Source organism: Hevea brasiliensis, chromosome 12, assembly GCF_030052815.1.
Source record: "Hevea brasiliensis isolate MT/VB/25A 57/8 chromosome 12, ASM3005281v1, whole genome shotgun sequence".
Classification (NCBI taxonomy): Eukaryota; Viridiplantae; Streptophyta; class Magnoliopsida; order Malpighiales; family Euphorbiaceae; genus Hevea; species Hevea brasiliensis.
This window is the reverse complement of record NC_079504.1, coordinates 9,815,017-9,880,059: the sequence shown is the minus strand read 5'-3', so window position 1 is coordinate 9,880,059 and position 65,043 is coordinate 9,815,017. Positions and strand designations below refer to the sequence as shown.

At 34.2% G+C, this 65,043-nt stretch overlaps 3 protein-coding genes across 4 annotated transcripts; all 3 read left to right on the top strand.

Moving 5' to 3' along the window:
* The first annotated feature begins 5,411 nt into the window (after positions 1 to 5,411).
* LOC131171314 (mitogen-activated protein kinase kinase kinase 1-like) lies at positions 5,412 to 59,338 on the top strand. 2 transcript variants are annotated; one of them, XM_058131033.1, is made up of 9 exons: positions 5,412 to 6,578; positions 6,880 to 6,964; positions 7,097 to 7,159; positions 7,645 to 7,802; positions 9,930 to 10,002; positions 10,112 to 10,171; positions 10,387 to 10,497; positions 10,758 to 11,000; positions 58,858 to 59,338. In XM_058131033.1, the coding sequence occupies exons 1-8, from the start codon at positions 5,626 to 5,628 to the stop codon at positions 10,998 to 11,000; spliced, it is 1,746 nt and encodes a 581-aa protein (XP_057987016.1). In that variant the 5' UTR covers positions 5,412 to 5,625; the 3' UTR covers positions 58,858 to 59,338. The 2 variants fall into 2 exon arrangements, with proteins under 2 accessions (XP_057987016.1, XP_057987015.1); XM_058131032.1 differs by lacking the exon at positions 58,858 to 59,338 and adding an exon at positions 11,750 to 12,214 and having other exon boundaries at positions 5,414 to 6,578.
* Positions 20,233 to 21,280, top strand: LOC131171098 (uncharacterized). The gene is made up of 2 exons (XM_058130549.1): positions 20,233 to 20,928; positions 20,976 to 21,280. Exons 1-2 carry the CDS (start codon positions 20,463 to 20,465, stop codon positions 21,278 to 21,280), a joined length of 771 nt encoding a protein of 256 aa, XP_057986532.1. The 5' UTR covers positions 20,233 to 20,462.
* Positions 53,217 to 59,338, top strand: LOC110647099 (mitogen-activated protein kinase kinase kinase 1). Its single transcript, XM_021800780.2, is given in 9 exon segments — positions 53,217 to 53,712; positions 53,999 to 54,083; positions 54,216 to 54,278; positions 54,764 to 54,921; positions 57,058 to 57,130; positions 57,240 to 57,299; positions 57,515 to 57,625; positions 57,886 to 58,128; positions 58,858 to 59,338. Coding segments are annotated over 8 exon segments (1,059 nt in total). The 5' UTR covers positions 53,217 to 53,446; the 3' UTR covers positions 58,858 to 59,338.
* Positions 59,339 to 65,043: the final 5,705 nt, after the last annotated feature.

Genomic DNA, 65,043 nt, shown 5'->3' with positions numbered 1-65,043 from the left:
TAATTTTAATTGTAATTTCACTATTATTATATGTTCAAGCATGCCCATGCATCACTTATATGCATATATCTATGTAGATAAATTTAGGCACGATTTATGTCGCATTCATAACTGTGAAAGTGCCATGTATGTTGTTGTGGTAATTTGGAGCAGTGTGCGTGCGTTCGCGTGTGTGTGATGTGGTGTGGACTATGGATAGGACGGGTAGACACAGCTTGAGATCTTCGCTGGGACCCGGTCCTTCGGGGTAGACACGGCTTGAGTTCTTCGCTGGGACCCCGATTTGGTTATTAAGTGGAAGTCCGAGCTGAGTTCTTCGCTGGCACAGTTGGAATTAAGAGAGCTGTATAGGGGATCAGCTCCCATATATATATTATGATTGATATTACTGGGTGTGTGAGTGCTCCAAATTACCTTTTTGATGTTATGATGTGAAATTATTGCTGGTGTTGCATTTCACTCTACATGGTGCATTAGTTTTAGATAGTTATAGAGATTATGGTTAAAATTGATATTTTACTCTCTGAGTCGAACGCTCACTCTTGTTCAATATTTTTTTCAGGCTACAGGAGGATTTTATTGTGGTTAACCTGCTTTTCTCCTTCGCAGGTTGTTTATCAATATTTGTGTAATTTTATTTACTCCTATAATTTTCGCATGTGTTAGAAATATTTAAATGATTTGGGTCTGTAATATAAATTATTATGTGGACCTGTAAAATTATTATATGCATGTTTGATGGACTGGATGAGGGAGCTGAGCTCCCATTTATCTTTATGTTGATTTGAGTATGTGGAGGGTGAGCTGAGCTCCCCAATTGATGATATATTTTGTTTACAGGTCGGGTGAGTCAAAAACTTCCCGTTGAAAGGTCCACTTTATGGCCGGACTCTGTCCGGTTGATTTCTTGATATTGGGCCCAAATGAGCCTTAGAGTTGGGTTAATGAATAGTTAGGCTTAATATGGGCCTCGGGGGCTTTAGGCTGGCCCAGATTCTAGTGCCGGTCCGGCCCATAGGTTGGGTTGTGACAAAAATTAACTTCAGAATCTTATGAATCTTTTCCATTTGGTTTTGCATTCATATTTATTGTGATTAATGAGTTATGAATTTTACAAAAAAGTAGTACGATTCTATCACTTAGAAAAGTTACGATTTATGTAGACCATTCGGCTAGGGTTTTGTTTAATTTATAAATTTTATGATCTTGTATGATATGTAGGTTGTCTTCTGTAATTTTTTTATGATTTTTAGGCATGTATAACTATTTTTAAAAAATCGAATTTCTTACTACCGTTAAACTGTCAGAATTTGAAAATTGTATATTTATGCATGTTCTTATATTTTTTTGGGTTTTAATTGATATTTGATCTATTTTTTTGTATTCTTTTAATTCAAGAAGTGTTATGAAGTATTTGTATCATGTTAGAAGACTTAGACCATTAGGTAGTTATAACTAATTAGGAATCTTAACCTTTTAGGAGATTAGAGTTATAATCCAATGTAAATTGTTATTAATATTTTTTTTTATTTCTTTTATTTTCTTTAGTTTCTTTATTTTTTATTATAAACAAAATTGGTAAGTAACCCTAATGTAAGTACCAAATAGGGCATTTGCGTGGAGCTTATATAGAGCTAAACGGGAGTAAGCCAGGGATATCATTGTCATACTAGAAGATAATACCCTTTTTTAAGGGTAGCTTGCCCTAATGGCAACTGCATTTACCAACAGGTAAGTAGCTCTAAACTTCTCGAATAACCATTTGTAGTAATAATAGAACTTTTATTTGGCAAATTAAAATTAACTTTGTTTTTAATTTAACTCACTTTTACATGTAATTAATTTAAATAAATACTTTGTAAATTAAAATTAATCTTGTTTGCAAATTAAACTAACATTGGCATGTAAATAAATTTAATTTAATAATTGGTAATTGTAAAATAAATTTACATGTTAAAAATCTTTATTAGGTTGTGATTGTTTGGGCCTTATGTGATATTAGAATAAATTACACATGTACATAATTAACTTAGTTCAATTATCCTTAGGGTAAGTTGGTGAAAATTAATTAATTAGGTTAAATAGAAACGTATGGTTATTTGAAATTGAATTTTTTTTGTAAATTAAATTCTCAATAATAAATTAATTTTAGTCATCTGGTAAATATCATTTAAATAATTAGCAACCCCATAGATAGGGATTACTTGTGCATGAAAATTGTGTGTAAATAACAACCCTTTTGTGAATTAATTGCGTGTGTAGGATTAGAATTGCATTTTTTAGGATGAAGTTTAATAAAGGAATAATAAACAAGACTTTTAGAAACATTAGTAGAGGACTGGCACTCGAATTAACGAGGTTAGACCAGGCGTAAGGGGTGCCTAACACCTTCCCCTTACGTACCCACTATCCCGAACCTAGACATTGGGCTATGGTAATGACGGTTGTGGAAACGCTGCAAGGAGTAAGTTGCCATCCATGATCCTCGGAAAAAATACTGAATATGTCGCGGTTATTACCCGGGTGGCGACTCCTGTCTATCTATGCCTTTGTGGCATAAATCCTTAGTACCGTGGTAGTATTATGGGAAGACGGTACTTACCAGTGGTTTGATTCTATTAGGATTGTATGAAGTGCATGTCTAGGAAATGCTGTCTAAGGAGGTGGTACTTAAGTGAGACCATTGTGACTCCACCATTTTCCTGGGCATTACCTGGTGCATTTTATATAATTCTAATGGATGATATTTCACCTCACACCCCCCTCCTACACATATATGGTTCCTTTGTTGCGAGGGAAGTCCTCACCGTCGAGTACCCTTGCAACCATGCACGTGGAGGTGCAGAAGTCATCATCAACCACAACTGCTGTTGTCCATGGGAAGGAGCAGCATGGAAAGGGAGGAGGTACTCCCAAAAGGGGACCAAAGGAGTGTAAGGAGGGAAACACTCCTAAGTTGCTAAAGGGGCATCCACCAAGGAGGAAGGTGGACTCTGCACGAGGGAAGTCAGTAGCCAAAAGTCCAAGGGATGTGGCATCGCCAAGGCAGGAGAGTCCGAGGCAAAATCGCTCATGGAGGAGCAGAAGGAGGTGCAAAGCCAAGGGGAGAGCTGGTGCACCAAGCCACAAGGACAAGGGAGGCACTACTGACGCACAGTTAGAGCAAGCCCAAGGCAACCAAGTCGTGTATGGACGGAGACATGGGAGGAGGTCCAAACGACGAGGGCGTCGTTGGGATTGAGTGGGGGAGAATGTCACTCCACAAAAGTTAACTCCTGTAGAGGTCTAATTTTTTTCGCAAGGTGGCCTACAGAGAGAGGTTCAGTAGGCGTAAGTCCTTGCGAGGCAAAGAGGATGGTACGCATTGTGTGGTAGGCAATGCGGGCGGAAAATGAGGTTTACCGGCTAAACAGGCCCATCGGGTGAGCTGGAGAGCAATTCTGCAAGCGCAGGTGGAAATGAGGTTCAAGCTGCCAAGCTGGGCCCAAAATGAGGTTCATTACGAGCTGGAGGCCTACCGATACCTGCGGAGCATGCTGGGGAGCTACGCGGGCCAAAACGAGGTTCATAGGCGGGGCAACGCGCATAAAGGCCAGCAGGGCGCACAAGCTGCGAGGGACAGCGTCGAAACGAGGTTTGGGCACGCGCATGGGAGCGCGGAGCGCAGCAGCGCCCGAGAGTTTGGCCGAAATGAGGTTCTTCTGGTGAGGGGCGTAGCAGCGTGTGGGCGACGGAGAGCACGGACGAGGTTCAGGACGTGCGGTGCGCACGCGGGCCGTAGAACGAAACGAGGTTCATCCGCGCGAAGCTTCTGGAAGCTCCTGGAGAGCGCGCGAAGTGTCTGGGGAGCGCGGAAAGCGATTGGGCGGGTTGTAGGGGCCCGTAGGCCGCCTGGAGCCCCCAGGGAGGCAGGCAAAACGAGGTTCACTGCTGAAAATTTCCAGAATCGCCCAGAAACGCCAGAATGGGGCAGAAATCCAGATTTTGGCCCAGAATGGTCCAGAAACTGCCCAGAACGTGCCCAGCTTCTTCAGCAAGCTTTTTGGGGTGTTTTTATGGGAAATGTGCTAGAAGCTTCCTCCACTAGCACCAAAATTTTCCCAAGGCAAAATCCCAACCCTCCATCCAAAATTGGTGATCCCAAGGCACATCTTAGCCATCCAATTGGAGGAGCAATTTCAGCCACAAGTTGGGGCAGCCACCACACTATAAATAGGGGATCTTGGCACACATTTGGGACATCCAAGAAGACATCAACCAAGCATCCAAGCTTCCCACAAACACTTGTGCTCTTAAGCTTTGTGTAGTTGTTCTCTTGTAAAGCTTAGGCTTGTGTAGCCATTTTTCTTGAGTTAATAAAATTACCTTCCCTTTGTCCAAACTCTTCCCACTACTATCTTTTGTTTCCTTTTGTACCTTCTCACTTAGGCATACTTTTGTCACCCTTATTAGTCTATCATATAGACTAAGTGTGTTGGAAGGCTGACTTAGTCCAATGAGGTGACTAAGGCCGCACGAGTTGCTAGAGTTTGGTGTTGATAAACTCCCAGTCCATGACATTTTGCTTCCCTCAATTTTCAAGTTGTTTCAAGAGTGATAAGTCCCTATGGACCTATGGTGCTGCGTCTAGTAGCTAAGACTCTAACGATAATGGTATGATGGTTCGAACTTGCTCCCTCATATTAGAGCTTTGCATGGCTTAGGGCTAATGATTCAAGATTGAGCCTAATTTTTAGGCTACGAGTGTTATAGTTGATTGTTAGGATCTTTTTCTATAATGCAGTAAAATTTTAAAAATTAAATAAAAATAATATAATTAAATAATTAATAAAATAATTTATAAATTTTAAAATAAATATTTAAATTTTTAACTTTTTTAATTTATAAATTTTAAAATTATTATAAATAAATATATTAATTTATTTTTAAAATTTATAAATTAATTTATAATTTAATTTATAAATTAAGTGAAATACCCAATAACTATGCCAACAACTAATAAAAATTTATGAATGCTAAGTAATTGTCTTGATGAATTCGATCTCTACCCTTGCTTTTGTGGAAAATGATAAAAAAATTATTAAAAAAATCATATAAGTGCATGTGCTTTTTTTCATTAGCCCAAATAAAATATTAGAATAAATTGGCTGCTGGCATATTTGCTTACCTCAGTCATAACTCACTGAGTATTCATCAATGACGTCAAGGACATTTTATAATCATTTGTAAAAAAAAAAAAATCGACAACACACGAAAAGAAGAGTTTCCCTTTTTAAACCAGCGTGTACGACAGGCGTACACATTGGAATGTGCCACTACCCTTACCCAAACATAACACATCCTACCTCAATCCACTCAACCCCCTTTTTTTTTTGCCACGTGTCACCGCGTTTTCTTCGCTGCTTCGACGGCGTTTACCTCTGTCTACTTTGTCCAAGCTCCAATGTTTCTCACTCTATGCTTTCAATCGTTATGACTCTTGCCCTTTTCTTCCAAATTCATAACACCTGCTTCTCCTGATTTTCCCGGTAAAGTTACTGAAAAAAGAGCAGTCACGTTTCTTCAAGTTTTTGTTTGACTCTTGTGAATTTAATCTTTTGGAGATTTAGATGGATTTAGGTCTCCATGCATCACTTGCCTCGATTTTTAACTCATAGCCAGAGGGGCGGCCCTATGGACCCTAAGAACCGTCGGAGGCCGAGGCTGGATCGCCGAAATGCGGCGAAGCACATTGATTATGATGCGACGTCGTATTGCTCCTCTTCAGACGACTTGTCATCGTCGTCTCTGGTCACTAGGTCTCCTGACTTGCCAGATCGGACTAGTTTTCGGATTGAAGGAACCGATGGTGAGTTTGACCGCATTTGTCGGACCCTGGGCTTGTCGGGTCCCGAGGATTTTGCTATTCCGGCGGCGGCGTGGGAGGCGATGAAGGTCCGGTCGGCTTCAGATCTTCTGCCGCGGTCCAGATTGCACGAGGCAAATAGTCCGGGGATAGGGGACAAGAAACATCATCATCAGCTGCAGGATCAGGAGGAGAGTGAATTGTGTACTAGGGTTGTAGATAGTGTTAGCATTACAGACGCTGCTGAGTTGTCTCGGGACGAGCCAGTTGAGTCAGCTAAGTTAAATGCTTGTCGCGGTGTTGTTTGCGGTGCAGCAGGGGGAATCAAAGGGGTTAGGCCGCCGCTGTTGAAGCCGCCGCCTTCAATGACGTTACCGGTGATCGATAACGCTTGTTCAACTTGGGATTTATTGAGGGATTTTGCGCCTGAGAATGATAGAGGTTCCTTGTTGGTGGCTAGTGGAGACTTCTGCCGTGATGATGAGGAAGAAGGACTTGGTGAACACGGACTTGATTTGGCTGCTATTAAGAGAGAAGAAGATGGTAATTCGTTGAGGGTATGGGAGTCATGTTCGTTTACCACATCCAGTGATGATGATTCATCAAGTACTACCACGGAACTCATGTCCAACATTTCGCCAAATGGGAGATTTAGAAGGATTATTGATTACTGGGAAAAAGGTGAGCTTCTGGGAAGGGGGTCGTTCGGATCGGTATATGAAGGAATCTCTAAGTAAGTGCTCAACCTCTGTTCTTCATTTTATTCCTTGAAATATCTCTTTAATTATCATTTGCGAGCAGACTATTTTCATTTTTCATATGGCTGCAGCGTCTTCCAATCTGTTTTTAGGTTCTTGCACTTTGTGCAAAACTTGTCTTCAGTTTTGCACTCTCAATTTTATAGATTTTGTGGTTAGGCAGCAATTGGTAGTACTAGTAACAAAAGCGGAGGGTTTTCTATATATGTGTTTGTGTGTGTGTGTGTGACACTTTTTCTCCACTAATCATTCTTTGTTTATTATTTATTCCTGCAGTGATGGATTCTTTTTTGCTGTAAAAGAGGTTTCTTTGCTTGATCAAGGAAATGAAGGCAAGCAAAGTGTTTACCAACTTGAGCAGGTGAGATAGTCATACTTGAATGAAATAAATTCAAATCTGCAATTGTGATGACTGGGATTTCTTTTGAAACCTGAAGGGGCTTATTATCAGAACTCTTTTTTTCTCATCACATTAGATGCTCGTGTTTTTCAGGAGATTGCTCTTTTAAGTCAGTTCGAACATGAAAACATAGTTCAGTATTACGGCACTGATAAGGTAACCTCTTGTTTTTCACATCGGTTATTTGCTTCTCTGTGCATCATTTTGAACATAACTGATAGAAGTGAAGACACTATCTCCTTTTATTAATTCTTTATTTTATAATTTATTTTATTTGTATACTTTAAAATTTATCAAAATTTGGATAACAATTCCCTGTATAAAATGTCTCTCTGTTCCAAATTTTTTGTGAATGCATTTATCAAATTGATTCTAGCTTTCAGGTTTACCAATGTCACACAGCTACCTGTAACTAACTTCAAATAGTTGAAACTAAGCTGGACAAGAATAATTAATTGAATATAATCTCTATTAATGTAGTGACCTTGGAACTTGTGAAATGTGATGAATTTATCTGCTTATAAGCACCCTGCATATTTCATCTCTGTATTTCATATTGCTTAGTGGGAATAACTGTACTGGAAATTCTTTTTGTGTATGTATTTGTTCGTTAATTTTGTTTCCTATGCTGAATTTTGCAGGATGACTCGAAACTATATATCTTTCTTGAGCTTGTAACTAAGGGCTCCCTTATGAATCTCTATCAGAGATACAATCTTCGAGATTCACAAGTTTCTGCATACACAAGGCAGATTTTGCATGGTTTGAAGTATCTTCATGCTCAAAATGTTGTTCATAGGTGAGATAAGTGATTGATTATTCTTTTTATCATGTATTTTATCCATGGTTTTGATAGTTGTGATTACCACACTAGATTTTGTATTTGGCCAAATACATTCCCAGACACCTAAACTATTTTATTTTTGTCTAATAGACATTAAAACTTTTTTCTTTGGGGCCTATCTCACACCTCAACTCAAAAAAACTTAACACTTAGATACAAATTTTCAATGTTACTGGAGTTTGAGAGACATGGGGCCAACATGTAAAAGATTTTCCGAATGGCCAAAGATGCATGAAAAGAAGCCCACTTCAAAACTCTTGCAGGCGTAGCCGCCACATCCACCACCATAATACTTTTTCCATTAACACAAGCCACTCAAACTCTTCTTCTCCCAGCAGCTATCTGCTCTGCCCTTTTAAGCTCAGGCAATTTAATCACCTTCTTCCAACAATCCCTTTCATTATCATACTCACTCAAAGCTCCCTTCACTTCATCCACTACGTATGTCATCTCTTCATCCATCGTCGCCGCTGGTCCACTCCATCCCACAAGCATTCCCTTAGGCATATTCTCCCACAGGTTTGCTTCAACATTATAAAACCAACAATCATTTACTGCATTGCCTTTAATGTTAACCATGTAAAGCTTCCTTTTACACCCTACTGCCTCTATCGCTTCTCTACTGAATCTACCATCTTTTAGTGCTGCCATTTTTTCCCATCTCCAATTTTATTTCTTTTGTTTTGTGTCCCATTTTTCCATTGACCTAGCCATATCTCCGCTATAGTGCGACCCAACCCCACTTGCGAAGTAAACTGTGCTACGTCTCACCTGTATTGAAGCTCATGTTGCCCAATAGTTGTTTTTAGTAGAATTACCACCATTACGAAGGGCAGAATTGGAGAAGAAGGTTCAGGATTTTCGAAGGCACAGTCACGTTTCTTGCCATTAGTGGGGAACACTGGATAAGCTTGGGCACCTTTGTTGCTGTTGAAGCGATGGGGTCTATCAGTGTCCATTTTTCCTTTTTTCTTTTTTTTTTTTAGTTGTTTTGAGTATTGGGACATGGGAGAATAGTGCAAGATAAGAGATTTTAGTGTAAGGAAGAGAGAGAAAGGGGATGGAAAATTATGGATGTGAGTGTAGGGTAGAGAAATGCAGGTGTAGTGATGAACAGAGAGAATGGAAGATTTTCTTTAATTTAATAATAAAATAATAATTAGCATAAATTACACATCGGCAATTTTTTTGTAAGGCTCACTCTCCTCTCCACGCGTGTATTTACGGAATATGCTGACTGTATAAATTTATATTTAAGTGTTACGGTTTTTTTTTTTTTTTTTTTTTTTTGAGCTGAGGTGTGAGATAGGGAAAAAAATGTTTAGGTGTTTATTAGGCAAAAATATAATAGTTCAGGTGTATGGGTATTTATTTGGCTTTTTATATTTTGATGGTTTTCCAAATGTATGTTGTATTTACCTCTTCATCGTTGATACCAATCATCTCAACTCAATCAGGCATTAATCCCTACTTAATTGGGGTCAGCTGTAAGGATCTGCCCTTTTAATTCATTTTGTCTAGGGCAATATGTTTAGAAATGTTTTGTGCTCTTTAAGTTTTTGTTCTCTATTTTACCCCATTTCATCCTAAGTTTGCACCTCTTCTTCATCCCTTTTGTGAAGTCAAGGTACTTGACCTTCTGTAGTTGTGCACTGATATCAATCATTTGTCCTGTAATTGTCACACTTCAAGAATTATTGGGTTTCTTTGATCAAAGTTAGTTTTTCCCCCTTTTCACTTTGTTATTTGAACAGAGTAAGGATTCACTGTGAAGTTTTTTCTTTTTGGGAGGGGAGGGAGGTTGTTAAATTCTTCATATCTTTTTTGTCCTTTAATTTTTATCATACAGGGTTGGCTTGCTACACCACATTACAATTCAGTACTGGGCCCCTTTTGGTTATTTGTTTCTGCATTTTGTTTTATTGGTTTTATGTGTGTTTAATGTAGTAATTTTGTGCACATTTTACAATACAGAAGTTTTGGCAGTTGACTCAAGCACTCTTGCATGCACACACCATGGGTTCACATATAACTAGCATATATGATACTGAAATCTCATTGCATTTTCTTATGGTACTTTAGGGATATCAAATGTGCAAATATATTGGTAGATGCTAATGGATCAGTGAAACTTGCAGATTTTGGATTGGCTAAGGTTTTTATCCAACTCTCAGATTTTTATCTCTCTGTATATGTTAAAGCCTTAAAGGTTCTGAAATGATGGCGAATTTCTTCTCTAACTTGTGTACTATTCTCTTTTTCAGGCAACAAAATTAAATGATGTTAAATCTTGCAAGGGGACTGCATTTTGGATGGCACCTGAGGTATGTGTTTATGCATTTTAGTTTATAGATTAGACAAAATATACTTTCCATGGTAGTATACTTTTGTTTTTTACTCTGTATTTCTATTCCTTTAATTTTATCTGACATGCCTACCTGCAAGATTTGTCACTATTGCATAGTCTATCAAACTGTCTGGTTAAATCATGTTTAATATTTTCCATTAGTTTTTCTGGTTACTGAGCTTTATATTGCAGGTTGTCAATAGGAGAAATCAGGGTTATGGGCTTCCAGCTGACATGTGGAGCCTTGGATGCACTGTTTTGGAGATGTTAACCCGTCAGATCCCATATTCCCATTTAGAATGTGTATGTGCCACGTTTTTGCACTCCCTTCTTTTCATAGATATCATTATATGTTGATGGCAGCATAAAGGACTTGGATAATTGAGACTTCTACTTCTTTTTTTGGATATGCTTGTCTTGGCTAGTTAACGAGTTAATTCTACATTAAATTGGGCATTAAGTGCACAACAGCTAATTTCCTTTTCCACATGCAATTTTGTGATATGTGCCAGGACTCTTGTTTATGGCTTTTAACATCTACTCCCTTTTCTGTGATTCAACAGATGCAGGCATTGTTTAGGATTGGCAGAGGTGTGCCACCACCTGTTCCTGATTTTCTTTCACCAGATGCACGGGATTTTATTTTGCAATGCCTACAAGTTAATCCCAATGATCGTCCTACTGCTGCTCAGCTCTTAGACCATTCATTTGTAAGACGATCACTTTCCACGTCATTGTCAGGTTCTGCGTCACCTTATATTGGCCGAAAATCTTGGAAGCTCTCACCTATGACTACTGATAATTAGGTGAAACTTCATATTGCTTCCCTCTCCATTCCCCATAACAATGTCTTTCTATATATATGTGTGTGTGCGCGTGTGTATGTGTGTGTGTGTGTGTGTGTGTATAAAACTCAATTTCTACAGCCCCTCGTCAAAAGGGGTTATTCACATAAAAAAGAGAAGGGCCTAAAATTTTATTCAAGTCACAATTTACTGCCCATACTTTAGTATTTGTTGCAATTATAGCGAAGCCACCTAAATATATTAAATCACATGTAAAATCAGTTATTTATATGGCTATTGTTCAAAGATGAAGTTGATGATGGTAAGCTAATAAATTTATCAATGTGTGTTTAAGTTATCCATTTAGTTGTTTACATGTACTTGATTGAATTTAGGTGGTTTGGGCAATAAGTATAGGATATAATTACCTATTTTTAAAGTTTGGGCTATTTTTTGAATTGTAAATTGAGGCCTGTTTTGTGATTACCGCAATGGATCCTTTGATGTGTTTGAAAATAGAAATATAAATGTCTTACTTGCCTGTGTTAACATTGTAATAGATCACATGATTGCTATTTATCAGAGGATATGTTACCATAGTTCTCTATTGACCTTTCCTAAACAGGATACTCAGCATCATTTTTAGTTAGTCTATGTTTCATAGGATCCAAATCTTCATACTGCATCTTAGCTTGATGTTGTCTGTCTCGTATAATTGTCTTTGTTATTTTGTCATTTTAATGAACTGATGGTTTTGCTCTTGAAAACAGTTGTGTCCACAGCAAAGCATGCAAGACTCATTTATCATGTTGCATAGACAAGTGGGTCGACTTGTTCTTGGACGCTGTATTTTGCAGCCATTAATTTTTGGTTGCATAAAACTAAAAGCATGCGAGCATGGTTTAAATTAATGAAGATCGAAATGACGTCCAGGATCTGGCCTTGTAACTTTACTATGATGATATCAGATTTTTTATTCATGGGTTCTGCTCTGAAAATTCAACTTTATAGCTCTGGCGGTTCTTAAAGTAGCATTTAGTTATTTGTCTGTTGTAAGAAATGGGGAGCAGACACCATTGTGTGTATATATCCCATGATTGTAGCAAATGTCAGTGATAATTCAACTTTTAGTGTTTTTCTTTTTTATTTTTTTGAAAGTTTTGTACCACTAGCGGCTTTTGTAAAATATGTTCCATATGAATGCATTGATTCTAAATTATTTCTTTGCTGGTGAATATTTGGTCTGAGCTTCCCCTTCCCACCTGCATTTCGGAGTCTCCCACCAAGAACAAAGAGCTTATCAGGAATTGATGAACCCTAGAATGGAGAGAGTAATTGGTCTGGTAATGGTGTGAGCAGCAGCTTGCGAAAAGCGGTACTTCCTAGATTTTTAACTTTTGAAGGAACATGTTGAGGAGGTTTGTATCTTAAAATATGAAGCTTGTTACTATGATTTGATTGAAGAAAAGCCATTCATAGAGTTTAGAATAATTTTTATGCAAATTTGTCATTTAATTTTATTTAAAATTTTCAATTCAAATAATTTTATGATAAAACTTTTGTGAGTCAATTGTGGAATAAGATGGATGGTCCTATGATTCATTTTGATATTAATTATTTTTGTGTCGAGTAAAAAATATAATTATTCTTACAAGTAGCCCACTAATTATTATTCTGGTCATTAAATATCTATTGAATAAAAAAAATAAAATTTATATATTTAGAATAAATTTTAAAAAGATAAAATTTACTTTAATTTTATTAGCTGAAATAATTGATAATAGAAATTATTAAATCCCAACATTTAAAATGTTACATCCCACCATTTAAATTATTAAATCCACTCAAATAGATTTTATTTCATCTTGATCGACTGATCATTTATAATAGAAAGAAATGGACGTTACAATAGATTTCATATGATTTTTCAAATTTATTCAGGCAGGTTATTTAAGGCCTTTGAAGAGTAAGAAACTTAAAAATTACGAGAATAATTTTTTTTTCATTGGGCTTTCCATTTTAATAAAATTATTTCTCTTAACTAGTTAAATACTTGCATTATGTATAAATTTAATAAAAATTAATTTTTTGTATTTAATTAAAATTAAAATATTAATATAATAACATTAATTAGTAAATTAAACTATTTTCAAAAAATATCACGTGATAATTTTTAAAAAAAATTTAACTTACTTTATAATATAAAAATAAATTAATAAATTAATCATATCATGAGATATTTAATAGTTAAAAACATAAAAAATAGCTACATATTGAAAACTCATGAAATATATATATATATATATATATATATATATATATATATATATATATATATATATATATATATATATATATATATATGTGTGTGTGTGTAATGGCCCGGTCCACTAGTAATATTATCCGCTCTGAGCCGAAGCTCTCACGGTTTTAAAATGTTTCACTAGAGGTTACGAACCACCAACTTATAAACTCAATATTTCTTTCCTGTTTTGTCGATGTGAGATTTACCTAGGGTGTTACAAAATATATATATATAAAAGCATCAAATCAAAACTAAAATGTGAAGCTTTATCATAATTTTATTTTTTAAAAATAAAATTAATTTCATCATTAACCATTGTAAATAAACTAACAAGTTTTAGTTTAATAATGGAAAGAGTAAAATATAAATAAAATAAATATAAAAGAAATCTTAAATATATCAAAAATAGAAATTCAATCATACAAGTATTTTGCGAAATATATTATAAAGGGAAGTTTACAATTTGATATCTAAATTTTATCTTATATTATTTGGAATTTTAAAAAATTAATTATTTATTTATTTGATTTTGTACTACATTACACTTTCATCTCTTAATTTTTAAAAATTAATTATTTAGTTTTTTAATTTTACACTGTCAAATTTTAATCCTTGTAATTTTAATATACAAAACAATTTAATTATTCAGTCAATGAATAAAATTGTTATAAATATTAAAATTTTAAGAATTAAATTATTTTATATATTAAAATTAAAGAAATTAATAATTACTTTTTTTTAAAACCTAAGAACTAAAATATAATATAGTATAAAATTTAAAGATTAAATAATTAATTTTATAAAGTCTATGAATTAAAGTATAAAATAAGATAAAACTCATACATTAAATTTTAAATTCCCCTATTATAAAATATGTGCGCAAACAATATTTGATTCTGAATAAAAAAATTCTAATAAAAAAGTTTGATTTCAAATCAAATTAAATTATTTCGATCGAGTCGATCAGTTCTTCGTTTAATCTCTCATTCTTTTTTCTTGATTGATTGAAATAGTGGAAGCAAAAACAGCAATGAGATTTTAACACTCTTCACACAGCAGAAAATGGAGAAACGATAAAATTTTAAATTTTAATTATTTACCACAATAATTTAATTTAAATTGAAAACTTTTAAAAAATAAAATTTATTTATTTCACCATCAAATGAAATTAATTTATATAAAAAATAATTATCAACTTCTTTTCTTTTTATAAAAAAAATTATTGATAAAATAAACTTTGTTATTTACTAGATATGATTAAAATATATAATAGAAATCTATAATCTGTAATATGTATAAAATAAAGAAGGAGAGAAATATTTATATTTCCAAATATATAATTAATTATTTATTATAAATATCAATAAAAATTATATAATAATAAAATTTGGCAATAAAAAAAATTACTAATTCATGTCACTTTGTTGCTAATAACTTTTAATGACAATATTTACGTTGTTAAATTTTTTAACAATGGGAAGATTACCATACCATCATGTTGTTAAAAGTTTCTCTGATCATATCCCTTCTTTGCTAATAAATTTTAACTATAAACATAATCACTAACACTTTTAACAACGAAAGGCGTAGCTAATAGCAAATCTTTAAATAATTTTAACTTTTAATATTACTATAATTAATAATAATTTCAATTATATAAACAAATTATATAATAATTTTTAATATAGTAGTTATATAATTTTAATTCTATAAATATAATTAGTTCATTAAAAATATTTAATTAATTATAATAAAATTAATAAAAAATCTTAAATACTGAATTTTACTTTCACTAATTTATTTTTTTTATTGTTCTAAATATTTACTAATTCATTATAAATGTTTGTGTGGAAAGGTGGAAGGAATAATAATATAAACAAAAATGTCTTCAACATAATTATAAATTTACTATTAAAAACTAAAACTTTAATCAATTTTAAAAATTATATTTATATTAATAGATATGAAATTCTAATCATATTCAATGACAACTATTTTATTGTTACTAATTTATAGTCATTAAAAAAAAGTAGCGAATAAGTTTTAATTAAATATTAAAATTGAGAATTTGAATTTTTAATCTAATTTAAGTATAACAACCAATTTATTAATTACAAGTTTATAGCCTTTTTCTAAAAATAAAATTTATTTTGATCAAAATTGTCATGACTCGATACTATGGATCAGATCAGTACTAAAACTTGAGTCAACATAAAGCCTCCAAAATCTATAATAAGTCTAACTATTCTAACCTAACCATAAAGCCCATACTCTAAGTCCCATTTCAAGAAATCAATCGAACAGAGTCCGACCATAACCTGAACTATCCAATAGGGGGTTTTTAGCTCATCCGACCTGTAATCACAGAATACATCAAATTGGAGAGCTCAGCTCGCTCTCATAATCTTCAATCAATCATATAATCAAATGGGAGCTCAGCTCCCTTGTCCTCAAAACAATTCATCTCATACATTCAACATATCCATAAAAATTAGGTTACTAGTTTCTAAAGAAAATAGATCATTACAATCCCACAAATTAAAAATAACCCTAGCACATACGGAGTTCTAAATTTTAGATTAAGAAAACAAAATACAAAGAACAACTGCCAATAAACTTGAGGGAAATGAAACAGGTTATTCTGAAAATGAAACTCTCCTGTAGCCTAGAAAAATATGATGAACAGGAGTGAGCGTTCGACTCGCAGAGTAAAATATTAATTTTAAATACAATTTCTATAACTAATTAGGGCTAATGCATCCCTAATAATGAAATGCAGCATATATCAACACATTTAATCAAGTTCAAATAATATTCACACAAAAAATAATTTAGAGCACTCAAACACCTGTGTGTCATGTAAATCAAATATATATATATATATATATGGAAGTTGAAACTACAAGAAAAACAGAAGTTAGTGACGGATTTTTTGTGACGGAATAATTTCGTCACAAATTAGAGATGAATTTTTGACAGATTACATAATTGGACAGATTTGTGATGGAATATCCGTCATAAATTTTTTAATTATTTTTTAAATATTTTAAATATTGACAAACAGAATATTCCGTCTCTAAACTGTCATAGATTTATGACAGACAGATTTATCCGTCACTAATTTGTAATGGAAAAACATTGCCTGCAACGCTCGGGCTCCAACCACTAGAGGAATTGTCCGCTTTGGCCATAAGCCTCACGATTTTGTCCCATAGGTGAAATAGAGAACTTCCCAGGAGGTCACCCATCCTAGGATATCTCTCAAGCGAGCACGCTTAACCCTGGAGTTCTTCCAATTCTCCAGGTCATTCCATCAAAAGGCGCTTCTTTAAAGGTCCCTTAGGCAAATCCCACATTGGCAAGCACGGAGATGGTCTGGGGTTCAAAAAGTAATGATATATAAAATGAGGGAACTAATCACTAGAGGCGCCTTTTGATAGAATAGCCTGGAGAGTTGGAAGAACTCTAGGGTTAAGCGTGCTCACTTGAGAGAAATCCTAGGATGGGTGACCTCCTGGGAAGTTCTCTATTCCACCTATGGGACAAAACCGTGAGGCTTATGGCCAAAACGGACAATTCCTCTAGTGGTTGGAGCCCGATCGTTACAATTGGTATCAGAGCCGCTTGCGTGTCCTCTTGAGCGATAGTGGGGCAAACCTTAGCGAAGACGCTGAGTCCCGAAATGGGGGGAGAAAGGTCCCTTAGGCAAATCCCACATCCGCAAAGCACGGAGATGGTCTTGGGTTCAAAAAGTAATGATATATAAAATGAGGGAACTAATCACTAGATATGCCTTTTGGTGGAATGGCCTGGAGAGTTGGAAGAACTTCAGGGTTAAGCATGCTCGCTTGAGAGAAATCCTAGGATGGGTGACCTCCTGGGAAGTTCTCCATTCCACCTATGGGACAAAACCGTGAGGCTTATGGCCAAAGCGGATAATTCCTCTAGTTGTTGGTTCCCTCATTTTATATTTCATTACTTTTTGAATCCAATACCATTTCCGCACTTTGCTGATGTGGGATTTGCCTAGGGGACCTTTCTGGAGCCTGATCGTTACAATTGGTATCAGAGCTGCTCGCGTGTCCTCTTGCGCGATGGTGGGGCAAACCTTAGTGAGGACACTGAGTCCCGAAAGGGGGGGAGAAAGGTCCCCTAGGCAAATCCCACATCGGCAAAGCACAGAGATGGTATTGGATTCAAAAAGTAATGAAATATAAAATGAGGGAACCAACAACTAGAGGAATTATCCGCTTTGGCCATAAGCCTCACGGTTTTGTCCCATAGGTGGAATGGAGAACTTCCCAGGAGGTCACTCATCCTAAGATTTCTCTCAAGTGAGCACGCTTAACCCTAGAGTTTTTACAACTCTCCAAGCCATTTCACCAAAAGGCGCCTCTAGTGATTAGTTCCCTTATTTTATATATCATTACTTTTTGAACCCAAGACCATCTCCGTTCTTTCTCTAATCATATCCCTTCTTTGCTAATAAATTTTAACTATAAACATAATCACTAACACTTTTAACAGTGAAAGGCGTAGCTAATAGCAAATCTTTAAATAATTTTAACTTTTAATATTACTATAATTAATAATAATTTCAATTATATAAAAAAATTATATAATAATTTTTAATATAGTAGTTATATAATTTTAATTCTATAAATATAATTAGTTCATTAAAAATATTTAATTAATTATAATAAAATTAATAAAAAATCTTAAACACTGAATTTCACTTTCACTAATTTATTTTTTTTTATTGTTCTAAATATTTACTAATTCATTATAAATGTTTGTGTGGGTAGGTGGAGGGAATAATAATATAAACAAAAATATCTTCAACATAATTATAAAATTACTATTAAAAAAACTAAAAATTTAATCAATTTTAAAACTTATATTTATATTAATAGATATAAAATTCTAATCATATTCAATGATAACTATTTTGTTGTTACTAATTTGTAGTCATTAAAAAAAAGTAGCGAATAAGTTAGTGAAGGATTTTTTGTGACGGAATAATTTCGTCACAAATTAGAGATGGATTTTTGACAGATTATATCATTAGACGGATTTGTGACGGAATATCAGTTATAAATTTTTTAATTATTTTTTAAATATTTTAATTATTGACAGACAGAATATTCCGTATCTAAATCGTCACAAATTAACAGACAGATTTATCCGTCACTAATTTGTAACGGAAAAACATTGCCTGTAACAGTCGGGCTCTAACCACTAGAGGAATTGTCCGCTTTGGCCATAAGCCTCACGATTTTATCCCATAGGTGAAATGGAGAACTTCCTAGTAGGTCACCGATCCTAGGATATCTCTCAAGCGAGCACGCTTAACCCTAGAGTTCTTCTAACTCTCCAAGTCATTGCACCAAAAGGCGCCTTTTTAAAGGTCCCTTAGGCAAATCCTACATTGGCAAAGCATGGAGATGGTCTTGGGTTCAAAAAGTAATGATATATAAAATGAGGGAACTAATCACTAGAGGTGCCTTTAGGTGGAATGACCTGGAGAGTTTGAAGAACTCTAGGGTTAAGCGTGCTCTCTTGAGAAAAATCTGTTAGTAGTATGCCCTAGAGCATATCATTTAGTATGTATCTTGTACATGTTTTTATTAATAAAAGGTATTTCCACTCTTCCATTTACATAATATATTTATGTGTAATAGAAAATTTCCATTGATATTTTGTTAGAAATTCTATTTGTAGGCCCTGTAAGCTAAAATGAGCTTGATTTTGATGATAACAAAACTTAATGAAATATACATTAACCTTTTGTGCATAAGTATTTGAAGTAATTTTATAGGTCATGATATGCAAAGACATTGATGGAAGGACTATTCTATTGACATGGCTGATATAAAAGGAGTTTATTATCTTGTATAACACAAAACAAATCAAAGTCCATGAAGAAATAGGATAGAAGTTAAGTTTTTAGGTCCATTGTACAAGATTGGAGAATTTATGCCATTTGAGACCTAAAATCAATTTTGTTTTTAGATTCAAGGGTTTAGAAAGTGTTTTTATATCATTCCTAAGGTTTTTAAATGGTCAAAATAATTTTTACAACCTTTCTTCAAAAACTCAAAATTTCAATTTTTAAGTTAGGCAGTAGCGAAATTAGTTAACCCGTTGCAAAAATTAGTTAACTAGTTTTGATGTCTAAAATTCTCTATCTTACAAAACTAGTTAACCGGTGAAAATTTTAGTTAACTATTTTTATGACCTGACCTGACTCAACTCTGCTACACGACTTTCTAAGTAATAACGGCTAGTTTTTTGAAAATTAAAGAGCCGTTGGACACACTCTCCAGCAGACGTTTTTGGCAATGAAAAGCACCTATAAAAGGCATCATTTACTACAATTCTAACTAATGAAAGTGTTCTTATTCATAGTGAATTTATTGTGATTTTTAAAGCTTTCATTCAATTACTCTTGAGCTTGAGTAGCAAATCTTCTCTCTCAATCTTCTAGCATTAAATTCTGTATTTGAGAGTTATTGAGAGTGATTTCTTCTACACCAAAACCTATTTAAGGTTGTGTAAGTGTGAGGACACGCTTGTGGAAGGTTTTCAAGCACCTTGTGAAGCTTCTGGTCTTTTGTGGGAAGCAAAGACGTTGTAAAGGTCCTCAAGCACCTGGGAAGCTTGTTGATATTGTAAAGGCTTTGAATCTTGCCTGTTGAAAAGATCAAATAGTGGAGTGACTCTCAAAGTGAGACTTTGGGAAGAGTAGATGTAGGCCAAGAGAGCTGAACCACTATAAACATTGTGTTTGATTCTCTTCTTCCCTTAACTCTTTAATTTTCAGCACTTTGATTTTCTGATTATATATTGAATGTGTTGAGAATTTGTTTTATTGAGCTAATATTGCAAACTCTAAATTATATGTGAGAAAATACACTTGATATCAAGTAATTATTTTGTGTATGAGCTAGTATTTGTGCATAACTTGATTGATTACTTAAATTACATCCTAGGAACAGAGTTATACACATACATAGAAGTGCAAAGCCTCAATTTTTCATTAAGTCTTGAGCAAGGACTGAAAAATTGTCTAAAGTGTCCAATTCACCCCCCTCTTGGTCACTTTCTTTGGGACAACAAATTGGTATCAGAGCTTGTCTCTCTTGCTTGAGGTTTAAACACCTTAGAGAGATCCTACAATGGCTGGCACATCTAACACAGCTGGTATCCCTGCACCTTTAGCTGAAGGACACTCTATCACTAGACCACCTTTGTTTAATGGTTCTAATTATTCTTTTTGGAAAGTGAGGATGAGAAATTTTATTCAATCTGTTGATATTGAAGCATGGCAAAGAATTGTTAAAGGTCCTGAAATTCCATTAGAATTGCATGCTGATGGTTATAGAGAAAAACTAGAAGATGAATATAATGAACTTGATTGGAAGAAAGTTTCTTCAAATGCTAAAGCTTTAAACATTCTTCATTGTGCACTTGATGCAACTGAGTATAATCGTATTTCAGGTTGTGCATCTGCAAAAGAAGTGTGGGATAAACTTGAAGTCACATATGAAGGGACTAATCAAGTGAAGGAATCAAAAGCAAATAGGCTTGTTCGGGAATATGAACTATTTGAGATGAAACCTGGAGAAACCATTTCAGAAATGAGCACAAGATTTCTTGATCCGTGAATGTTCTCAAAGCTCTTGAAAAAGAATTCACTGAAGAAGAGTTAGTCAAGAAAGTCTTGAGGTCACTACCTAAATCATGGGAAACAAAAGTTACGGTGATCTTTGACACCAAAGATTTCTCCAAATTCACTTATGATGAGCTGATTGGTTCTCTTATTGCTCATGAAATGCTTTATGACAAGAGCAAGAGCAATGTAGATGATGAAAAGAAAAAGAGAGGAATTGCCTTAAAGTCAAGCCAAGAGGATGAATTAAGGAAAACTATAGCTTTTAAGGTTGCCTCAAGTGATGACTCAATTGTTCAAGTGATGAAGATGATCTTGCCGTGATTACAAGAAGATTCAAGAAAGCATTCAAAAAGGAAGGTTCAAAATATAAGAAATTCCTGAAGAAATATTCTCCCAAAGGTGAAAGAAGCAAAGATCAAAGTGAGATTAAATGCTTTGAATGCAACAAACCTGGTCACATCAAGCAAAATTGTCCTAAACTGAAAAAGAAGAATTCAAAGGACAAGAGCAAGAAAGCCTTGGTTGCTGGTTGGATGGATAGTGATTATTCCTCAAGTGATAACTCTAGTGACAAGGAGGTTGCACACATTTGTCTCATGGCTCTAGGAGAGGATAAACCATAAAGTTCCCAACAAAGAGAAATCAACGCTGAGGTAAATAATTCTGACTCTCTTAGTATTGAGGATTATGAAGAAGCATTTGCCAAATTATATGAAGAATACAAAGTTTATAAGAAAAAATGTTCTGCTTTAAATAAAGAAATTGCTTCCTTAAGAGCTGAAAATGATTCTATGAGCATTGTTGTACAAGAAAATAAATTTTATAAAAATCAAATGCTCTTGTTTGATGAGCTGAATAAGGAGTTAGAAGATTCAAAAATTGCTTGTGAAAAACTCATTGAGAAAAACAGGATTTTAGAAACTAAGGTGGAATCTTTGACAAATGATTTAGCTAAATTCACAAATGGCACACAAATTCTTGATACGTTACTTGGTTCTCAAAGATTATCAAATCAAAAATCTGGTCTTGGTTATGATGGATTCACGCACTATGGAAAATACAAAAATTTCTTGGTAAAAGCTTCATCTCATTCATTATCCAATGTCATTTGCTTTTACTGTAACCAAAATGGTCATATGGTTAGTCATTGTCCCATAAGGAAAGGTTCCTCAAAAGTAAAAAGGATATGGGTGCCTAAAGGAACAATTCCTAATGTCTCTAACCCTCAAGGACCCAAACTTGCTTGGGTACCTAAGAAATAGTCAATAAATTTCAGGTATGTTTTAGAAGCAAGCAAGAGTGTGAACAATGGTATGTTGATAGTGCTTGTTCAAGACACATGACTGGAGACAAAGAAAAATTTTCAAACCTCACCTTGAAAAGTGGTGGACATGTGAGATTTGGGGACAAAGGCAAAGTTTACATCATTGGAAGTGGCTCTATTAGGAAAAATCCAAGCGTAAAGGATGTCGCATTAGTTGAAGGTTTGAAATTTAATCTCCTTAGTGTAAGTCAATTATGTGACAAAGGTTACAAAGTTACTTTTAATTCTACACATTGTGAGATTAGAAGTTTGCATAATGATCATACATTATTCATTGCACCTAGAAGTGAAAATGTATATTTGCTTGATTTGAATATTATTGAAAATGGAAATGAAAGATGCCTTGTATCTCTTGAAGAAGATAGTTGGTTGTGGCATAGAAGACTTGGTCATGCTAGTATGTATGTGATTTCAAAACTTTTAAGATATGACCTTGTTAAAGGTTTGCCAAAAATTAACTTTGAAAAAGACCATGTTTGCAAGCCTTGTTCTCTTGGGAAACAAACCAAAGTTTCTTTCAAATCAAAGAGTGTTATTTCAACATCTAGACCTCTTGAGTTATTACATCTTGATTTGTTTGGTCCTATTACACCTATTAGTCTTGGTGGTAAAGCGTATACCTTGGTCATAGTAGATGATTACACTAGGTATACATGGACATATTTTCTTGCACATAAGGATGAAACTTTTAGTGTATTTATATCTTTTTGTAAGAAAGTACAAAGTGAAAAAGGCTTACCCATTTCCTCCATTAGAAGTGATCATGGGAGAGAGTTTGAAAACCAATCTTTTGATGAATTTTGTTCAAACAATGGCATTTTTCATAACTTTTCAGCTCCTAGAACCCCACAACAAAATGGAGTTGTAGAGAGGAAAAATAGAACTTTACAAGAAATGGCAAGAACAATGCTTAGTGAACATAGTCTTCCAAAATATTTTTGGGCAGAAGCCATAAACACTGCTTGCTATATCTTGAATAGAGCAATGATTAGGCCACTCTTAAAGAAAACCTCTTATGAATTATGGAAAGGGAGGAAGCCTAACATTTCTTACTTTCGTGCATTTGGTTGTAAGTGTTATATTTTGAACAATAAGAAAGATAATCTCAAAAAGTTTGATGTAAAATCAGATGAAGGTATTTTTCTAGGATATTCAATGCATAGCAAAGCTTATCGAGTCTTTAATAGGAGAACTTTGTTAGTTGAGAAAACCATTCATGTTATATTTGATGAAACTAATAACTTCTTGGAAAGAAAGATTGTTTGTGATGATGATGAACTAGGTGAAATTTTTGGAAAAAAAAAAGGATGAGACTCAAAAGCAACAAAGTCAACCTATTGAGCCCCAAAGTGCAATTGGGAATGATATTGACAATAAAGATGCTAATGAGAAAGATCAAGAAAGTGATCAAGAAGTATTGCCCAATATTGAAGAACTCCAAATTGATGAACCACATCATGATGACCTACCTCGAGAATGGAGATATCATAGAGATCATCCAAAGGAGGACATAATTGATAGCCCTTCACAAAAAATGATGACAAGAGCTCAACTTGGAAAATACTTTAGTAATGTTGCATTTGTTTCTCAACTTGAACCAAAGTCTTATAATGAAGCTCAAAGTGATGAGAGTTGGATTCTTGCTATGCAAGAAGAACTCAATCAATTTGAGAGAAATAAAGTATGGAAACTTGTTCCTAGGCCTAGAAATTATTCTATCATTGGTACCAAGTGGGTTTTTAGGAACAAAATGGATGATAAAGGATATGTCATTAGAAATAAGGCTAGATTAGTGGCTCAAGGATATAATCAAGAGGAAGGTATTGATTTTGATGAGACTTTTGCTCCTGTTGCTAGAATTGAAGCCATTAGAATGTTGTGTGCATTTGCATGTTATAAAAATTTTATGCTCTATCAAATGGATGTTAAGAGTGCATTCTTGAATGGTTATATTGAGGAAGAAGTTTATGTTGAACAACCACCAGGCTTTGAAAACTATGAATTTCCTGATCATGTTTATAAACTCACTAAGGCTTTATATGGATTGAAGCAAGCCTTTAGAGCTTGGTATGAGAGGCTTAGTAAGTTTCTTTTAGATAATGGTTTCCAAAGAGGAAAAGTAGACAACACACTCTTCACAAAAACACATAAACATGATATGCTTATCGTTCAAATTTATGTTGGTGACATTATTTTTGGTGCTACTAATGCTTCTCTATGTAAATGCTTCTCTAAGATGATGCAAAATGAATTTGAGATGAGCATGATGGGAGAACTTACCTTTTTCCTTGGACTACAAATTAAGCAACTCAATGGTGGCATCTTCATTAATCAATCCAAGTACATCAAAGATATGCTAAAAAAATTCAAGATGGATGATTTGAAGAGTATTGGGACTCCTATGAGCTCCACCATCAAGTTGGAAAAGGATGAAAAAGGTAAAGATGTTGATCAAAAGCTATTTAGAGGCATGATTGGCTCACTTTTATATTTAACTGCATCTAGACCTGACATTCACTTTAGTGTGTGTTTGTGTGCTCGGTTTCAATCATGTCCTAAGGAATCTCATTTAATTGCTGTCAAAAGGATTTTCAAATACCTCATTGGCACACACTCAATTGGTTTATGGTATCCTAAATGCGACACATTTGATCTAGTTGGATATAGTGATTACGACTTTCTTTGGAAGTAGATTGGATAGAAAGAGTACTTCGGGTACTTGCCAATTTCTAGGTCATGCCTTAGTATCTTGGCATAGTAAGAAACAAACTTCTGTAGCTCTTTCTACTGCTGAAGTAGAATACATTGCTGCAGGAAGTTGTGTTGCTCAAATTCTATGGATGAAGCAACAATTAGAAGATTTTGGTATAAAGGTTGATCATGTTCCTATAAGGTGTGATAATACTAGTGCCATCAACCTAACTAAAAATCCAGTCCAACACTCTAGATCAAAGCACATAGAAATTAGACATCACTTTATTAGAGATCATGTTCAAAATGGTGACATTAAGTTAGAGTTTGTTCCTACAGAACAACAACTTGCAGATATTTTTACAAAACCACTAAATGAGGAAAACTTTTGTAGGATTAGAAGAGAACTTGGCAAGAGTGAAGCTATTGAATGATATTTATTGCATTTGATATGAATTTGGTGCATAAATTGGGTAAATATGTTGTTAGTACTATATTCTACGTACATGTGTTTTTAGTTAACTACTTTCTCACTGCAGTTGTCTAGTTTTATACCTGTGTAATATTTAGCCAACTGGGTTTCAAAATTAGTTAACTAATTTTGCCTCTGTGTACAATTGACAAAACGCGCCTGATTTAAAATTACTTTCTTTCTAATGGGTATTTTCGCTCTCTTAGTAATCTATTTTGACAAATATACCCCTGACCATAGTTATGCTCTTTTTATGTCTTCAAAGGGTAAAATTGGGTTTTCGCAAAAAGGGATTCCCGGTTCTCCACGAAAAATTGTACATAATTTTAAAATTTGAAAATTTTTTTTGTGTAACTGCTGCATATCACTTTAATCAATCTAAAACTCCCTCATTTCTCTGCTGCAAGTTGATTCTCCACTCTCTTAGAAACCCCAAATTACTCTCAAAACCAGAAATCCCCAATTTTCTTTCTCAAAATCCCTAAACGGTAAAATCTTGTTCTTCCTTAAGCCGCTACTTCTCATTGAAATTTTTCAAGGATCGATGGCAAGGGTAAAACAAGTGTCTACCAAACCTTAAAAATTCATGGGTGATGCTATGAAAGCTGCTGCTAGTTCCGAAAAAGAAAGAGAAGAAGGAACTGAAGTTGAGAACAGTAATGACGAAATAGAGACAGTGGCAGAACAAGCAAGAAAAAGAAAGGGAAAGGGTATTGCTGGGTCAGAGCCTTCTGCGAAAAAGAAGAAAATGGAAAAGGCCCCTGCTTCGAAACCCTTTGTGCAACAAAATATTTTTGAGCCAAGGTACATTAAATGGGATTCATTTTCTGACTTGCCTTATGAATTTGAAGAATTATTTACTTTTCAAGGTTGGATGGAATTTTCTGAGTTGAATGAATATTATTATCCTTATTTGATTCAAGAATTTTATGGAAGTATGAAAGAAGTTGTTAAAGGAGAAAGTTTTAGTGTGAGAATTAAGAAGAAAAGTCAGATTGTTGATGTTGAATTCTTAGCCTCTGTTTTAAACCTACCAAATGATGGAAATAGGATTGGAACCTTCAAAGATTCTAGGAAGCTTGAAGGATATGATGAGAAGGCATTTCAATTATCAATTTTTCCGGAGGGTACACCTGAAAATGAAATGACCAACATCAGTTTAGTGCCTCAAAATTTTAGGATTCTACAATCCTTCATTCGATATTTGCTCAATCCTAGAAGTGGTAGTCATTCATATGCAAATAGCCTTGATCTATGCATTATGTGGCACTTGGTTAACAAAATCAGATTTAATTTGCCATTTTTGATTTTTAAAGTGATTGCTAAGTCTAGTAAGCATAGAAGGTTGCCATATGCTATGCCTTTGACTCTTATATTTCAAGCTTTGGGAGTTGATTTGAGCAAAGAAAAGAAGTTTAGCAATCCTATCCCCATTAAGGAGATATTCAAGGCTGATGATGGTAGAAAAAAGAGTAAGAAAGAAGACAAAAAGCAAGAAAAAGAGACTGAGATTGAGATTGAATCAGAATCAGAATCAGATTCTGAAACAGAATCGGACATCCCACTAAGCAAGTTGAAAGAAAAGAGTTCTAAGATAGATGAAGGGAAAGCTCTAAGAAGAAAGAGAAAATGAAGCTGAAAATGTCAGATTTTGTGAAAATCAGTAAAGCAAATCTAGACATGATGAAGGAAATAAAAGAAATGAGTGGACTGACCTTGAGTATTTTAGAAAAATCTCATGAATTGCAAAAGGGAATTATGGCTGAACACAATGCAAAGATGGATATGTTGATTAATAGATTGGATAGACAAGAGTGGTTCATGAAAAAGATCGAATTGCAAAACGGCATTCTTCAGTTATTTGATCGAATTGTGTTATTGATTTGCAAAATGGTATTATTCAGTTATTTGATCAAATGGCATTATTGATTGGCAAAACTGTATTATTCAGTTATTTGATCAAATTGTGTTATTGATTGGCAGAACTGTGTTACTCAGTTATTTGATCAAATTTGTATTATATGAACTTTGTAAATTTTGTGAATTATTTGATTTGTGAATTGTCAATAAAAGATTTATATATCGCATTTCAAATTGTTATTGTGCACCACTGAGTAAATTTTACTCAGCGATAGCTTTTCATTCTTTATCGCAGTAGACAGATCGACAGGCGAGACTAGCTGCTAGTACTACACTGAAAGATCATCGGGTATATTGAGTATACCATAGTTTGCATTTTGTATTGTAATGTATATTCACTGTATGTATATAGTGTTCTTGGTTTTGAGTAGTTGTAAATTAAAATTGTACATTAAAGTTGTAAAATAAATTATGAGTTATTTGGACTTGTAAAAATTGTATTATATTTCTTGTATCTCAGTCTTTGAAAAATTATTGTGGATTTGTGTTGAATTATGCTAGAGTTTGAGATTGAGAAAAATATTGAAGTGCTTTCTGAGTTTTTGAAGAACTTTTATCCAAATTACAGAGGGTACTCTGCCAAAATTTTTTTCAGAAATTACTAATAGTCTAAATGTGTTAGTTAATTCACCTCAGTTCAAAAAGGTTTTTAACACCTGTAAATAGTGCTCACCACTGTAAAAGAAGTAAGAAAAGTTTCTGAAAATCCCTTGTAGTGTATTTAATGGGTTATCAGTAGGCGAAGTTGGTAATTTATTAGGTATACTACGGGATCATGTTATGCCTTACAGAGGGGTAGGGTGTGACATGTTTTAGTGGTATCAGAGCTAGTTTTTTTTAAATTATATTTTCACATGTTACTTGAATATTCTTTCTTCATAGTACAACTGCTCAATATCATTGTCTGATACATACAGTACATTACATTATAAATATGCACTAACGGGAGGAAATCTCCTTGTGTTATTGTTTAGGAGGTCTAAGATCCTCGCATTGACTGTGGAAGAGGGTGATCGTTCAGTCAATCAATATATAGAGGCTGAGGTGCAAGGGGATGCTGACCCTACATAATGTCGATGGTCTAGCGCACCGGCCCCATGATCTGCGATTCTGCTTTCGATTCGCTCGTGAGATGGTCGCAATGTTCCAACAAATGGTGGTAATGTGCCTACTCAAGCCCCAATCTGAGACACGATGGTACAACCACGATCTTACGCTAGACAATATGACAAATTGATGAAATATGGGGCTCTGAGTTCAAGGGGACGATAGATCCTCTAGAGCGAGCGATGGTTAGAAAGGATGGATAGGGTATTCAAGAAAGCGCCTTGCATGCAGGAGCTGATTTGAATACTCAGTATCTTTGCTACAGGGGGATGCTTATGACTGGTGGAAAACCATTCCCCACAGTTTGGTAGAACCTGCAGTGCTAACCTGGAGTGACTTTCTCAAGGAATTCAGACAAAAATATGTCCCTGATGCTAATGTAGATCAGAAACTGCAAGAGTTCCTAAGTGCAAACAGGAGTAGATCGGTGCTGAATATGAAAGGGAATTTTTCCACCTGAGCCATTATGCAGTAAGTCTACTTTCTACCAGTAGGGAGAGATATAAGAGGTTTGAAACCAGCTTGAAGCCTAGTATCAGATTACAAGTAGTCGGATTCAAACATAACAACTTCTCTGAACTTATTTCTCAAGCACTAGAATTAGAAAGAATTGAATCTGGCGACACGAGAAAAGAAATCGAGAGAAGGCAGAGAAAAAGAGGAAAGTCGGTGAAACGAGTTCTAGTGGTCTTCTTGGAAAGAGGAAAAACTTTGGGGATACAACAGAGATAGTAAGAAGTCCGTAGAGATAGATCTTACGGATGAAACCACCTCGATCCGATCGGCAAACTCAACAGAAACCAGAATGCCTTTGTCGGATCGACTTTATGAAACTTGTGGTAAACCAGATAGTGGGGTATGTTATAGAGCCGTAGGAGCATGTTTTAACTGTGGAGAGACTGGCCATTTTTCTAGGAATTGTGTAAATCCAGTCGTTCTGGATCATTTACTACACCAAAGGGATCAACCCAAGTTTCTACCCCAAAGAGTTCACAATCAGTTATTAGAGGCAAAGGTAGAGGTAGGGGTAGTACACCTAGAAGTCATAGTACTGTGAATCAGCCAGAACAGGGTGATGCTCCAGCTGGACTATACGCTATACGGCAGAGAGAAGAGACTTAGACTTTTGATATTATTGCTGGTACTTTCTCAAATAGTATGTATTGTTTGACCTGGGGTCTGCATACTTTTATGTTAGTGTTAGAACTATATGTTCTATTGTTATTCCTTTACAGGGGAATAAATTTTGATGCATTAGTGATTAGCCCTTTAAAATAAGGATTGTGATAATAAGTGAAATTAGTTTTGAAAGAGTTTATTGGCGAAAAGTATTTTCTAACACACCATAAATTATAAAGCTAATTGGCGAGCCTATTTAATGTAAGGCAAGAGGACGTAAAAGTAAGATGCAGTAACGGAATTGCTCTAGATAAGGGCAAGGATGTCACTGTTAGTAATTGTTAATAGATATTGTAATCATAATAAGTTCGGGATATTAGTGAATTCAAAAATGATAAAAGATAGGAAAATTTGATCTATTGGGATGTATCATAGTAACTATGCAATGTTCTTAATGTTTATACTGTAAGCTGCAGATTATAGTACTGACTTGAGATTATTGTGTAGAGCTACGTACTATCCGATAGTACACCTAGATAAGAATAGTTGCCAACGGCATCTGTTTTGGTATAGTTATGCCATGACAGAATTTAATTGTTAGAAATAAGTTTGAAAATCCTACTTAGGGATCTAAAACTCAAAGGTTAGAATATTGAAAGGTTATAGTTCAGTACAAAAGAAAGTAAGTTATAGAATATTGACAGATAAAAAGAGTTATGGAAGTAAAAATTCGAACAGTTGGTTCAAATATAACAAAGAAATGTTACGAATGTGAGGAAGACTATGGACTAGAATGGTCAGAGGACCAATGAATAGATAAATGATTCTAACATGACCTCAAGGGTCATTCAAGAAGGCACATGAATCGAAATATTAGACAGGACAATAGTAAGAAAAGATTGGTGTTATACAAACAAATTAAATGCTGTATTAGATTGTTAAAAGTCTTATACAAATTCGAGAGAAAGAAGATTATACGATCATATAGAAAGGAGAAAATAAACGTATGACTATTGTAAGATGGCTATTGGGAAAAATTTCGTGGACGAAATTTATTTTAAGGGGGGGAGAATTGTAACACCCCTAAGTTCGGTAGTGCATTCTACTGTTCCGGTGACCAGTGTTGTCCGGACAGCTAGAATGCCTAGAACTACACTTCGATATGAGTGAGGAGACATTAAATAATGAAATACAAGAAAAGAAAATACAAGAATAATAAAGGAAAAATAATAGTAAAGAAATGCAACTAAGTTAAGCGAGCCAAGAACCCTAGCGATGGGTGACCGCACCGGGAAGTCACGGCGTGGACCGTTGACTAGCCCTGGACTGCGGGAAACCCTGAAAAATATTTTTAGGAGTTAAAGAGACATCAATTGAAGTAGAAATATCATTAGAAATATCAAAGAAAAATTAAATAATTAGTACAAAGAAAAGCGAGAAATCGAAAAACGGACAAAACCCGGTGTTACCGAAAAATTGGGAATGCAACGAGCAGGGCATTGTGGTCATTTGACACCCCGAGTTGTCTTTTGACCTAAATTTCCATTAAAAATAAATAATATTACACTTGGAAAATGTCATGAAAAATTAAATTGGTGGTACCTAATGTCAACAGCAAAAATTGGGAGTTAAATGTGGAAAAATGGAACCTTAAAATAAACAATGATTTAATTCTTACATAGTGGTCCACTAACTCATTTAAGTGGACCACTAAAGCTTCATTTGGGTAGAATATACATCTTCATCTTCAACCTTAGAACCAGCAGAAAATTTGCTCACAAAAAACTCCATTGACGCATGGTTGAAGCTCCATGCATATGAGATTCAAGCTTCTTTCCTTCTACCTTCCTTCATCAAAGTTAGTCTACACCACTTGGGCAGTAGATTGGCAGCAAGAAGACCAAGTTTTGGTGAAGATTTAAGAAGTCTCATCCATAGGTAAGTTTGAGTTTTTGATTGTTGCTTTGTTAAAGTTTGTAAGGGTGTTATGGGTGTTTGATTTATGGAGAAATTTTTGAGTTTTGATGTTGAATGGGAATGTGCACTTTTGGCAGCCATGGAAACACCTTGAAGGCAGTTTAATTGTGCTTGTAAATGGTGAATTAAATGATTGATTAAATGTATATTGTGTAGGAAATTATTTGGGTAATGTATACTTAGTATATGTAAATGTAAAATGAGATTTAAAGCTTGGAAAGTAATGGAATGTAAGTGTACCATTGTGGCAGTTTGTTAACTCTTGAAGAATGCTGGAATTCATGCTTGGTTTATGAAATAATGATGTTAAAATGTGTTGGTTGTTATGGCAGTTTGAATGTATGTATAGTGGTGTGAAGGTTGGACATGTGAATGAGCTTGGTTATGGAGTTAAATTGTTGTAAATTGAGTTGGGCAAATTCTGCACTTGTTGGTGCACATTGAATGTAATTGTAAGCTGCCAAAATGACCTATAATGTGTTGTGAATTATGTTTAGGTCATGGTAGAACCAGAATTAGTTTGAATGTTAAGGTTGGTGAGTGTTAAAAGTGATGTTTGATATGTATGCAAGAATTGCAATAAGGCAGTTTGTATTTTAGGCCTATAACTTTAAGTGTGTGGCTCCAATTGGTCAATTGGTATGAGACCAATTGGAGGTGAAACTAGGCACAAAATGTGCCAACTTTCATGAAGGAAGCTTGCCAAAATTCTGCTTGCAAGGTAGCTTGAAAAATGACCAAATCCGGATTAAGTGCAAATGAGGCCTGAAAATTGACAATTTGGGCAGAAGTTAGTGTTTAGGCCTTAAATCACTCAAAACAGGTCCAATTGATCTGAAATTTTAACCATGAATAGTTAAGACCCATATCTACAAGTCTTATGAAGACACCAAAGCCCAGAAATGACCATAAGTAAGTCAAACAGCTTGCACAAGTTCGGGTCCAAAAACTGGCCGAACCTAAAATGACCTAAAGTGACCTAAAATGACCAATTTTGGTGCAATTTGACCAGCAATAGTAAAATGACCATAACTTGGCCTACATAACTCAGAATGACCTGAAATTTTGCCCCGCGTTCCATAAGACATAGATCTACAAGTTTGTAGTTTTGACCGAAACCCGAAAACAGAGGAAACTAGGTTGTCCGGCTAGGTCAAACTAGTATCCCAGAATCCAGCAAATCGCAAGAAAATGCAGTATACACGGAAATGAATTTGGTAACATGTACCAACCCTAAAAGACTATCAAATGTGACATATTAATGACATTAAAACCTAAATTACCTAGAATGTACCAAGGGTCGACATAGTAGGTTGACTAAGCGAATAAATGAATTTAGTGAATTAATTATCAAGCATTATCATTAGAGACAGTTTAAATGAGTAATGAAACACTTCAAATTGTGTTTCTCAGTTAGCAAAGACTCAGGGAGGGGAAGGAAACACTGAGTCAGAGCCAAGAGACAGTTATCAGAGGTTTGTGCATAATAAGTATTTCTTCTGAATTTTTCAATTGAAATAAATTATGATTATTTCTATATTATTATTTTAAATTGTGTTTGTGCACAATAAGTATTTCTTTTGAATTTTTCAATTGAAATAAATTACGATTATTTATATGTTATTGTTTTAAATTATGTTTGTGCACAATAAGTATTTCTTTTGAATTTCTCAATTGAAATAAATTACGATTATTTGTATGTTATTGTTTTAAATTGTGTTTGTGCACAACTAGTTTTCAACTGATTTTACTCTGAATAATATTTCATATGATTAATTGTATGTTATTGTTTTAAATTGTGTTTGTGCACAATAATTTTGACTTCTCATTTTCTACTTAAAAATTTAATTCAACATTATAGTTTTAAATTGTGTCCGTGCACAATACTTTTATATTCACTACTTTTACTAGCAAATTTATGTGGAGAAATGAGTTATGAATAAGTTTTGATTGCTTTGGTTTTGAGAATATTATTTGGAAATTATTGTGTTGCCAACTTTGCAAATGGAAATACTGAGATAAAATGTGATTTATGGTTTGTATGAAATATTGTGATTTGAAATTGTTTTGATTCACACTTGGCATGACACTGTTACCATGTTCCTCCTCCATTTATGGGGTGAGTGTGATATATTCCTCCCTCTTTGACTTATCGATGCAGGGTGAGTGTGATTATGTTCCTCCCTCTTTGACTTGTCAGTCTGAGGTGAGTGTGGATGAGTACTCATTATTCAGCTAGCTTCCTCCCTCATTGATTTCGATTATTGGGGTGAGTGTGTCTTGTCGTGGTGTACAACACGACATGTGTGAAAAAAATTGTGTCATGGCCTAAATTGTGTTATCAATTGGCAAAACTGTATTCTTCAGTTATTTGATCGAATTGTGTTATTGATTTGCAAAATGGCATTCTTCAGTTATTTGATCGAATTGTGTTATTGATTTGCAAAACGGTATTATTCAGTTATTTGATCAAATGGTATTATTGATTGGCAAAACTGTATTATTTAGTTATTTGATCAAATTGTGTTATTGATTGGCAGAACTGTATTACTCAGTTATTTGATCAAATTTGTATTATATGAACTTTGTAAATTTTGTGACTTATTTGATTTGTGAATTGTCAATAAAAGATTTATATATCGCATTTCAAATTGTTATTGTGCACCACTGAGTAAATTTTACTCAACGATAGCTTTTCATTGCTGTCACAGGTAGACAGACTGACAGGGCAGCAGACTAGGCTGCTAGTACTACACTGAAAGATCATCGGGTATATTGAGTATACCATAGTTTGCATTTTGTATTGTAATGTATATTCACTGTATGTATATAGTGTTCTTGGTTTTGAGCAGTTGTAAATTAAAATTGTACATTAAAGTTGTAAAATAAATTATGAGTTATTTGGACTTGTAAAAATTGTATTATATTTCTTGTATCTCGATCTTTGAAAAATTATTGTGGATTTGTGTTGAATTATGCTAGAGTTTGAGATTGAGAAAAATATTGAAGTGCTTTTCTGAGTTTTTGAAGAAGCATTTTATCCAAATTACGGAGGGCACTCTGTCAAAATTTTTGATAGAAATTACTAATAGTCTAAATGTGTTAGTTAATTCACCTCGGTTCAAAAGGTTTTTAACAAGCTGTAAATAGTGCTCACCTTTGTAAAAGAAGTAAGAAAAGTTTCAAAATCCCTTGTAGTGTATTTAATGGGTTATCGGTGGCGAAGTTGGTAATTCATTAGGTATACTACGGGATCATGTTATGCCTTCTGAGAGGGTAGGGTGTGACATGTTTTAGTGGTATCGAGCTAGTTTTTAAATTCTGTTTTCACATGTTGCTTGAATATTCTTTCTTCATAGTACAAACTGCTCAATATCATTGTCTGATACATACAGTACATTACATTATAAATATGCACTAACGGGAGGAAATCTCCTTGTGTTATTGTTTAGGAGGTCTAAGATCCTCGCATTGGTATGGAAGAGGGTGATCGTTGATCGATCAATCTATAGAGTGAGTGCCCTACATAATGTCGGTGGTCGGCTCCACGGCCCTGCGATCTGCGATTCCCTACTCGATTCGCTCGTGAGATGGCTGCAATGTTCCAACAAATGGCTGGTAATGTGCCTACTCAAGCCCCAATATAGACACCAGTGGTACAACCACAGTCTTCTGCTAGACAATATGAGAAATTGATGAAATATGGGGCTCTGAGTTCAAGGGACGATAGATCCTCTAGAGCGAGCGGTGGTTAGAAAGGATGGATAGGGTATTCAAGAATTACACCTGCAGGAGCTCAGATTTGAATACTCGGTATCTTTGCTACGGGGATGCTTATGGTAGTGGAAAACCATTCCCCAGTTTGGTAGAACTGCGAGTGCTAACACTGGAGTGACTTTCTCGGGAATTCAGACAAAAATATGTCACGATGCTTATGTAGATCGAAGCGCAAGAGTTCCTAAGTGCAAAGCAGGAGTAGATAGGTGGCTGAATATGAAAGGGAATTTTTCCACTTGAGCCTTTATGCAGTAAGTCTACTTTATACCAGTAGGGAGAGATGTAAGAGGTTTGAAACCGGCTTGAAGCCTAGTATCAGATTACAAGTGGTCGGATTCAAACATAACAACTTCTCTGAACTTATTTCTCAAGCACTAGAATTAGAAAGAATTGAATCAAGCGACTTTTGAGAAAAGAAATCGGAGAAGAAAGAAAAGAGGAAAGTCGAGAGAACAAAGTTCTAGTGGTCTTCTTGGAAAGAGGAAAAACTTTGGGGATACAACGAGAGATAGTAAGAAGTCAGGTAGAGATAGATCTTACGGAATGAAACCACATCGATCCGATAAGAAAACTCAACAGAAACCCTGGAATGCACAGAAATATCGACTTTTTGAAAATTGTGGTAAACTACATAGAGTGGTATGTTATAGAGCCGTAGGAACATGTTTTAACTGTGGAGAGACTGGCCATTTTGCTAGGGATTGTGCAAATCCATGTCGTTCTGGATCATTTACTACACCAAAGGGATCAACCCAAGTTTCTACCCCAAAGAGTTCACCATCAGTTAGTAGAGGAAAAGGTAGAGGTAGGGTAGTACACCTAGAAGTCGATCGTGAATCACGAGCAGGTGATGCTCGGTGGAGTATACGCTATCTGGAGAGAGAAGAGACTTAGACTTTTGATATTATTTGCGGTACTTTCTCAAATAGTATGTATTGTTTGACACAGGAGTGCATACTTTTATGTTAGTGTTAGAACTATATGTTCTATTGTTATTCCTTTACAGGGGAATAAATTTTGATGCATTAGTGATTAGCCCTTTAAAATAAGGATTGTGATAATAAGTGAAATTAGTTTTGATAGAGTTTATTGGCGAAAAGTATTTTCTAACACACCATAAATTAAAAAGCTAATTGGCGAGCCTATTTAATGTAAGGCAAGGGGACGTAAAAGTAAGATGCAGTAATGGAATTGCTCTAAATGAGGGCAAGGATGTCACTGTTAGTAATTGTTAATGATATTGTAATCATAATAAGTTCGGGATATTAGTGAATTCGAAAATGATAAAAGATAGGAAAATTTATCTATTGGGATGTATCGTAGTAACTATGCAATGTTCTTGATGTTTATACTGTAAGCTGCAGATTACAGTACTGACTTGAGATTATTGTGTAGAGCTACGTACTATCCGATAGTACACCTAGATAAGAATAGTTGCCAACGGCATCTGTTTTGGTATAGTTATGCCATGAAAGAATTTAATTGTTAGAAATAAATTTGAAAATCCTACTTAGGGATCTAAAACTCAAAGGTTAGAATATCGAAAAGTTATAGTTCAGTACAAAAGAAAGTAAGTTATAGAATATTGACAGATAAAAAGAGTTATGGAAGTAAAAATTCGAACAGTTGGTTCAAATATAACAAAGAAATGTTACGAATATGAGGAAGACTATGGACTAGAATGGTCAGAGGACCAATGACTAGATAAATGATTCTAACATGACCTCAAGGGTCATTCAAGAAGGAACATGAATCGAAATATTAGACAGGACAATAGTAAGAGAAGATTGGTGTTATACAAACAAATTAAATATTGTATTAGATTGTTAAAAGTCTTATACAAATTCGAGAGAAAGAAGATTATACGATCATATAGAAAGGAGAAAATAAACGTATGACTATTGTAAGATGGCTATTGGGAAAAATTTCGTGGACGAAATTTATTTTAAGGGGGGGAGAATTGTAACACCCCTAAGTTCGGTAGTGCGTTCTCTTTTAGGTGACCAGTGTTGTCCGGACAGCTAGAATGCCTAGAACTACACTTCGATATGAGTGAGGAGACATTAAATAATGAAATACAAGAAAAGAAAATACAAGAAAAATAAAGGAAAAATAATAGTAAAGAAATGCAACTAAGTTAAGCGAGCCGAGAACCCTAGCGATGGGTGACCGCACCGGGAAGTCACGGCGTGGACCGTTGACTAGCCCTGGACCGCGGGGAACCCTGAAAAATATTTTTAAGAGTTAAAGAGACATCAATATCATTAGAAATATCAAAGAAAAATTAAATAATTAGTACAAAGAAAAGCGAGAAATCGAAAAACGGACAAAACCCGGTGTTATCGAAAAATCGGGAATGCAACCCGAACAGGGGCATTGTGGTCATTTGACACCCCGAGTTGTCTTTTGACCTAAATTTCCATTAAAAATAAATAATATTACACTTGGAAAATGTCATGAAAAATTAAATTGGTGGTACCTAATGTAAATAGCAAAAATTAGGAGTTAAATGTGGAAAAATGGAACCTTAGAATAAACAATGATTTAATTCGTACATAGTGGCCCACTAACTCATTTAAGTGGACCACTAAAGCTTCATTTGGGTAGAATATACATCTTCATCTTCAACCTTAGAACCAGCAGAAAATTTGCTCACAAAAAACTCCATTGACGCATGGTTGAAGCTCCATGCATATGAGATTCAAGCTTCTTTCCTTCTACCTTCCTTCATCAAAGTTAGTCTACACCACTTGGGCAGTAGATTGGCAGCAAGAAGACCAAGTTTTGGTGAAGATTTAAGAAGTCTCATCCATAGGTAAGTTTGAGTTTTTGATTGTTGCTTTGTTAAAGTTTGTAAGGGTGTTATGGGTGTTTGATTTATGGAGAAATTTTTGAGTTTTGATGTTGAATGGGAATGTGCACTTTTGGCAGCCATGGAAACACCTTGAAGGCAGTTTAATTGTGCTTGTAAATGGTGAATTAAATGATTGATTAAATGTATATTGTGTAAGAAATTATTTGGGTAATGTATACTTAGTATATGTAAATGTAAAATGAGATTTAAAGCTTGGAAAGTAATGGAATGTAAGTGTACCATTGTGGCAGTTTGTTAACTCTTGAAGAATGCTGGAATTCATGCTTGGTTTATGGAATAATGATGTTAAAATATGTTTGTTGTTATGGCAATTTGAATGTATGTATAGTGGTGTGAAGGTTGGACATGTGAATGAGCTTGGTTATGGAGTTAAATTGTTGTAAATTCAGTTGGGCAAATTCTGCACTTGTTGATGCACATTGAATGTAATTTTAAGTTGCCAAAATGACCTATAATGTGTTGTGAATTATGTTTAGGTCATGGTACAACCAGAATTAGTTTGAATGTTAAGTTTGGTGAGTGTTAAAAGTGATGTTTGATATGTATGCAAGAATTGTAATAAGGCAGTTTGTATTTTAGGCCTATAACTTTAAGTGTGTGGCTCCAATTGGTATGAGACCAATTGGAGGTGAAACTAGGCACAAAATGTGCCAACTTTCATGAAGGAAGCTTGCCAAAATTCTGCTTGCAAGGTAGCTTGAAAAATGACCAAATCCGGATTAAGTGCAAATGAGGCCTGAAAATTGACCATTTGGGCAGAAGTTAGTATTTAGGCCTTAACTCACTCAAAACAGGTCCAATTGACCTGAAATTTTAACCATGAATAGTTAAGACCCATATCTACAAGTCTTATGAAGACATCAAAGCCCATAAATGACCATAAGTAAGTCAAACAGCTTGCACAAGTTAGGGTCCAAAAACTGGCCGAACCTAAAATGACCTAAAGTGACCTAAAATGACCAATTTTGGTGCAATTTGACCAGCAATAGTAAAATGACCATAACTTGGCCTACATAACTCAGAATGACCTGAAATTTTGCCCCGCGTTCCATAAGACATAGATCTACAAGTTTGTAGTTTTGACCAAAATCCGAAAACCAAGGAAACTAGGTCGTCCGGCTAGGTCAAACTAGTATCCCGGAATCTAGCAAATCGCAAGAAAATGCAGTATACACGAAAATGAATTTGGTAACATGTACCAACCCTAAAAGACTATTGAATGTGACATATTAATGACATTAAAACCTAAATTACCTAGAATGTACCAAGGGTCGACATAGTAGGTTGACTAAGCGAATAAATGAATTCCGTGAATTAATTATCAAGCATTATCGTTAGAGACAGTTTAAATGAGTACTAAAACACTTTAAATTGTGTTTCTCAGTTAGCAAAGACTCAGGGAGGGGAAGGAAACATTGAGTCAGAGCCAAGAGACAGTTATCAGAGGTTTGTGCATAATAAGTATTTCTTCTGAATTTTTCAATTGAAATAAATTATGATTATTTCTATATTGTTATTTTAAATTGTGTTTGTACACAATAAGTATTTCTTTTGAATTTTTCAATTGAAATAAATTACGATTATTTATATGTTATTGTTTTAAATTATGTTTGTGCACAATAAGTATTTCTTTTGAATTTCTCAATTGAAATAAATTACGACTATTTATATGTTATTGTTTTAAATTGTGTTTGTGCACAACTAGTTTTCAACTGATTTTACTCTGAATAATATTTCATATGATTAATTGTATGTTATTGTTTTAAATTGTGTTTGTGCACAATAAGTATTTCTTTTGAATTTTTCAATTGAAATAAATTACGATTATTTATATGTTATTGTTTTAAATTGTGTTTGTGCACAATAATTTTGACTTCTCATTTTCTACTTAAAAATTTAATTCAACATTATAGTTTTAAATTGTGTCCGTGCACAATACTTTTATATTCACTACTTTTACTAGCAAATTTATGTGGAGAAATGAGTTATGAATAAGTTTTGATTGCTTTGGTTTTGGGAATATTATTTGGAAATTATTGTGTTGCCAACTTTACAAATGGAAATACTGAGATAAAATGTGATTTATGGTTTGTATGAAATATTGTGATTTGAAATTGTTTTGATTCACACTTGGCATGACACTGTTACCATGTTCCTCCTCCATTTATGGGATGAGTGTGATATATTCCTCCCTCTTTGACTTATCAGTCTGGGGTGAGTGTGATTATGTTCCTCCCTCTTTCACTTGTCAGTCTGAGGTGAGTGTGGATGAGTACTCATTATTCAGCTAGCTTCCTCCCTCATTGATTTCGATTATTGGGGTGAGTATATCTTGTCGTGGTGTACAACACGGCATGTGTGAAAAAAATTGTGTCATGGCCTAAATTGTGTTATCAATTGGCAAAACTGTATTCTTCAGTTATTTGATCGAATTGTATTATTGATTTGCAAAACGGCATTCTTCAGTTATTTGATCGAATTGTGTTATTGATTTGCAAAACGGTATTATTCAGTTATTTGATCAAATGGTATTATTGATTGGCAAAACTGTATTATTCAGTTATTTGATCAAATTGTGTTATTGATTGGCAAGCGTATTTACTCAGTTATTTGATCAAATTTGTATTATATGAACTTTGTAAATTTTGTGAATTATTTGATTTGTGAATTGTCAATAAAAGATTTATATATCGCATTTCAAATTGTTATTGTGCACCACTGAGTAAATTTTACTCAGCGATAGCTTTCATTCTTTATCACAGTGAAACGACAGTGAGCGATGAGACTAGGCTGCTAGTACTACACTGAAAGATCATCGGGTATATTGAGTATACCATAGTTTGCATTTTGTATTGTAATGTATATTCACTGTATGTATATAGTGTTCTTGGTTTTGAGCAATTGTAAATTAAAATTGTACATTAAAGTTGTAAAATAAATTATGAGTTATTTGGACTTGTAAAAATTGTATTATATTTCTTGTATCTCAGTCTTTAAAAAATTATTGTGTATTTGTGTTGAATTATGCTAGAGTTTGAGATTGAGGAAAATATTGAAGTGTTTTTTACAGGTTTTTGAATAACTGTTTTATCCAAATTACGGAGGGCACTCTGCCAAAATTTTTTTACAGAAATTACTAATAGTCTAAATGTGATAGTTAATTCACCTCAGTTCAAAAAGGTTTTTAACACCTGTAAATAGTGCTCACCACTGTAAAAGAAGTAAGAAAAGTTTTTGAAAATCCCTTGTAGTGTATTTAATGGGTTATCAGTAGGCGAAGTTGGTAATTCATTAGGTATACTATGGGATCATGTTATGCCTTACAGAGGGGTAGGGTGTGGCAATCCAAGTACCCATACCTGAAAAAGAACCCCCAAAGAAGAAGCAACAAGCCAAACTTGTTGATCCCACTCACCTTAGGAGAAGTGGCAGAATTCTTAGCAACAAAGAAAAATCTTGAGATTTTTTTTTAAATATGCTTTATGACTTTCAAAGTTGTGTCTTTTTGAAAATAGGAGAGAGCCTATCCTTTTGTTGATGTCAAAAAGGGGAAGAAATCTGGAGAAGATAAGAAAATTTTTAACTGACAGAATGTTTTTAGTTAACTGGGTACATTTTTAGTTAACTAATTTTGTTCAGTGGTTATATGGTTCACATTCTGATGTAGATATTTTGGACTTATTTTGGAAAGTTATTGAAGATATGATGATGATCCTTTATGATTGACTTATGGTTGATATATCTTATGTATGATGATTGAATTGATCTTGGATGAATTAATCTTGGAAATTGCTTAACATGTTATTATCTTCAAGATGCTTTGAATATCAGACTTAGGGGGAGCTATTTCATAGCTTCTCAACATTCTTAATGATTATGTGCATACATATAGGGGGAGCTTGTCTAAAAGCAAGTTCTTGCATACATGACATATGTAGATAGTTATACAATTGAATTTTTATGATCTTCATAGATTCATTAAGTTTTGACATCATCAAAAAGGGGGAGATTGTAGGCCCTGTAAGCTAAAATGAGCTTGATTTTGATGATAACAAAACTTAATGAAATATACATTAACCTTTTGTGCATAAGTATTTGAAGTAATTTTATAGGTCATGATATGCAAAGACATTGATGGAAGGACTATTCTATTGACATGGCTGATATAAAAGGAGTTTATCATCTTGTATAACACAAGACGAATCAAAGTCCATGAAGAAATAGGATAGAAGTTAAGTTCTTAGGTTCATTGTACAAGATTGGAGAATTTATGCCATTTGAGACCTAAAATCAATTTTGTTTTTAGATTCAAGGGTTTAGAAAGTGTTTTTATATCATTCCTAAGATTTTTGAATGGTCAAAATAATTTTTACAACCTTTCTTCAAAAACTCAAAATTTCAATTTTTAAGTCAGGCAGTAGTGAAATTAGTTAACCCATTGCAAAAATTAGTTAACTAGTTTTGATGTCTAAAATTCTCTATCTTACAAAACTAGTTAACCGGTGAAAATTTTAGTTAACTATTTTTATGACCTGACCTGACTCAACTCTGCTGCACGACTTTCTAAGCAATAATGGCTAGTTTTTTGAAAATTAAAGAGCCGTTGGACACACTCTCCAGCAGACGTTTTTTGCAATGAAAAGCACCTATAAAAGGCATCATTTACTACAATTCTAACTAATGAAAGTGTTCTTATTCATAGTGAATTTATTGTGGTTTTTAAAGCTTTCATTCAATTACTCTTGAGCTTGAGTAGCAAATCTTCTCTCTCAATCTTCTAGCATTAAATTCTGTATTTGAGAGTTATTGAGAGTGATTTCTTCTACACCAAAACCTATTTAAGGTTGTGTAAGTGTGAGGACACACTTGTGGAAGGTTTTCAAGCACCTTGTGAAGCTTGTGGGAGGTTTTCAAGCACCTTGTGAAACTTGTGGTCTTTTGTGGGAAGCAAAGACGTCGTAAAGGTCCTCAAGCACCTGGGAAGCTTGTTGATATTGTAAAGGCTTTGAATCTTGCCTATTGAAAATATCAAATAGTGGAGTGACTATCAAAGTGGGACTTTGGGAAGAGTGGATGTAGGCCAAGAGAGCTGAACCACTATAAACATTGTGTTTGATTCTCTTCTTCCCTTAACTCTTTAATTTTCAGCACTTTGATTTTCTGATTATATATTGAATGTGTTGAGAATTTGTTTTATTAAGCTAATATTGCAAACTCTGAATTATATGTGAGAAAATACACTTGATATCAAGTAATTATTTTGTGTATGAGCTAGTATTTGTGCATAACTTGATTGATTACTTAAATTACATCTTAGGAACAGAGTTATACACATACATAGAAGTGCAAAGCCTCAATTTTTCATTAAGTCTTGAGCAAGGACTGAAAAATTATCTAAAGTGTCCAATTCACCCCTCTCTTGGTCACTTTCTTTGGGATAACACTATTCTTAAGTTGTTAAGAATATGAGTGACAGTATTTCTAGTACAAAGTATCATAAATAGGTTCACAATCAAGGATACTTCACAATAAGTACATGACTTATCCAGAAAGATTGTATTCATGTTTGTTCCCAAGTTATTTATATGAGATATAAATAAGATGGAATTGTGAGTCTCATGCCATATGAAAAACATGATAGGCACTTATAAATGATAAGTAGGTTGAACCAGTGACACTTATGACAAGCACATGGAGTTTACTCCTATCAATGTATTGTCATAAATCATATCAGTGCATATAATCTTTAGACCTGAGATAGCACAATTATCTTGTATATAGGTGGTTTGAGTTTGATACTGCTTTTATACTTGCACTGTGTATGGGTATATGGGCATGTGTTGGCTCCTACTAGTTATATATGGAGGTAGGTGTTGATCAAGATGGAATATGTTCCTTTAAGTAAATAGGGATAAAATCCTATGTTCATTTAATTGTTCTTGATGTTTCAAGTTCCTGGCTAGGATAGATAGATTTAATCAGAAAAGGGTTTCTTATGAGAAAATTTTTTTAATCAAGAACTGAAATTAAAAGATAACATAATATTCATAACAAATGGGGTTTGACATAAACCATGACTCTAGCTCGAATTGAGATTTTGTAACAGAGAGATTCTAGTGCATGGTAACATATGATTATAGGTTCATTTAAGGTAAACCTTATTACTGATTGGGTGGCTATGGCATGCTATGCTAGGTGTTAACCATAATCTATGAGATTCATAAAATGATTTAGAGAAATCATTTATGGTAAGAAAGAGTTCTGATGATATTAAGAGTTGATATTATGTCTCATTGCCAATTAGTGATGAGCCTAGTAAGTCACACACATACACAAGTAATCACCAAATTAAATAGGTTTGGTTTGCAATTAGATTGCGAAGTACCTAGCATGACTTGAAACCAAATCTAGGTTATTGAATGTATAGTATAAGTTAAATTTATATTTAAAGTGTTTAAATATAAATTTAATTAATGAGAAATTAATTAATAGAGATTAATTAATTAATTTATATTTGATATAAATTGATTAGAAGAAGAGAAATAATTATTTTGGGTTGAGAACTTAAAATTAAGACACAGGGGCATTTTGGTCATTTCACAGGGTGACATGTGGCACCATGAGATGGTGACACATGGCATTATACATAAGCTTGCTAAATATCTTTTAATCATGTAAGATGATTAAAATTAAGATTAAATATAGGTTTGACACTTGGCACAATGTGATTGGGTCAATTAAACCTAGAGCCAATCAGAAGGTGACATGTGGCAAGGGTTTTAAGTGGTGACCTAGCTATATAAGTGTTGTTATGAAAAGAAAAAATATAACCAGCTGCTGCCTCCCTTTGTGCCGCCACCCTTGAGGCTCCCATTCTCTCTTCTTCTTCATCTCTCATCAATTCCAAGAGATTAGTAAATAATCTCTTGAATTAAAAATACTAGAAATTGTTTCTAGTGTCCTGTTTACATCTTTAATCTCTTAAAAGGCAAAAATTGATTTTCTAATTAATAGAAAAAGCTTTAGAAACTATTCAAGGGCTGTCATAGGTGATCTTGGTGTAGACAAGCTAGAGGGACAACATCTGGTGTCCTAAAAATGCATCCAAAGGTACCAAACACACTGCAGTGCATCAAGAGGTTAGTGCACTTGTTCTTGATCTAATATAGGATTCTAAAATTAATCTGATTAATTCTAAAATCTTAAATGGCAAATACAGATCCAAAAATATATTAAAAGAGTTTTAATATATTGTTTATCATCGAAATTAAATAGATTAAAATAAATCTTGCATGATGCATATGACCGTAGGTGAAAATTTTTGAATTCAATGATATAAACTTGTGTTTTTTCACGCTTCTGCTCCTTCAAAATCCTAGGATGGGTGACCTCCTGGGAAGTTGTCCATTCCACCTATAAGAAAAAACTGTGAGGCTTATGGCCAAAGCGAACAATTCTTCTAGTGGTTGGAGCTCGATCGTTATAATTGGTATCAGAGCCGCTCGCGTGTCCTCTTGGGCGATGGTGGGGCAAATCTCAGTGAGGACGCTGAGTCCCGAAAGGGGGGGAGAAAGGTCCCTTAGGCAAATTCCACATCGGCAAAGCACGAAGATGGTCTTAGGTTCAAAAAGTAGTGATATATAAAATTAGAGAACTAATCACTAGAGGCGCCTTTTGGTGGAATGGCCTGGAGAGTTGGAAGAACTCCAGGGTTAAGTGTGCTCATTTAAGAGAAATCCTAGGGTGGGTGACCTCCTGGGAAGTTCTTCATTCCACTTATGGGACAAAACTGTGAGGCTTATGGCCAAAGTGGATAATTCCTCTAGTTGTTGGTTCCCTCATTTTATATATCATTACTTTTTGAACCCAAAACCATCTCCGTGCTTTGCCGATGTGGGGTTTGCCTAAGGGACCTTTCTCCCCCCTTTTCGAGACTCAGCATCCCCACTGAGGTTTGCCCCACCATCACCCAAGAGGACATGTGAGCAGCTCTGACACCAATTGTAACGATCGGGCTCCAACCACTAGAGGAATTGTCCACTTTGGCCATAAGCCTCACGGTTTTGTCCCATAGGTGGAATGGAGAACTTTCCAAGAGGTCACTCATCCTAAGATTTCTCTTAAGTGAGTATGCTTAACCCTGGAGTTTTTCCAACTCTCCAGGCCATTCCACCAAAAGGCGCCTCTAGTGATTAGTTCCCTCATTTTATATATAATTACTTTTTGAACCCAATACCATCTCCGTGCTTTACCGATGTAGGATTTGCCTATGGGACATGGCCTGGAGAGTTGGAAGAACTCCAGGGTTAAGCGTGCTCGCTTGAGAGAAATCCTAGAATGGGTGACCTCCTAGGAAGTTCTCCATTCCACCTATGGGACAAAACTGTGAGGCTTATGGCCAAAGCGGACAATTCCTCTAGTGGTTGGAGCCCGATCATTACAGAAATCTTGTGATCACATAAAACTCCCATAGCATGTCTCCACTTTAACCATCCGGCTTTAATGCTATGACTAACATCCTCCTCACATCCTCCATCTACTTGAAGGACTGAGCTGAGATATTTAAAGTAATTACTTTGGGACAGTACCACTCTATCCAAACTAACTCCTTCCCTATCACCAGTTTAGCCTTCACTGAACTTGCAATATAAGTATTCTGTCTTCGTTCTACTTAACTTAAAGCACTTTAACTCTAGAGTACTTCTCCAAAACTCTAACTTTCTATTGACTCATTCTCGCGTCTCATCTATCAGAACAATATCATCCGCAAATATCATGCACCAAGGAATACTCTATTGTATATATTTCGTCAATTCATCTAAAACTAATGTAAAATGGTAGGGGCTTATAGCTGATCCTTGGTGTAATCCAATTGAGATCTGAAAATCTCTTGTGTCCCCTCCCATTGTGTGCACAATAGTAGTTGCTCCTTCATACATATCTTTCAACCCTTGTTTATACCTAATAGATACCATCTTTTGTTCTAACATACTCCATAAGACATCTCTTGGAATACTATCATAAGCCTTCTCCAAATCAATAAAAACCATGTGTAGATCTTTCTTCACATCTCTATCTTTCTCCATCAAGCTTCTAATGAGAAAGATTGCTTCCATAGTTGAACGATCGGGCATGAAGCCAAATTGATTGAGAGAGATAGAAGTATCATGACATAGTCGATGCTCCATAACTCTCTCCCACAACTTTATAGTATGGCTCATGAGTTTAATTCTCCTATAGTTTGAGCAATTTTGTATGTCTCCCTTATTTTGAAAAATAAGTACTAAAATACTTCTCCTCCATTCATCAAGCATTTTCTTTGAGTTTAGAATCTTATTAAATAATTTAGTTAACAATGTCACTTCCATATCTCCCAAACACTTCCACACTTCAATTGGTATTCTATCGGGTCCACAGGCTTTACCCACTTTCATTCTCTTAAGTGCTTCCTTTACTTTTAAAGATCTAATTCTTCTAGTATAATTCACATTTTTTTCTATTGTTCTATAGTCTATATTCACGCTATTACCATTTTGACTATTATTAAAGAGATTATTAAAATAATTTCTCTATCTTTCTTTAATATCCTCATATTTCACCAACACTTTTCCTTCTTTATCCTTAATGCACCTAACTTGATTGAGATCTTGACATTTCCTTCCTCTCCTCCTTGCTAATTTATAAATATCTTTTTCCTCTTCTTTAGTTCTAAGTTTCTCATATAACTTTTAAAATGCCTGTGCTCTTGCTTGACTAACTGCCTTTTTTGCCTCTTTCTTTGCTATCTTGTACTGTTCATATGTCTTATTATTATCACATTTAGGTAATTTCTTATACCATTCCCTTTTTCTCTTCACTGCCTTTTGTACTTCCTCATTCCACTACCATCTCTCTTTTGAGGTTAGTCTATGTCTTTTAGACTTTTTAAGTACTTTTTCTAGCTACTTCTCTAATATTTGATGCCATCTGTATCCACATATTATTGGCCTCCATATCCATCTTCCATGCTTCGGACTCGAGAAGCTCATTTTTGAACTTCACTTGCTTTACTCCTTTGAACTCCCACCACTTTGTTCGAGCTACACTGTTTCTTCTAACCTTACTTGAATTGTTTCTAAACTTAACATCTAATACCACTAACCGATGTCAAGTTTACTCGGTATGCTTTGCATTAAATCATCTATATCTTTCTAAAACCTTTGTTTACTCTCACTATCTAGTCCTATTTGTGGGGTATAAGCACTAACTACATTTATTATTTCTCCTTCTAGTACTAGTTTTACTAGTATAATTCTATCTCCTACTCTTTTCACAGCTATTACAGCGTCCTTCAATGTCCTGTCTATGATTATGTCCACTCTGTTCCTGTTTCTCTCCTTTCCGATAAACCACAGTTTATACCCTGAATTAATCACTTCCTTGCTTTTCTCTCCTACCCATTTAGTCTCCTGAATGCAAGCAATATTTACTCTTCTTCTTTCCAAGGTATCCACAAGCTCCATTAATTTTCCCGTAAGTGATCCAACATTTCAAGTACCAACCCTGATCCTCCTCCTATCCTGTTCTTTCCTAATTGGTCTCCTTCTATGATATCTTCTATTGTTTTCTATGTCTATCTTGTGTTATGTTCTACTATATGTTCTACTATCTGTCTTATGGACTAACTTCTTTACCCACACTCATCCATGATGTGGGAACCCTTGCTCACTTAACACCACATCCGGGCACCTGCATAGCTCGTTGCTTTCGGTGAACGCCCTACACTCTTGCATATTTCTCACTACACTCGGGCTCCGATGTAGCGCGTCGTAAGTAGAGGACGCCCCAATGTTTATATCATTTGAATCTATATTATAAGGTGTGACGAAATTTTTACGCTGGTTGTCACCTACCCCAACCCTCTTCCTTTATCCAGGCTTGGGACCTGCTAAGCACAAACTACTTAGGCGGAGTTAGACTTTTGTATGTAAATTGTATTAAATTAAATGATAATGAGGTTTATTGAAAATGTGTTATATTGTGTTGATTGAGGTGAATTGTGTTGGAAATTATTGGAGTTGTGGTTGAAACACATATTGGGAGTATTTTTAACAAGTTTTGAAGAACTGTTTTCTCAAATTATACCAAGTACTCTGCCAAAATTTTTATAAAATTTTCAAAATGCCTAATTAATTAAAATTCTAACTTGTGACCTAAACTCTAATTAAAGACCTTTAATAATGATTCAACTTCACTTTACATCTTAAAATGAATTGAATTTGATTTAAAATCCCTTATAGTATATTTAATGGGTATCGGTAGGCGAAGTTCGTTAATTCATTAAATATACTACGGAATCATGTTATACCTCACGGAGGGGTAAAGTGTGACACTCACCCATCCTAGAGTTCCTTCCAGAGTAACTTCTGCTCCATCTTTCCTTACTTATCTGCTTTTGTTATGCCACTGAATTTTCAATTTTCTCAATTGTCATAACATTTAAGAAGTGCTCTAAAATTATTATTAATCAACTATAGAAACTTGTCATTTTTTATAGTTTTATGATCACTTCTTTGATTGGGGACTGAAGGAAGAGATTAGTAAATTGGCCTGTTAATACGAGAAGAGATTAGTAAATACTCTTCTTGTGTGGTCATCTACCTCGATTGCTTTCAAGAGAAATGTGGCATTTTTTTCCATGTTAACTCCTTGTTGCTTCCCTTTCGAGGTAAGTCTTGATGGCCTTCTGATGCAAAGTTCAACTGTGGCAGATTCAATCGCTTTCATAATTTCTGATGTTGTCATTGAATCAATTCCTTGTTGATATATTGAGTTTGTTAAATGCCTTGTGTTGTCGCATTATAGTTTAAGTGGATTAAATTTCTATTTAAATGTGATTCATGTTCTAGTGGGATTTTGTTAGCTTCTTAGTAATTGACATATTAATTTGTGATTCTCCTCATTGTAGCCCATTGTAGCAGTTCCTTCATTCATATGTGCTGATACATTTAACAAGTTCCTGCCTTTCTGTACTAGCTTTGAAAAATCCAAAATAATTGTACACTTCTTTGTGTTTTTCCTTTCCAAGGTGTCAATTTTCCTTGGTCAAGAACATAGCAGCAGTATAAAATCCCTCATGGATACTTACAATTATCTAAAGATTCATAATTAATTTCTTATTTTATTTTTTATTAAAAAAAATCATTAACCTTATGACTATATGACTATTATTTTTCTTATAGAAAATGTTATATAATTAATTTTAAAATATTATGTTCTTGAATATGTTTCTTTAATGAAAGACTTATAAAACAAGACTTCAAAATTTTTTTTTAATAATTATAAATTAATATATTTATCACATAAAGATAATTAATTAACTAATTTATCTGAAAAATTATATTATATTTTGATCAAATTAATTGAATATACATGTTAAATTTTAAATACAACTGTATTTCACCTATTTCAGAACTACTGTAAAAAATTAAATATAAACAGTCTCATAATAAGTTAAAATTATTTTGTAGTAAAGTTAATTTAAATTTAAAATAAATAGCATAATTTATAAATATTAATTTAAATTATATTTTTTAATAAAATTCAAACAAAAATCCTCTTTCCTTTTTTTCCGTAGTAATACTAATTAACCTAATTATTGTAAATAATTGAAATTAATTATATAGGCATATAGAAGTTTAAAAGTTTTTTAAATAATTTTATTTATCCCTTCCTATTCATATTTATAGATAAAGAAAAAATTCAATAATTTTATATAAACCTCTTTGTTAAAATTTTAATTTATAATCAAATTAATCAAATATAGAAAAAAAAAATTGATTAATGTTACAAATTATTATCAATTCAAAAGTCGCTCTTTCATATTATTATATATGTATATAATTAAAGTAAGTGTGATTCAATGTGTGTTTATTAAATGAATTAAATACTTAAAGAATAGAATATTTCTGACAATAATTTATTTATTTTTAAATATTGTGGAATTTTAATTTGCATTTATTTTTTTTTTATTTTCAATTCTTTTATTGATTCTATTATTTTAGTTTTAAATTAAGTTTGATCGACGCATATTTTTATATTTTAATATTTTAAATATTTTTAATGAGTAAAATAAATTGTTTTATATGACGTTCAAATGCCCATCAATGGGGAAGAAAGATAATATGTCAAGGAAACTAATTAAAAGGTTTTTTTTAGCTTTTTTTTTTTCTTCTTCTAAATGAGAATCACAAAATTGTGAGACAATCTACATGAACTTGAATGTTAGAAGTTTTAACCTTCTAAGCAGCACGGTTCTTGCCAAAATTAGTTATCATATTGACAGTATGAGATTATCAATGGACTCTTCACATCAAGAGTTTCAATTAGAGACCGATTAAATGAGTTTTAATTGTCTAAAGCTAGTGTTTTCATGGACTTTGTGTGTACATGTTCGGATTAGTTATATTTCATCAACTTTTATGATTGTAATTTTCACTTGCACACGTGAACTCGAAGTTGACATCGAAAGATTCTAATAGTACAGAAAATTATACATAAAATCGATGTATGTATAATTATTTTACTATGTAATTTTTTAAATAAAAAATTTTATTTGATACAACCATTACATCAAGCATACGTACTTCCCATTTCTTAGGAGCATAGAGAGAGAAATTTTCTTTTGTTTTTATTTCTTGTTTGATGAGAGAAGTAGTATGTTGTTTGCCAGCAAGCAACCTTCCCTTTGCTTGGTTCCGTGGGTTTTGTCCTCCTACTTATTTAGGTAGGGTTGTAAATAGTTTTTCTTTTGTTTTTTGATAGATCAGCGCTTCATGGTTGGGCTTTGGTTGGATCTGCTCTTGGAAGATTTGTTGCAGACTTGTGTACTGTAATTTGTGTTCAAATTGCAGTTGTTTGTTGAGGCTTGGCTTAGGGGTTCTATTTTGCTTGATTTCGGTCTTTAGGGGGACATTTTGGCGCAAAATCTTAGCTTCCTGATCTCATAGTGGCAACAAGCGATAGCAAGTCAGTTATGCCTTGCCTCCTCAAAGTCAGAGTTTGCTTCCTGATGGAGCTTCTTGAAATGACGACTATGATTGGAGTTCTTTTAGTCTCGATCGATTTCTTCGACTTTAGCAATCTATAGGTATGAGATCACCTATGTTTTTGCTTCCCTCAATTTTCACGTTGTTTCAAGAGTGATAAGCCCCTATGGTGCTGCGTCTAGTAGCTAAGACTCTAACGATATTGGTATGATGGTTCGAACTTGCTTCCTCATATTAGAGCTTTACATGGCTTAGGGCTAATGGTTCAAGATTGGGCCTAACTTTTGGGCTATGGGTGTTATAGTTGATTGTGAGGGATCATTCTTGTAATGCGGTAAAATTTTAAAAATTAAATAAAAATAATATAATTAAATAATTAATAAAATAATTTATAAATATAAAATTTATAAGTATTGAAATAAATAATTAAATTTTTAATTTTAAAATTTATAAATATAAAAATGATTATAAATAAATATATTAATTTATTTTTAAGATTTATGAATTAATTTATAATTTAAATTATAAATTAAGCCAAATACTCAATAATTATGCCAACAACCGATACAAATTTATGAATGCTAAGCATAGGAAGAGTTGTCTTGATGGATTCGATCTCTACTCTTGCTTTTTTGTGGAAATGATAAAAAAAGCTACTAAAAAAATCATATAAGTGCATGTGCTTTTTCCAATTAGCCCAAATAAAATATTAGAATAAATTGGCTGTTGGCATATTTGCTTACCTCAGTTATAACTCACTGAGTCTCCATCAATGACGTCAAGGACATTTTATAATCCTTTGTAAAAAAAAAAAAATCGACAACACACGAAAAGAAGAGTTTCCCTTTTTAAACCAGCGTGTACGACGGCGTACACATTGGAACGTGCTACTACCCTTACCCAAACATAACACATCCTACCTCAATCCACTCACCTTCCTTTTTTTTGCCACGTGTCACCGCGTTTTCCTCGCTGCTTCGACGGCGTTTACCTCTGTCTACTTTGTCCAAGCTCCAATGTTTCTCACTCTATGCTTTCAATCGTTATGACTCTTGCCCTTTTCTTCCAAATTCATAACACCTGCTTCTCCTGATTTTCCCGGTAAAGTTACTGAAAAAAGAGCAGTCACGTTTCTTCAAGTTTTTGTTTGACTCTTGTGAATTTAATCTTTTGGAGATTTAGATGGATTTAGGTCTCTATGCATCACTTGCCTCGATTTTTAACTCATAGCAAGAGGGGCGGCCCTATGGACCCTAAGAACCGTAGGATGCCGGGGCTGGATCGCCGAAATGCGGCGAAGAACATTGATTATGATGCGACGTCGGATTGCTCATCAATTTCTAGCACGGAACTCATGTCCAACATTTCGCCAAATGGGAGATTTAGAAGGATTATTGATTACTGGGAAAAAGGTGAGCTTCTGGGAAGGGGGTAGTTCGGATCGGTATATGAAGGAATCTCTAAGTAAGTGCTCAACCTCTGTTCTTCATTTTATTCCTTCAAATAGCTCTTTAATTATCATTTGCGAGCAGACTATTTTCATTTTTCATATGGCTGCAGCGTCTTCCAATCTGTTTTTAGGTTCTTGCACTTTGTGCAAAACTTGTCTTCAATTTTATAGATTTTGTGGTTAGGCAGCAATTGGTAGTACTAGTAACAAAAGCGGAGGAGGGGTGTCTATATATGTGTGTGTGTCTGTGTGACACTTTTTCTCCACTAATCATGCTTTGTTTATTATTTATTCCTGCAGTGATGGATTCTTTTTTGCTGTAAAAGAGGTTTCTTTGCTTGATCAAGGAAATGAAGGCAAGCAAAGTGTTTACCAACTTGAGCAGGTGAGATAGTCATACTTGAATGAAATAAATTCAAATCTGCAATTGTGATGAGTGGGATTTCTTTTGAAACCTGAAGGGGCTTATTATCAGAACTCTTTTTTTCTCATCACATTAGATGCTTGTGTTTTTCAGGAGATTGCTCTTTTAAGTCAGTTCGAACATGAAAACATAGTTCAGTATTACGGCACTGATAAGGTAACCTCTTGTTTTTCACATCGGTTATTTGCTTCTCTGTGCATCATTTTGAACATAACTGATAGAAGTGAAGACACTATCTCCTTTTATTAATTCTTTATTTTATAATTTATTTTATTTGTATGCATTAAAATTTATCCAAATTTGGATAACAATTCCCTGTATAAAATGTCTCTCTGTTCCAAATTTGTTGTGAATGAATTTATCAAATTGATTCTAGCTTTCAGATTTACCAATGTCACACAGCTACCTGTAACTAACTTCAAATAGTTGAAACTAAGCTGGACAAGAATAATTAATTGAATATAATCTCTATTAATTTAGTGACCTTGGAACTTGTGAAATGTGATGAATTTATCTACTTATAAGCATCCTGCATATTTCATCTCTGTATTTCATTTTGCTTAGTGGGAATAACTGTACTGGAAATGCTTTGTGTGTATGTATTTGGTCATTAATTTTGTTTCCTATGCTGATTTTTGCAGGATAACTCGAAACTATATATCTTTCTTGAGCTTGTAACTAAAGGCTCCCTTATGAATCTCTATCAGAGATACAATCTTCGAGATTCACAAGTTTCTGCATACACAAGGCAGATTTTGCATGGTTTGAAGTATCTTCATGCTCAAAATGTTGTTCATAGGTGAGATAAGTGATTGATTATTCTTTTTATCATGTATTTTACCCATGGTTTTAATAGTTGTGATTATCACACTAGATTTTGTATTTGGCCAAATACATTCCCAGACACCTAAACTATTTTATTTTTGTCTAATAGACATTGAAACTTTTTTTTTTTTGGGCCTGTCTCACACCTCAACTCAAAAAAACTTAACACTTAAATACAAATTTTCAATGTTACTGGAGTTTGAGAGACATGGGGCCAACGTGTAAAAGATTTTCCGAATGGCCAAAGATGCATGAAAAGAAGCCCACTTCAAAACTCTTGCAGGCGAAGCCACCACATCCACCACCACAATTCTTTTTCCATTAACACAAGCCACTCAAACTCTTCTTCTCCCAGCAGCTATCTGCTCTGCCCTTTTAAGCTCAGGCAATTTAATCACCTTCTTCCAACAATCCCTTTCATTATCATACTCACTCAAAGCTCCTTTCACTTCATCCACTACGTATGTCATCCCTTCATCCATCGTCGCCGCAGGTCTACTCCATCCCACAAGCATTCCCTTAGGCATATTCTCCCTCAGGTTTGCTTCAACATTATAAAACCAACAATCATTTACTGCATTGCCTTTAATGATAACCATGTAAAGCTTCCTTTTACACCCTACTGCCTCTATCGCTTCTCTACTGAATCTACCATCTTTTAGTGCTGCCATTTTTTCCCATCTCCAATTTTATTTCTTTTGTTTTGTGTCCCATTTTTCTATTGACCTAGCCATATCTCCGCTATAGTGCGACCCAACCCCACTTGTGAAGTAAACTGTGCTACGTCTCACCTGTATTTCAGCTCATGTTGCCCAATAGTTGTTTTTAGTAGAATTACCACCATTACGAAGGGCAGAATTGGAGAAGAAGGTTCAGGATTTTCGAAGGCACAGTCACGTTTCTTGCCATTAGTGGGGAACACTGGATAAGCTTGGGCGCCTTTGTTGCAGTTGAAGCGATGGGGTCTATCAGTGTCCATTTTTCCTTTTTTCTTTTTTTTTTTAGTTGTTTTGAGTATTGGGACATGGGAGAATAGTGCAAGATAAGAGATTTTAGTGTAAGGAAGAGAAAGAAAGGGGATGGAAAATTATGGATGTGAGTGTAGGGTAGAGAAATGCAGGTGTAGTGATGAACAGAGAGAATGGAAAATTTTCTTTAATTTAATAATAAAATAATAATTAGCATAAATTACACATCGGCAATTTTTTTATAAGGCTCACTGTCCTCTCCACGCGTGTATTTACGGAAGATGCTGACTGTACAAATTTATATTTAAGTGTTTTTTTTTTTTTTTTTTTGAGTTGAGGTGTGAGATAGGGAAAAAAAATGTTCAAGTGTTTATTAGGCAAAAACATAATAGTTCAGGTGTATGGGTATTTATTTGGCTTTTTATATTTTGATGGTTTTCCAAATATATGTTACTTGTATTTACCTCTTCATCGTTGATACCAATCATCTCAACTCAATCAGGCATTAATCCCTACTTAATTGGGGTCAACTGTAAGGATCTGCCCTTTTAATTCATTTTGTCTAGGGCAATGTGTTTAGAAATGTTTTGTGCTCTTTAAGTTTTTGTTCTCTATTTTACCCCATTTCATCCTAAGTTTGCACCTCTTCTTCATCCCTTTTGTGAAAGTCAAGGTACTTGACCTTCTGTAGTTGTGCGCTGATATCAATCATTTGTCCTGTAATTGTCACACTTCAAGAATTATTAGGTTTCTTTGATCATTTCTCGTGTAATAAGTCAATTTAGGTCTACCCTTTTTCTTTTTATTTTATCTAGTCTAGTATGACCACTTTGTTAAATTCTTTTTGGGAGGGGAGGGAGGTTGTTAAATTCTTCATATCTTTTTTGTCCTTTAATTTTTATCATACAGGGTTGGCTTGCTACACCACATTACAATTCAGTACTGGGCCCCTTTTGGTTATTTGTTTCTGCATTTTGTTTTGTTGGTTTTATGTGTGTTTAATGTAGTAATTTTGTGTACATTTTACAATACAGAAGTTTTGGCAGTTGACTAAAGCACTCTTGCATGCACACACCATGGGTTCACATATAACTAGCATATATGATACTGAAATCTCATTGCATTTTCTTATGGTACTTTAGGGATATCAAATGTGCAAATATATTGGTAGATGCTAATGGATCAGTGAAACTTGCAGATTTTGGATTGGCAAAGGTTTTTATCCAACTCTCAGATTTCTATCTCTCTGTATATGTTAAAGCCTTAAAGGTTCTGAAATGATGGCGAATTTGTTCTCTAACTTGTGTGCTATTCTCTTTTTCAGGCAACAAAATTAAATGATGTTAAATCTTGCAAGGGGACTGCATTTTGGATGGCACCTGAGGTATGTGTTTATGCATTTTAGTTTATAGATTAGACAAAATATACTTTCCATGGTAGTATACTTTTGTTTTTTACTCTGTATTTCTATTCCTTTAATGTTATCTGACATGCCTACCTGCAAGATTTGTCACTATTGCATAGTCTATCAAACTGTCGGGTTAAATCATGTTTAATATTTTCCATTAGTGTTTCTGGTTACTGAGCTTTGTATTGCAGGTTGTCAATAGGAGAAATCAGGGTTATGGGCTTCCAGCTGATGTGTGGAGCCTTGGATGCACTGTTTTGGAGATGTTAACCCGTCAGATCCCATATTCCCATTTAGAATGTGTATGTGCCACGTTTTTGCACTCCCTTCTTTTCATAGATATCATTATATGTTGATGGCAGCATAAAGGACTTGGATAATTGAGACTTCTACTTCTTTTTTTGGATATGCTTGTCTTGGCTAGTTAACGAGTTAATTCTACATTAAATTGGGCATTAAGTGCACAACAGCTAATTTCCTTTTCCACATGCAATTTTGTGATATGTGCCAGGACTCTTGTTTATGGCTTTTAACATCTACTCCCTTTTCTGTGATTCAACAGGTGCAGGCATTGTTTAGGATTGGCAGAGGTGTGCCACCGCCTGTTCCTGATTTTCTTTCACAAGATGCACGGGATTTTATTTTGCAATGCCTACAAGTTAATCCCAATGATCGTCCTACTGCTGCTCAGCTCTTAGACCATTCATTTGTAAGACGATCACTTTCCACGTCATTGTCAGGTTCTGCGTCACCTTATATTGGCCGAAAATCTTGGAAGCTCTCACCTATGACGACTGATAATTAGGTAAAACTTCATATTGCTTCCCTCTCCATTCCCCATAACAATGTCTTTCTATATGTGTAAAACTCAATTTCTACAGCTCCTCTACAAAAGGGGTTATTCACATAAAAAAGAGAAGGGCCTAAAATTTTATTCAAGTCACAATTTACTGCCCATACTTTAGTATTTGTTGCAATTATAGCGAAGCCACCTAAATATATTAAATCACATGTAAAATCAGTTATTTATATGGCTATTGTTCAAAGATGAAGTTGATGATGGTAAGCTAATAAATTTATCAATGTGTGTTTAAGTTATCCATTTAGTTGTTTACATGTACTTGATTGAATTTAGGTGGTTTGGGCAATAAGTATAGGATATAATTACCTATTTTTAAAGTTTGGGCTATTTTTTGAATTGTAAATTGAGGCCTGTTTTGTGATTACCGCAATGGATCCTTTGATGTGTTTGAAAATAGAAATATAAATGTCTTACTTGCCTGTGTTAACATTGTAATAGATCACATGATTGCTATTTATCAGAGGACATGATTGCTATTTATCAGAGGATATGTTACCATAGTAGAACTATTGACCTTTCCTAAACAGGATACTCGGCATCATTTTTAGTTAGTCTATGTTTCATAGGATCCAAATCTTCATACTGCATCTTAGCTTGATGTTGTCTGTCTCGTATAATTGTCTTTGTTATTTTGTCATTTTCATGAATTGATGGTTTTGCTCTTGAAAACAGTTCTGTCCACAGCAAAGCATGCAGGACTCATTTATCATGTTGCATATACAAGTGGGTCGACTTGTTCTTGGACGCTGTATTTTGCAGCCATTAATTTTTGGTTGCATAAAACTAAAAGCATGCGAGCTTGGTTTAAATTAATGAAGATCGAAATGACGTGCAGGATCTGGCCTTGTAACTTTACTATGATGATATCAGATTTTTTATTCATGGGTTCTGCTCTGAAAATTCAACTTTATAGCTCTGACGGTTCTTAAAGTAGCATTTAGTTATTTGTCTGCTGTGGAAAAGATAAATTGTTGTAAGAAATGGGGAGCAGACGCCATTGTGTGTATATATCCCATGATTGTAGCAAATGTCAGTGATAATTCAACTTTTAGTGTTTTTTTTTTTTTTTTCAAAAGTTTTGTACTACGAACGGCTTTTGTAAAATATGTTCCATATGAATGCATTGATTCTAAATTATTTCTTTGCTGGTGAATATTTGGTCTGAGCTTCCCCTTACCACCCGCATTTCGGAGTCTCCCACCAAGAACAAGGAACTTATCGGGAATTGATGAACCCTAGAATGGAGAGAGTAATTGGTCTGGTAATGGTGTGAGCTGCAGCTTGCGAAAAGCGGTACTTCCTAGATTTTTAACTTTTGAAGGAACATGATGAGGAGGTTTGTATCTTAAAATATGAAGCTTGTTACTATGATTTGATTGAAGAAAAGCCATTAACAGAGTTTAGAATAATTTTTATGCAAATTTGTCATTTAATTTCATTTAAAATTTTCAATTCAAATAATTTTATGATAAAACTTGTGTGAGTCAATTGTGGAATGAGATGGATGGTCCTATTATTAATTAATTTTGATATTAATTATTTTTGTGTCGAGTAAAAAAGATAATTATTCTTACAAGTAGCTCACTAATTATTATTCTGGTCATTAAATATCTATTGAATAAAAAAAATAAAATTTATATATTTAGAATAAATTTTAAAAAGATAAAATTTACTTTAATTTTATTGGCTGAAATAATTGATAATAGAAATTATTAAATCCCAACATTTAAAATGTTACATCCCACCATTTAAATTATTAAATCCACTCAAATAGATTTTATTTCATCATGATCGACTGATCGTTTATAATAGAAAGAAATGGACGTTACAATAGATTTCATATGATTTTCCAAACTTATTCAGGCAGGTTATTTAAGGCCATTGAAGAGTACGAAACTTAAATATTACGAGAATAATTTTTTTTTTCATTGGGCTTTCCTTTTTAATAAAATTATTTCTCTTAACTAGTTAAATACTTGCATCATGTATAAATTTAATAAAAATTAATTTTTTGTATTTAATTAAAATAAAAATATTAATATAATAACATTAATTAGTAAATTAAACTATTTTCAAAAAATATCACGTGATAATTTTTTGAAAAAATTTAACTTACTTTATAATATAAAAATAAATTAATAAATTAATCATATATATATCAAATCAAAACTAAAATGTGAAGCTTTATCATAATTTTATTTTTTTTAAATAAAATTAATTTCATCAATAACCATCGTAAATAAACTAACAAGTTTTAGTTTAATAATGCAAAGAGTAAAATATAAATAAAATAAATATAAAAGAAATCCTAAAAATATAAAAAATAGAAATTCATTCATACAAGTATTTTGAGAAAATATATGAATATATTATAAAGGGAAGTTTACAATTTGATACCTAAATTTTACCTTATATTATTTGGAATTTTAAAAAAATAATTATTTAAAAAAAAATAATTTTACCTTATATGGCCTGGAGAGTTGGAAGAACTTCAGGGTTAAGCGTGCTCGCTTGAGAGAAATCCTAGGATGGGTGACCTCCTAGGAAGTTCTCCATTCCACCTATGGGACAAAACCGTGAGGCTTATGGCCAAAGCGGATAATTCCTCTAGTTGTTGGTTCCCTCATTTTATATTTCATTACTTTTTGAATCCAATACCATCTGCGTGCTTTGCCGATGTGGGATTTGCCTAGGGGACCTTTCTCCCCCCCTTTCGGGACTCAGCGTCCTCACTAAGGTTTGCCCCACCATTGCTCAAGAGGACACGCGAGCGGCTCTGATACCAATTGTAACGATCGGGCTCCAACCACTAGAGGAATTGTCCACTTTGGCCATAAGCCTCACGGTTTTGTCTCATAGGTGAAATGGAGAACTTCCCAGGAGGTCACCCATCCTAAGATTTCTCTCAAGCGAGCACGCTTAACCCTAGAGTTTTTCCAACTCTCCAGACCATTTCACCAAAAGGCGCCTCTAGTGATTAGTTCCCTCATTTTATATATTATTACTTTTTGAACCCAAAACCATCTCCGTGCTTTGCCGATGTGGGATTTACCTAAGGGACATGGCCTGGAGAGTTGGAAGAACTCCAGAGTTAAGCGTGCTTGCTTGAGAGAAATCCTAGGATGGGTGACCTCCTGGGAAGTTCTCCATTCCACCTATGGGACAAAACCGTGAGGCTTATGGCCAAAGCGGACAATTCCTTTAGTGGTTAGAGCTCGGTCGTTACAGGAATCTTGCGATCACATAAAACTCCCATAGCACGTCTCCACTTCAACCATCCGGCTTTAATGCTATGACTAACATCCTCCTCACATCCTCCATCTACTTGAAGGACTGAGCCGAGATATTTAAAGTAATTACTTTGGGACAGTACCACTCCATCCAAACTAACTCCTTCCCTATCACCAGTTTAGCCTTCACTGAACTTGCAATGCATGTATTCTGTCTTCGTTCTACTTAACTTAAAGCCCTTTGACTCTAGAGTACTTCTCTAAAGCTCTAGATTTCTATTGACTCATACTCGCGTCTCATCTATCAGAACAATATCATCCGCAAACATCATGCACCAAGGAATACTCTCTTGTATATGTTTCGTCAATTCATCTAAAACTAATGTAAAAGGGTAGAGGCTTATAGCTGATCCTTGGTGTAATCCAATTGAGATCGAAAAATCTCTTGTGTCCCCTCCCACTGTGTGCACAATAGTAGTTGCTCCTTCATACATATCTTTCAACACTTGTATGTACCTAATAGATACCATCTTTTGTTCTAACACACTCCATAAGACATCTCTTGGAATACTATCATAAGCCTTCTCCAAATCAATAAAAACCATGTGTAGATCTTTCTTCACATCTCTATATTTCTCCATTAAGCTTCTAATGAGAAAGATCGCTTCCATAGTTGAATGACCGGGCATGAAGCCAAATTGATTGAGAGAGATAGAAGTATCATGACGTAGTCGATGCTCCATAACTCTCTCCCACAACTTCATAGTATGGCTCATGAGTTTAATTCCCCTATAGTTTGAGCAATTCTGTATGTCTCCCTTATTTTTAAAAATATGTACTAAAATACTCCTCCTTCATTCATCAAGCATTTTCTTTGAGTTTAGAATCTTATTAAATAATTTAGTTAACAATGTCACTTCCATATCTCCCAAACACTTCCACACTTCAATTGGTATTCCATCGGGTCCACAGGCTTTATCCACTTTCATTCTTTTAAGTGCTTCCTTTACTTCTAAAGATCTAATTCTTCTAGTATAATTCACAATCTTTTCTATTGTTCTATAGTCTATATTCACGCTATTACCGTTTTGACTATTATTAAAGAGATCATTAAAATAATTTCTTTATCTTTCTTTAATGTCCTCATCTTTCACCAACACTTTTCCTTCTTTATCCTTAATGCACCTAACTTGATTGAGATCTTGACATTTCCTTTCTCTCCTCCTTGCTAATTTATAAATATCTTTTTCCCCTTCTTTAGTTCTAAGTTTCTCATATAACTTTTAAAAGGCCTGTGCTCTTGCTTGACTAACTGCCTTTTTTGCCTCTTTGTTTGCTATCTTGTACTGTTCATATGTCTCATTATTATCACATTTAGGTAATTTCTTATACCATTCCCTTTTTCTCTTCACTGCCTTTTATACTTTCTCATTCCACCACCATCTCTCTTTTGAGGGTGGTCCATGTCTTTTAGACTTTTTAAGTACTTTTCTAGCTACTTCTCTAATATTTGATGCCATCGGTATCCACATATCATTGGCTTCCATGTCCAGCTTTCATGCTTCGGACTCGAGAAGCTCATTTTTGAACTTCACTTACTTTACTCCTTTGAACTCCCACCATTTTGTTCGAGCTACACTATTTCTTCTGACCTTACTTGAATTGTTCATAAACTTGACATCTAAGATCACTAACCGATGTTGACTTGTTAAAGCCTCTCCTGGAATGACCTTGCAATCCTTGCATAGAGCTTTATTTGTCTTCCTGATTAAGAGGAAATCGATTTTGCTTCTATGTTGCCCACTTTTGAAAGTCACTAAATGTGACTCTCTTTTTATAAAGTAGGTATTTGCTAGTATTAGGTCATATACCATAGCAAAATCCATGATTCTTTTTCCCTCCTCATTTCGACTGTCAAAATCAAAGCCTCTATGAACATTTTCATAACCTTGCCTATCACTTCCTACATGTCCATTCAAATCTCCACCAATAAAAACATTCTTTTCATTTGGTATGTTTTACATTAAATCATCTATATCTTTCCAAAACCTTTGTTTACTCTCACAATCTAGTCCTATTTGTGGGGCATAAGCACTAACTACATTTATTGTTTCTCCTTCTAGTACTAGTTTTACTAGTATAATTCTATCTCCTACTCTTTTCACAGCTATTACAATGTCTTTCAATGTCCTGTCTATGATTATGCCTACTCCGTTCCTATTTCTCTCCTTTCCGGTAAACCACAGTTTATACCCTGAATTAACCATTTCCTTGTTTTTCTCTCCTACCTATTTAGTCTCCTGAATGCATGCAATATTCACTATTCTCCTTTCTAAGGTATCCACAAGCTCCATTAATTTTCCTGTAAGTGATCCAACATTTCAAGTACTAACCCTGATCCTCCTCCTATCCTGTTCCTTCCTAATTGGTCTCCTTTTATGATATATTTTATTGTTTTCTATGTCTATCTTGTGTTCTGTTCCACTATCTGTTTTATTATTTGTCCTATGGACTAACTTTTTTACCCACACTCATCCATGATGTGGGAACCCTTGCTCACTTAACACCACACTCGGGCGCCGGCATAGCGCATTGCTTTAGGTGAACGCCCTACACCCTTGGATATTTCTCACTACACTCGGGCTCCGATGTAGCGCGTTGTAAGTAGAGGACGCCCTAACGTTTATATCATTTGAATCCATATCATAAGGTATGACGAAATTTTTACTTTGATTGTCACTTACGGCAACCCTCCTCCTTTATTCGAGCTTGGGACCGGCTAATCGCAAACTACTTAGGCGGAGTTAGACTTTTGTATGTAAATTGTATTAAATTAAATGATAATGAGGTTTATTGAAAATGTGTTGTATTGTGTTGATTGAGGTGAATTGTGTTGGAAATTATTGGAGTTGTGGTTGAAATACATATTGGGAGTGTTTTTAACAGGTTTTGAAGAACTGTTTTCTCAAATTACACCCGGTACTCTGTCAAAATTTTTGTAAAATTTTCAAAATGCCTAATTAATTAAAATTCTAACTTGTGACCTAAACTCTAATTAAAGACTTTTAATAATGATTCAACTTCACTTTACATCTTAAAATGAATTGAATTTGATTTAAAATTCCTTATAGTATATTTAATAAGTTATCGGTAGGCGAAGTTCATTAATTCATTAGGTATACTACGGGATCATGTTATGCCTCACGGAGGGATATGGTCTGACACTTACCCATCCTAAAGTTCCTTCCACAGTAACTTCTGCTCCATCTTTCTTTACTTATCTGCTTTTGTTATGACACTGAATTTTCAATTTTCTCAATTGGCATAACATTTAAGAAGTGCTCTAAAATTATTATTAATCAACTATAGAAACTTATCATTTTTTATAGTTTTATGATCACTTCTTTGATTGGGGACTGAAGGAAGAGGTTAGTAAATTGGCCTGTTAATACAAGAAGAGATTAGTAAATACTCTTCTTGTGTGGTCATCTACCTTGATTGCTTTCAAGAGAAATGTGGCATTTTATTCCATGTTAACTCCCTGTTGCTTCCCTTTCGAGGTGAGTCTTGATGGCCTTCTGATGCAAAGTTCAACTGTGGAAGATTCAATCGCTTTCATAATTTCTGA

Bases quoted from the DNA above. Each gene is read 5' to 3' on its own strand.
- LOC131171314 (XM_058131033.1), top strand. From the start codon at position 5,626: ATGCATCACTTGCCTCGATTTTTAACTCATAGCCAGAGGGGCGGCCCT. The intron at 10,172-10,386 runs GTATGTGTTTAT...TTTATATTGCAG, and splicing joins CATTTTGGATGGCACCTGAG to GTTGTCAATAGGAGAAATCA. The intron at 10,498-10,757 runs GTATGTGCCACG...GTGATTCAACAG, and splicing joins CATATTCCCATTTAGAATGT to ATGCAGGCATTGTTTAGGAT.
- LOC131171098 (XM_058130549.1), top strand. From the start codon at position 20,463: ATGGCTGGCACATCTAACACAGCTGGTATCCCTGCACCTTTAGCTGAA. The intron at 20,929-20,975 runs GCACAAGATTTC...CTCTTGAAAAAG, and splicing joins AGAAACCATTTCAGAAATGA to AATTCACTGAAGAAGAGTTA.